Source organism: Mobula hypostoma, chromosome 5 (genome assembly GCF_963921235.1).
Source record: "Mobula hypostoma chromosome 5, sMobHyp1.1, whole genome shotgun sequence".
NCBI classification, from domain to species: Eukaryota; Metazoa; Chordata; class Chondrichthyes; order Myliobatiformes; family Myliobatidae; genus Mobula; species Mobula hypostoma.
The window spans coordinates 139,945,912-140,012,278 of NC_086101.1; the positions used below are offsets into that span (position 1 = coordinate 139,945,912).

Sequence of the window (66,367 nt, forward strand, 5' to 3'; positions counted from 1 at the left end):
ACTACTCATTGTGTTTTCCCCTATTCCTCCTTCACCTTTCCTGCCTATCACCTCCCTGCTTCCACTCCCCCACCCCTTTAACTTTTCCCTTACTGGTTTTTCACCTGGAACCTACCAGCCTTCTCCTTCCCACCCTCCCTCCACCTTCTTTATAGGGCCTCTGTCCCTTCCCTCTTTAATCCTGACGAAGGGTTCCGGCCCAAAACGTTGACTGATCATTTCCACGGATGCTGCCCGACCTGCTGAGTTCCTCCAGCGTGTTGTGAGTGTAACATTAATAAGAATTGCTGAATATGTTGGGGAGTGTGACTGCCTCAGAAGGTGTGTAACCTCTTGGCATTCTGAAATAGTTACTTCAGAATTCCTTCAGCATCATCTGGGGGGCGGGGGTGCACACTGCCTGCAAACTCTGTATTGTCCAAAAACTTATTGGAGAGTTTGTACTGGAGAAGCCACAGCAGCTCCCTGTACAGAAACCTGTCCCTGTATTCTTCTTTTACTGGCTATTATCAAACCTTTTAGTACTTCTAGTGCATGTTTCCTAAGCAGCTGGTCTTCAATCTTCATTGGTATTTCTACGGTTTACTGGTGTGGGTGCTACCTCATGTGTACGTGGAAGGAATGCATGTTATCCCCATGTATCGAGATTGAGATACGAGTCACCAGGTTCTAACACATAACCACGTGGTTCCCACCTGAGTGCTTGGATTCAATCTAAAAAGGGGCCAATTTGTTGTCTCCAGGTGTGAATTATTGTTACATTGTTGGGATCTAGTACAAATTGTGATGGTCTGAGTCCAGCAGGTTGTACAGCGGGGTTTGATCTGCTGAATCTGCAGCCTGCTTTATGTTCTATCCCTTCCTCATTCTAGTGTCTGAAATGAAGTATAAAATATTCATCATGTTCGATTCAAGAAGCATATGGGGTATTGTCCCATATTTCTGCTCTATAATTAGTATATTCATACTATTGACCAGCATTTGCCTGTGCAACTGCTGGAAACCAGAATGTCTACCACTTTATAGTCCTAGGTGGGGTGCCCTACCATTTGTCAACAGCTTTCTGAGTTGGACCACTGCTAAGTAATAATTATTTCTAAAATAATACTTTTGGTATAACTTGAGCACGTTGGGCACAAGTGCGATGGCATTGGGTTTGCTGACAGCAAAGTTTTAAATTTAAACAAAGACCTTAAGGCCTATGGTATAGTGCTGTGCAAAAGCTTCAGCACATAGATATAGCTAGGGTGCCTAAGATTTTGTACAGTACTATATTTGTCAATGGGGCAAAGGATGTTGGGAATGGTGAGGGTGGAGGGGGGAGGCTGTGGTGTGGGACAGGTGGCAGAGAAGGAGTGCTGAGAGACAGACCCAGCCCTGAGACACTAGGCAAGGTCATTTGATTCCAAACAATTTGGTTTATTGACCATCACAGAATGTCTCTCTGGTACTTCCCCCTCCCTCTCCTATCCCCTTCCCTTTTCCCAACTAGGATTTCCCCCCCCCCGCCCCCCTCCCACTCTCAGTCTAAAATAGAGACCCAAATCAGAGTCAGGGGTTTGTCATCACTCACATATGTCTTGAAATTTGTTTTGCAGCAGCAGCAGTGCAGAGCAATACATAAAACTACGACAGTACTGTACAAAACCCCAGCTACATATACGTACCAAAGGCTTTGCAGAGTACTGCAGATCACTATGGGTACCCTCCCTAAGGGGAGGTTGCACTAGAGCTACCTACTCTTCAAAGAATAGTTCACTTCCCTGTTTATCCACCACGGTAAGTTTAGCTGCCAATCTCCACTATTCAATCAGTGGGTCCACCCTCCCTACGAAGGAGGAGATACTTCCATTTAACTAAGTAGTTTAAACACAGCTCATTTAATTTTAGTGATACATGTTTAAATTCACACAAAGTTCTTAAAACACATTTAAAATTCACAGAGGTATTCTATTTTAAAAAAGATTTCCAAGTTACAAATGATTTCCAAAACACAAAGGATTTCAAAAATAGATGCAATTCCTAAAAGTTAAAAAGGCATACCAACGAAGTGCAGATGAATGAATCGTCCATCATAGAAATAGAAGGTAGAGGAATGGATTCTAATTCACCCCATCTATCTGTCATTCTTCTTGCTGTTTCTTGACTATTCCTAATAAGCCTGACTGCTCTCTGAATTTGCACTGTTTTTTTTTTCTACCACTTGGGTGTCTTCACACATATATGATTTTTTTTTAACATACCTTTTTACACATATGGTCTAAAAGCTTCTGAAGCAGAGTTCCAAATACCCACAATTAATGCTGTGAGGTTGACTCTCTGAGCACACAAACCTTCCAATTGATAACAGATCAGCTATTTGATGTGCTAAATAGTACCAATCCAGTCTACAAGCTTCCTTGAACTAAATAACTTAACCACATTGTCTGGTTTGAAACAAGCCCAGTTAAATTACCCTATTATCTTACACTGCTTGAGAAGTCAGTCCCAGTGCTGTGAGCCAGCATCTTGTGGTTCTATAGCCAGTGTGCTTGTTAAAAGTTGTCCTTTTAATTTAAGGCACTTACAATTGTTAGCCATTTATATTACAAACAGGAGACCCATTTAGGGCAAGAAGCTGAACAAAGAATATGAGTTGGAAGATTAATTTATTCATTGATCTCTAGAAGTTTCAGCTGCTATGTTAGAGAGCTGAACTTGGCAAAAAAAAAAGACCCTGTCATGGTCCGGTCCAGGAACTCTGATTTCCGGTTCACGGTCCGGTCCGTGGACTCAGGACTCCGGGTCTTCCAGCTGTCCCTCATTTGGTTGAGTTAATCATAGGCATCTGATTCCCATCTTTGGGCTTGCAATATAAGTAACCTTGAGGTTGAGTGTGTGCTGCTGGTTGTCTTGTCAGCCCCCCCCCCCCTTGGAGTAACCTGCTGATGGAAGGCTAGTGAAACCATTTGTGATCTCCAGGCCTGGTTGGAGGACCACTACTTCATGAAGCCTTGTTGCCACTTGTTAGAGTAGTCTTTGTGGTATGGATTTGGCTGTTTCCTGGGTGAGCTGAGTGGCTGTCAGCCACTCTGAGCTAGGTAGGGATCTGGCTGTTTCTGTAGCCAGTGGAGGTTGCTGGCTGTAACTGTGACTTGGAGCAACCCTGGAGCAGAGATGGAACTGTCTGTTCTTTTGTGTTTGTCTCTTGTCCTTGTCTCTGTGAGGTAAGTCAGGCTGTTTTGCTGTTGCCCTGTGGGGGGACATGTCTTTGCCTCTGTTGGGTAAGTCTGGCTTTTCTGCTATTACCCAACAGCTGGACCTGTCTCACCTTGGTGTGGAGAGGTTGAGTCCTTGGCTTCTCTAAGTATATGTCCTGGCTCATGTTAGTGTTGTGTTAACAATGAGTCCTGGCTTTTCAAAGGATAAGTCCCAGCTCTATGTTGATGTTCAGTTCCCAAGCGCTCTCAGCTCCATCCTCTGAGTTATCGGCCTCTGCAATTCAAGATAAGGATCCCAAGCCTGAAGACCCAAGACCTCAGGCCTCGAGGATCCCAAGCCTGAAGACCCAAGACCCCAGCCTGCAGCCCTGTTATGTCCTTGCCTGATTCTGGGGTCCGAGTCCAAGGCAAGACCCAGGTTCTGGGTCCTTGTCCAGTCTCTGGCTCGGAGTGGAAGCCTTGCCTCCTAGTCCATGGCTTGTAGTCCTGGTCCTGCTTTCTGTAGTCCAAGTCTGCATTCTTGTCCCTGCTCCTGGTCTGAATCCTGTCACGTCCCTACTCTAGTCAAGTCCTGTTCCTTGTACTTCAGTGTCTGTCTTGCATTTGGGTCCGTTACCAGAGCCCCACTGTGACAGCCTCACAGCCCTGGATAGTGAATATCCATCACAACAGGAGAGATAGATAATTGTTTCTAAACTGACCTCTGAAAGGAGATTCAGTGATAGAAATCTGATGGATAAGGCCCAGACAGTACATGAGGGATGGAAATCTAGGCACTAAAGGTAACAGTTGGAGAAATGTGTGGCTGAACATCATGGAAAACCCAGCTAAAGAGTGAAAAAGAAATCGCAAATGAAAATTTCAGTTGGACTTGTTACAAGAATTCCACTGTTAAGCTAAGTAAAATAAAGAAGTAAATTTGTACCTTGAACTTTTTCTTATTAAAGTGGCTATCCAAAAAAAAGTTTTCCACTGAGGAAAATTTTTTGCTTTGCAAGACTGAAGACATCAGCAAGTCTGGGCAGAGCAGAGTATGTGATGTACCTCTGGATTATGAGCAACATCTGAATCAATTATAGGATACCAATTGTTTGTAGTAATAAAGAGGAACTGTTTATTATTTCAAGAAATTTCATCACCTAACTATGAAGCCTAGTAGTTAACACGTCCCTCTGCAACTGGATCCTTGACTTTCTAACCAACAGACTGCAATCATTAAAGATGGGCAGCAATACCTCTGCTATGATTATTCTAAACACTGGTGCCTCAGCTGCTTACTCTACCCCTTGTACACTCGTTTCTGTGGACAGATTCTGTTTCAACTCCATCTACAAGTGTGCAGATACCAACATAGTGGGAGGCATCTCAAACAGTAATGAGTTGGAGTATAGGACAGAGATAGTTTAGTGACATTTTGTCATAGCATTAATCTTTCTCTACACTTCAACAAAAAATATCTTGTCATTGACTTCAGAAAGGGGGGCAGTGCACATAGTCCTCTCTACGTCAATGGAGTTGAAGTTGAGAGAGGGGTGAGAACTTCAAGTTGACCACTAGCACCTCCTGGTCCAGCCATATTGATGACATAGCAAAGAAAACTCACCAGTACCTATAATTTCTTAGGACATGTCTCTGTCAACTCTTACCTATTTTTATTGATGCAGGAAGCATTCTGTCTGGATGTCTGGTAAAGCAACTGCTTTAAACATGGCTACAGGGAACACCAGGGAGCTGTGGACACAGCTTAGTACATGAAGGAACCAGCCTCCACTCTATAGGCACTGTCCGTACTTTTCGTTATCTCAGTAAAGCAGCTAGCACAATCAATGACCCTACTTACCCCACACATTCCATTGTCTCCCCTCTCCCATTAGGCAGAAGATATAAAAGCCTAGAAGTATGTATATACCAACAGGCTCAAGGATAGCATCTAGCCCAGTTATCAGACTCTTGAAAGAACCTCTTGTATGACAAGATGGATTCTTGGTCTCACAATCTACCTCATATGACCTCGCACTTTATCATCTACCTGCAAAGCATTTTTCAGAAGCTTTTACAATTTATTCTACATTGTTATTGTTATACCTTATTCTAGCTTAATGCACTGTGTAAGGATTTGATCTGCATAAACAGTGTGCAAGATAAGCTTTTCACTGTATCTTGGTACATGTGACAATAATAAATCAATATCATTCCCTATCAGAAGAGCCTTAAGGTATTCTACTTCTTTTGAGACAACAGACCTAATCAGATCCCCTCTACCATATCTTCCTCCATCTGGTGGAACTTGTTCTCACCTTCAACAATTTTTCTTTCAGCTCCTCCCATTTTCTCCTCATTGAGGGATCAGTGGTGAACAGGTTCAAGTTCCTGGGTGTCACCATCTCTGTAGATCTGTTCTGGGTCCAACATATTGATGCAAGTGTTCACACAAAAAGCAGTTTCACATAACCCAAGTCCCTCATCTTGGGTCCATGCTGTACAAAGAAATGCCTCCTCTTCTCTGTCCTAAATGGTCTACTCCTTATTCTGATCCCCTTGTCTAGGAACTTCAGCCAAGGGAAATATCCTGTCTGTATCCAGCCTGTTATTGTTGTTCCTTTCCATGCCTTGTGGCACATCAGGTGGCAACCTTGCTGTGTTTTTTTTACAAGGCCGAGTTGCTAGCTTGACACTCAACCTCAGCCCAGCACGGATGGGAAGCGTGCAAGAAGCCGGCTGGATTCGAACCCGGGACCACTCACATCGAAGTCTGATGTGGATGCCACCACTCCTCCAGCCATCCAGCCTGTAGTAATCTTGTTAAGGTTGAAGGTTGTTATAGCCGGGGGGGTGGGTGCTCCCAATGACATGCATCTTAAGCAGCCTCTGACAACCAAGTCTAGCTCCTGGCTTTCACATGTGGCTTAGTTACTAAGGCGAGTGAAACGGTTTCTACCGGGGCCACAGTTTAAGAATAAGGGGTAGACAATTTAGAACGGAGTTAAGGAAAAACTTTTTCACACAGAGGGTTGTGGATCTGTGGAATGCTCTGGCTCAGCAGGCAGTGGAGGCCAATTCTCTGGATCCTTTCAAAAAAGAGTTAGATAGAGCTCTTAAAGATATCAGAGTGAAGGGATATGGGGAGAAGGCAGGAAAAGGGTACTGATTGTGGATGATCAGCCATGATCACAGTGAATGGTGGTGCTGACTTGAAGGGCTGAATGGCCTACCCCTGCACCTATTGACTATTGTCTATTATACTGATAGAAGAAGGGCAAAGGTGGGCTACTGGTGTCTTAAAACCAGTCACTTCGGACAGATGGGGCTCACCAGCCATGGTTCATCTAGAAGGAAAACTCTGATCTCAAACCTCTGCTGCCTTGCAGATATAGCCCCTCATTGGGAAAGCCTTTGGGAATAAACCCCATGGGAAAAATCCAGAGCTGGAGACACTAAAGCAGTCAGTCCTGCATTGAGTTCAGTGTTGACTGGCAACACCGGCAACACTGCTTAGGGTTCTTCACCTGTGTAGAGGTGGGTAGCCTCTGCATGGACAGCTGCAGAGGGGGGTTAGCCTCTGCATGGGGCATGAGCAGCTACCTGCTCTCTATATCGTACTGCCCTGGCTTGCCTATCAGGTAGACAAATGGGGTGCAACATCTATGGTTGACCCTGACCAAAGGAGGGCCTCACAAAGAAGGCACAACGGTGGCTACATTTCATAAGCAGTTTGAGGAGACTTGGTCTGTCACCAAGGACTCTTGTAAATTTCTACAGGTGTGTCATGGAGAACATTTTAATTGGGGATTGCACCATTGTCTGGTCTAGAGGCGCCACTGCACAGGATCAGAAAGAGCTGCAGAAAGTTGCAAACTCAGCCAGCTCCACCATGAGCACTAGTCTCCGCGGCACCCACAACACCTTCAAAAAGTAGCGGTCATCATTTAAGGACCTGCATCAGTCAGGGCATGCCCTCTTCTCATTGCTACCATCAAGATGGAGGTATAAGAGTCTGAAGACACACACTCAACATTTCAGGAACAGATTCTTCCCCTCCAGCCATCAGATTTCTGAATGGACAATGAACCCAACAACACTAACCCTCTATTTTCTTTGCTCTCTTTTTGCACTACTTACTTTTTTTATGTGTCTTATGTAAGTTATAGATTTGTATTATTGTGCATTGCAATCTACATTGGCACTGCTTCCTGCACCCATGCTGTGCTCATTAATTTCATCAGATTTGCCTTCAATTTCCACCCTGCTCTCAAATTTACTTGGTCCATCTCTAACAGCTCTCTCGCCTTTCTTAATCTGTCCCCATCAACAGAGACTACATATATCTTTTACAAACTCACTGGCTTTCATTGTTATCTTGACTATATTTCTTCCCACTCTGTTAAGTTAAAATGCTGTTTCCTTCTCTCAGTTCCCCCAGGTCCAACACATCTATTCTCAGGATGAAGCTTTCCATTCTAAAACATCTGAAATGTTTTCTTTTTCCATTAAACTGGACAGTAAAGTAATAGAGCAAAAAAGCTTAGGATTTGCTAATTGTAAGGATGACATTCAGTCAGTGGATGCTATAAATCTCTGGCACCCAAACCCTAATTTATTTACCAGTGACACACAAGGCAGATATTGTTATAAACTATTTAGCATGTTCAACAGAACTTAAACCTGATTCTTCATAAACTCTACTGAAGAAATGTTACTGACCAGCAATTCCACAAAATGGATCGTTCCAAGTCATAAAATCAAGATTAGTAGAAGGTGTGGGAGATGGAAGGAGAGCGTGGAAAGCCATGAAATCAAATGGATTATATGAATTCTAAGGATAGGAGTATTTTCTTAACTATGAGAGAAGGGTAATTTATGCTTTCATTATTTACTCAGCAAAAAATTTCAATACATGTCAAAGTTATTAGAAAAGTATTAAAAACAGTGAACGAACTAAAACACATTCCAGTGTGTGCAAACCGAGTAAAAGCTCCTTGTTGAGTAGATTGGTCTTTGCAAAGACACTAGGTTTAGTTCAGGCGAGAAGGTATTGGGTTGAATGGTGGGAAGAGGATTCTCTTGAGTTCAGAGTTGGGGTAAATACCACTCTCATCCAGCCAGGTATTCCGGCCGCAGTGACGATAATCATCCCTATCCACAAACTGGGAATGGCACTTTCTAAAGTCGACTGTTCTCTCTGGCACCTCTTTCTGCACAGACAAGGGAATGGGATGGGAAGAGAATAAAAAAGTACACTGTTATATACATTCTAAATTATAGAAAGAATGTAAGAAGAGCATAATAATATAACTGCTGAAAACCTTTTGACCTCTCTCTCTCAAGTGTTATCAGTAACCCCTCTCTTCATATTAAAAGTGCAGTATTATCAGAATCCATTGCTGGGGCAACACCAACCCTGCACCCACCCTAACAAGCCCCTTAAAACATTTGGTCCTTTCAATGAGATCATGTCTCATTTTTGTAAGCTCTCAGGATTATACATCTGCTGAATCTCTTCCTGGGAATCAAGCTAATGAATATTTTCTGTATGCTCTCTATCGCTGGTACATCCTTCCTTAAGTACAATGACCAGATCTGTGCTCAGTATTTCCAGATATGGTCCTGCCAGTACTGTGTATAATTGGAGAAAAACCTCCCCAATCTTGTACTCAAATCCTCTTGCAACAAAAGCCTCTTACAACATGCTATAGTGTTGGCCTTTCTAACTACTCATTGTACTGAAATGTTAACATGCAGTGACTTGTGAATATGGGCACCCAGTTGCCTCTGAACACCAACACCATTCAAGCTCACACCAAGTTAACAAGCCTCATTCTCCTTTGCCTCAAATCACTTTTGCTCACTCCTTTCTCTCAGTCTCCTCAAATTGTCCTCCACTCATCCCTCCCTTTCAGATGCCTCAAAGTAAAAAATAGTTTTGCAAATATCACGATGCCAGAATATCACTTGATTGAAAGTTGGTACAGGAATAGGAAGAGGCTATTTTGCAACTTCCACCCCACCCAAACTTGTTCCAACATACTGTCAGACCCTGGCTCATACTTGTCTTAGTTCTATGATTCCTAATACCCTTTTTCTGACTGATAATCTCAGCAGCTGTCTGGAACAAGTAATCCAAGTTTCTATAACTCTTTGCCTGCATTTGTGCCTCCTGACATGGAAACATAGATAATAGGTGCAGGAGTAGGCCATTTGGCCCTTCGAGCCTGCACCACCATTCAGTATGATCATGGCTGATCATCCAACTCAGAACCCTATACCTGCCTTCTCTCCATACCCCCGATCCCTTTAGCCACAAGGGCCATATCTAACTCCCTCTGATCCCTTTAGCCACAAGGGCCATATCTAACTCCCTCAATGGTAAGGCGGAGGGAAGTCATAAGTGTATGTTATTTCCAGAAACCTAGGAAAGATAAAGAAAAGATTAACATAACAAACTTTATGAAATGTTGTAGAAGGTATGTGTGGCTGACATCACTCTGCTGTGACAGGAGGCTTCCCCGGGTTTGTAAAGTGCTAGAAAGGGTCTTGCACTCACAAGCATTCAGATTCCAACACAAGGGTGCTTCCTGTCAAGTCCCAACTGTCAATAATTGTTCAACAAGTCTACTGACATTGATTGTCATGAGATAGTTAACAATTAGGTCACCCAAGAGGCTTTACATTTATAAGAAGCAAAAACAGATTTGGGTGGAGCTGTAATTTTGTGTGGATTAAGAAAAGGCCTGTCTATTCAAAGCAGTACTGGGATTGTAAGATTAACTAGATTCAAAAGAATATAGTGGTACAGTACAGTAGTTTCCTTTTTTTTTGTTTTTAAGCATAAAAATTTCCATTTGGCAATGTTGAGATGGAAAAGCTTACAAAGGTGTCTAATCACTTGTGTCATAGTGGTCTGACAGATGATGGTGGTAAGTTTCTATTAAGCTCAGTAGTTCAAGCAGATGCCAAGATAACCAACAGAGTGACATAGGGAAAAATAAATTTATATATTGAGCAAACCCATTTCACAAACTTTCATAAAAAGTTTATTAATTTATAGAACAAACTTTACAGAAGATGCCTCAAACTTACAGAACTCAGAGTATAATGGTAAGGCGGAGGGAAGTCATAAGTGTATGTTGTTTCCAGAAACCTAGGAAAGATAAAGAAAAGATTAATATAACAAACTTTATGAAATGTTATAGAAGGTAAGTGTGGCTGACATCTGTTTGTATGAATATGTTATTTTCCATTCTGTGTTTCCAAAGACCTTTGTGACTGGACCACAGAAATTTTTGTAGAAATGCTGGAAGTATTTTTTTCCTCTTTCTCAACAGAATTAAACCAACAAGGAAATAAAAATGTTTTCTCCCCCCCCCCCCCGCCCCCACAAGATTCCATTTTTCTGGTTGCATGTCCTGTGACTGGATATCACTGGAAAGTCTGGCACTCATTACTTGTGAGTCAAGCTCTTTAGTTAAGAGTTAACTGAAGATCTGGAGCCATGTATAACTTATATCAGGGGTAATGGTAACAACATTCCTTCCTTGATGGACATTAAAGGACCAGATGGGATTTTTAAAACAAAACACTTGATACATAGATTATCATTTCACTGGACTTTAATTGTGCATTCATTTGTCTAACCAAGTTAAAATTCCCAACCACCACAGTTGTTCATGTCTCTGGATAACTGGTAAGATATCATACCATACTGATGTAATTTTGCACTAAACAAATATCTCAAGTTTGAGACACAAGAAGTTCTACAGATGCTGGAAATCTTGAGCAACAGATGTAAAATGCTGTTTTGCTCTATAGGCACTGCTTGATCTGCTGAGTTTCTCCAGTGGTTTGCGCAAGATCCCAACTTTACATTTTGTTGTGCAGTCTTGTTGCTCCAAAGTACTCCCCAAGGCCAATTACCTCAGCACGTTGTATTACTGTAATCTACTGTGCTCTCGATGGTGAATTCAGGGGAAAAGCCACTCCTTCATTGGGGATGGTGAGAAAAAAGAAATAGAGTAACACAGGGACAGGAGGAGGTCAATGTAGGCTGGTCCTCCAATTAATAAGCTAACATCTCTAATTCAAAGGCTGGGTCTTGCTTGTTCTGGACTTCCTCATGAGAAGAAATAACTCCTTTCTAACCACTGGGGAAAGACAGTGGCTTCCTCCTGACCATAGAAGGCTGGAATCAAATTTTGAAAAAAGAATACTGCAGGATATGCAAATCATGGGCAGATCAGGTGGAGAGAGACTGTTTCTGTTTTCTGCTAGAGATTACATAGTACAGGTTCTTCCAGCAAAGAACCTGTAGACTTTATTGTATACTGTCAATGTGACCACTAAATCGAGAAGATATGTTGAACCAGAACATCATCAACCTTGTCAAGAATGTAACTTGTGAAAAATAACTTGAATAAGAAGTGAAGGATATGGAGAAAGCTGTAATGAGGCTGTGGGTGTATTATCTGTGCATGGCTGGTAGTACCCAGGCTATAATAAAATATAACTTAATGCCTCCTCAAATTCAATTGTAACTCAGATAGCCAAAATACATATACACCTCTGTTATACTATTTTACAATTAATCACGCTACTATAGTGTTTTTCCGCAAAATAATTCTCCAATTTCCCTACTGATTCCAGAATTAACATAATTAAATATGTCATCAAAAGCAGAGACCTTCTTGTAAACTTTGATTAAATAACCTACAACTTCCTGGACACCTGTTTTTTGTAGTCTTACTTTGTAACTTAATCCCTCATGTCCTGGTACCACCTTGAACTGACACTGTGCTTACTCCAAGACAAACACACCTTCCTAAAGAGTAGTGAATGGCCTGGTCCCATGCAGTATGACCCTATAACCATATCAGATGAGGAAAACAGGAACAGAAAGATAGTTGCTTGGTAGAGAAATGAAGAGGGTGGGAGGAGCTCATATGGAGCACGAATCAGTTGGGCTGTAAGATCTGTTTCAGTATTCCGACATTTGACATTAGCTATTCTCCAAACGAAAACATTCCACTAATTAGGACTGTACTCATTACAAACAATAAGTCCCTAGAGAAAGTGCACATTCACTACAATGATATAAGAGATGAAAGATTTCAGTTATGAGTAGAGATTTGCACTGTCTCCCTAAACTGGAAAATTTCACAGAGGAAGTTAATACATTTATTAAGTAAATAAGCAGATGGATCTGTAACCACAGGACACAGATTTATGGTGCCTGACAAAAGAATCAGGGAGGTGAAGAGGTATATTATACAGTAAGTTAATTTGATCTTGAACTTGCTATGGCTTCATCATCTCCTTGTCATCTCATTTCCAGAATTTTCTATTTTTCTTCTGATTCTCCTTTGCCGGGAACACCAAACTTGAGGTAGCTCTGATGATCTCTCTAAAAGAGACTTCCATCTGGCTCTTTTGCCTTTTCTTCATTTTCTGTTTTTTTTTTTGTTTTTCTTCTGGTCTTCAATAAATTATCGACTAAAATTTGATTTCACAGCCACACATCCTCAGCCAATGTCTCTGACTCCAACTTATAATACGAGGAATCCAACTGATTCACAATTTAGAGCCACCAAGGATGACAAGTATGTTCATACACTATATGTACCATTCTCATCGCATCCAGAGGTTCAGTCTTAAGGCCAAACACCAGCACAAGCTTGCTCCTGAGCTCTCTCTGCAAAACCAGTTTACATCTGGACAACAAAGGTGCATACATCAGCATGCTCTTTATCGACTACAACTCAGCATTCAATACTACCATTCCCTCAAAACTAATCAATAAGCTTCAAGACCTTGGCCTCAATGCCATCTTTTGCAATTGGATCTTCAATTTCCTCACTTAAAGACCCCAGTCAGTTTGGATTGGCAACAGCATCTCCTCCACGATCTCCATCAGTACAAGAGAACCACAAGGCTGTCTGCTTTGCTCCCTGTTCTAATCATTTTAACTTATGACTGTGTGCCAAGCACAACTCCAATGCCATATTTAAGTTTGCTGATGGCAGCACTGTCATAGGCCGAATCAAAGGTGGTGATATAGGAGGGAGATTGAAAATCTGGCTGAATGGTGCCACAACAACCTCTTACTCAATGTCAGCAAGACCAAGGAACTGATTATTGACTTCAGGAGAAGAAACGAAAAGCCCATGAGCTAGTCCTCATAGGAGGATCAGAGGTGGAGAAAGTCAGCAACTTGAAATTCCTTGGTGTTAGAAGACCTGTTCTGGGCTCATCACCCAAGTGTAATTGAAAAGAAAGCACGGCAGCACCTCTACTTTCTTAGGAGTTTGCGAATGTTTAGCATGACATCTAAAACTTTGACAAACTTCTATAGATGTGTAATGGAGAGTATATTGACTGGCAGAATCACACTCTGGTTATGGAAACACCAATGCCCTTGAATGGAAAATCTTACAAAAAGTAGTGGATACAGCCTAGTCCATCACAGGTAAAGCCCTCTCAACCATTGAACACATCAGCACGAAGCGCTGTTGCAGGAAAGCCGCATGCATCATCAGGGACGCCCACCATGCATGACATGCTCTCTTCTCATTGCTGCCATCAGGAGATACAGGAGCCTCAGATCTCACACTACCAGGATCAGGAACGGTTATTACCCATCAACCATCAAGCTCTTAAACCACAGTTGATAACTTCACTCCACTTCAATTGTCCCATCACTGAAATGCTCTCACAACCTATGGATTCACTTTTCATCTTATATTCTCGATATTTATTGTTTATTTATTTATTATTGTATTTGCAGTTTGTTGTTGTATTTTACCACTGGTTGACTGCCTAGGTTGGTGCAGTCTTACACTGATTTATTATGGTTATTATTCTATTCTGGATTTATTGCATACACCCACAACAAAATGAATCTCAGGGTTGTATATGATGACATATATGTACTTCAATAATAAACTTACTTTGAACTTACTCCATCTCATAGCTTTGGTTGTCTGCATTTCCACTTTATTCCTACCTTTATTTAATGCTGCATCAGATTACCTTTTCCTTCCTATAGATCATAAACCTATGAATTCCAAAACCTCTCCTGATCTTTCTCCTCTTTTGTTATACTCTCAAACCCATCTCTTCCCAAGTCCCACTGCCCGTCATATTTTCATTAACTCTTCTGATCTTCCCCTTCCAGATCCTTGACAAACAGTTCTCAGAAGCCTTGCCTTTACACACTTGCATCCTCATTTTCTTGAATTCTGATGCTGAACTCTCCTTCTGTTGCCTCCACTTCCATGACCATTACTTTAGCCATGACTCTTCAGTCCAGACTTTCGATCATTCTCCAAAATTCCCAATCCATCTGTGTGCAGCCTCTTACCTTCCCTAAACCTATTCATTTCTAACTGCTGATTGGACACTGACCACCGTTATTTTCCAATTCTCCTTACACACTCTATGTTAACCCCTTTTATATCTTACAGTCCTTAATATCTGACCTACCAAAAATGCTGGTACCACAGTGGTCCAGCAAACACCTCTACTTTGCAGAAATCAAATCTCTGCTCTCAAAGACATTCTCATGCTGCCTTCTAGACCATGACCACACCACAGACGATCAGGTCAATGCCTCCCGTTCTGTCACAGACATCTTTTCCTTCTTTCCATGGCCTCCATCCTCACTGTCACCCAACCTATGCTTCTATCCCCCAGTCAAGATTTACAAATGGGACAGCTCCAACTCATCCAACCAGAATCATGTAGTCTGATTTTTTTTTATTATTTATTCATATTTTGGGATCAGGCATCACTGGCAAGGACAGTACTTACTACACACTCTTAACTGCTGTTCAGCTCCCTATTTGAACCACTATGGTTCTGGTAAAGACAGTCTCACAATGTTGGTAGGAATTCCAGCCAGGAATAAACTTGAATCTATCAAACAAGGGCTGATGTCCTTTCTTGTATTGGTTTGTTTCCAGTTCTTTGGTTCTGTTGGGAAGATGGAGGTGAGACGTCATGTAGAAGCAATGCAATTCTTGTAGTGTGAACTGTTGCACCACGCTACTGAGTCAAAAGTTTGGGAAATTAGCCCAGTCACTGTGACTGCCCTTTCATCTGGTGAATATGTCAATACCAGCCCACACTCAGTGAATAGGCACTCAGATCTATTATTTGTCATGATTTTGAGGCAGAAGTGTAATCACAGACATGCATTCCTCATTTTAGTTTACATCAGTATCAGCTTAGATTAATTAAAACAGAGTAAGAGCATCTTTACTGCTCCAGCCCCCTCATCTTCTATTCCAAAGGCAGTGATTCATGTTCCATGAATTCTGGTAACCTAATACGCAATGAAAATCATGCATAAACCGAAAAGGAAAACTGACATCTATTCAGCACCACAGGGTAAGACACATTGATCAAGTCTAATTGTGTGCTTGATGATGATTTTAACAGAAAATAGTGAAAGAATAATCAGAATTGGAATACTGGTTAATTTTTCCCATGATTAACTAGAGGCTTTGATGATAATTAAGATATTCTCATCATGTTCCCTGGACTTCAAATTACAGAAATGAAAATAATTTTGGCAGTTAAAAAATCTACAAGTTCCAAAATAACATTCAGTACTCAAAAAGGTTAAGGAGTCTTATTCAGTCATTGAGGCCACTTCCTTCAACCACATAGAACATAGTTTATTGCATTTTGACTTCAATTTGCTTAATTTGGACTCACCTTCATCTAACAAATCAGTCAAATCCAGCTCTGAGAGTTTTAGTTGACCTTGGGCTCAACATTTTGCTAGCAAGAATGCCAGATTTCCACCTCACCCCCACATGAGGAACAGCTTCCCGATATCTCCCTTTGGACAGTGTAGCCCTAACATTAAATTTCCATCCCTTTATTCACCATTAACCCTCCCACCCCAACAATGCCGCATCAGAACTCTTTAATCATCTGCTGATCCGCAGTTCTTATGCAATACAAGAATGGACTTTGTAGTCTGAAGTCATGAACCAACCCTCCTACTTATGCTGAGCCCACTTCAAGACAAATAAAATGTGCCATAATTTCTCTACAACTTTTGTGGGCAAATCCAAATCCAAAGGACATAATACAAATTAAATCTGGAATGGAGTTCCGGAGAGAACTTCTAAGAGAATAGTACAAGTAAGAACTTGTTCCTGAGGAAGGGAATTCCTTGAGAGACATCTTCCGGATAGTTAATTATTCAAATTATTTCACTGCTTTTGTACCTTCCACTTAGTCTCTTTATTTTAATTGTGTTGGAGCCTGTGGCTTGCAGTTTGAAGTTCTATCACTCTACTGTCCCCAAGAAAATTTCAGGAGTGGACCGCGAGCATAACCTGCCTTGAACAGAAGATCATAGATGAGGTGCGGGGCCATCATGATCAACTCCATTTCTCGCCATTCGAAGCATCGAGGAAGAATGAAACATCGAGGCAAATGTGGAGGAGGTCAAGTCTGCGGTCACTCTCCATGCTCATCGGTTCTGCAGTCGGGAGGCCATGGGTCAATGGTCACTCCCCACAGAAGGTCTGAGTTTGAACTGCTGCTCTCAATGCCTAAGGAGAATGTTTTCAAAATTCTGAGACTTATGTGATTATTAACGTGGACTGTAGTTTATATGGTCTCCTTCAGTTTTCTGTGTTTTCTTTCTTGTTGCTGTTTTCTGTGTGGGCGATATACATAGGACAAAGAATAGTACAGCACAGTACAGGCCCTTCGGCCCACATTGTTGTGTCGACCCTCAAACCCTGCCTCCCATATAACCCCCACCTTAAATTCCTCCATATATCTGTCTAGTAGTCTCTTAAATTTCACTAGTGTATCTGCCTCCACCACTGACTCAGGCAGCGTAGTCCATGCACCAACCACTCTCTGAGTAAAAAACCTTCCTCTAATATCCCCTTTGAACTTCCCACCCCTTACCTTAAAGCCATGTCCTCTTGTATTGAGCAGTGGTGCCCTGGGGAAGAGACGCTGGCTATCCACTCTATCTATTCCTCTTAATATCTTGTATACTTCTATCATGTCTCCTCTCATCCTCCTTCTCTCCAAAGAGTAAAGCCCTAGCTCCCTTAATCTCTGATCATAATCCATACTCTCTAAACCAGGCAGCATTCTGGTAAATCTCCTTTGTACCCTTTCCAATGCTTCCACATCCTTCCTTTAGTGAGGCAACCAGAACTGGACACAGTACTCCAAGTGTGGCCTAACCAGAGTTTTATAGAACTGCATCATTACCTCGCGACTCTTAAAACTCTATCCCTTGACTTATGAAAGCTAACACCCTATAAGCTTTCTTAACTACCCTATCTACCTGTGAGGCAACTTTCAGGGATCTGTGGACATGTACCCCCAGATCCCTCTGCTCCTCCACACTGCCAAGTATCCTGCTATTTACTTTGTACTCTGCCTTGCAGTTTGTCCTTCCAAAGTGTACCACCTCACACTTCTCCAGGTTGAACTCCATCTGCCACTTCTCAGCCCACTTCTGCAACCTATCAATGTCTCTCTGTCATCTTCAACAATCCTCTACACTATCTACAACACCACCAACCTTTGTGTCGTCTGCAAACTTGCCAACCCACCCTTCTACCCCTACATCCAGGTTGTTAATAAAAATCACGAAAAGTAGGGGTCCCTGAACCGATCCTTGTGGGACACCACTAGTCACAATCCTCCAATCCGAATGTACTCCCTCCACCACAACCCTCTGCATTCTGCAGGCAAGCCAACTCTGAATCTACCTGGCCAAACTTCCCTGGATCCCATGCCTTCTAACTTTCTGAATAAGCCTACCGTGTGGAACCTTGTCAAATGCCTTACTAAAATCAATATAGATCACATCCACTGCACTACCCTCATCTATATGCCTGGTAACCTCCTCAAAGAACTCTATGAGGCTTGTTAGACATGATCTGCCCTTCACAAAGCCATGCTGACTGTCCCTGATCAGACCATGATTCTCTAAATGCCCATAGATCCTATCTCGAAGAATCTTTTCCAACAGCTTTCCCACCACAGACGTAAGGCTCACTGGTCTATAATTACCCAGACTATCCCTACTACCTTTTTTGAACAAGGGGACAACATTCGCCTCCCTCCAATCCTCCAGTACCATTCCCGTAGACAATGAGGACATAAAGATCCTAGCCAGAGGCTCAGTAATCTCTTCCCTCGCCTCGTGGAGCAGCCTGGGGAATATTCCGTCGGCCCCGGGGACTTATCGGTCCTAATGCATTTTAATAAATCCAACACCTCCTCTCCCTTAATATCAACATGCTCCAGAACATCAACCTCACTCATATTGTCCTCACCGTTGTCAAGTTCCCTCTCATTGGTGAATAGTGAAGAGAAGTATTCATTGAGGACCTCACTCACTTCCACAGCCTCCAGACATATCTTCCCACCTTTATCTCTAATCGGTCCTATCTTCACTCCTGTCATCCTTTTGTTCTTCACATAATTGAAGAATGCCTCGAGGTTTTCCTTTACCCTACTCACCAAGGCCTTCTCATGCCCCCTCCTTGCTCTTCTCAGCCCCTTCTTAAGCTCCTTAATAGACCCATCTGGTCCTTGCTTCCTAAACCTGCCTTCTTCCACCTGACTAGATTTTCCACCTCACTTGTCACTGATGGTTCCTTCACCCTATGTTAGGGTGAACATATCCTAGGTTAGGCTATGTTAGCTTTTTGTGTGTGGGGGTGTTGAAGTTTGAAGTTATTGTCACTGTTTTTTACATGGTAGAGGGTTTGGAAGTTTTAATGTTATTGTCACTGTTTTTTGCGTGGTAGGGGGTTTGAGGTTTGATGTTATTGTCACTGTTTTTTTGTATGGTAGGGGTTTTGGGGTTTGGTCTTCTTGCTGCCATTTTCCAGGTGTGTGATCTGTTAGTTTTAGTGCAAGGGAGGGGATGGAGTTTGCAAACTGCTGCTTTTTCTTTTTCATGTGGAGTTAGTGTTGATATCTTTTCTTTCAATGACTCATGGTTTTTTTGTATTTCATGGCTATCTGGAGAAGACGAATCTTGGAGATGTATTCTGCACACACACTTTGCTAATAAAATGAACTATTGAATAACAGAAGCATTGAAGTAGAAGCACTCAGGAGTGGCCTGAACAGAAGGGTTTACTGATAGTAGGGTGACCGATTGTCACTATTTTGCAGGACAGTCTCAAACCATGGAGAGCCTGCACAGAATCAGAATCAGGGTTAATATTACTGATGTGTGTCATGAAATTTATTGCATTGCATTGTACTGCTGCTGTAAAACATAATTTTAAAAATGCAGTGCAGGTTCTGCACTTGAGCATTTCAATCATATTTTCTTTGGGGCAGAACTAGTAGTCGGTGGCAGGGACACTGCATTCACTGCTCATCTCTGGAGACCTTGGTCCTTACATTCATGGTTCCTCATTCACAAACCTGAAACTAGAGCCAGCTTCATCATTCATAGCAACACTCACAACACGCTGGAGGAACTCAGCAGGTCGGGCAGCATCCGTGGAAAAGATCGGAGGGTCCTGATGAAGGATTCCGGCCCGAAACGTCGACCGATCTTTTCCATGGATGCTGCCCGACCTGCTGAGTTCCTCCAGCGTGTTGTGAGTGTTGCTTTGACCCCAGCATCTGCAGATTACTTTGTGTTCATCATTCATACCAAGGCACCACAGGAGGTCAAGACGTTTAGCGGCATAATGGCATCAGCCTGGCACAAGGCACCATAAAACACGAGTAAAGGATGGCAAAGTTTGATGGCTCTAGCAATAACATGACCCCACATTTAGCCAGAAGTCCAAACTATGATAATATTGAAACCCAGAAAAAGGATAAATTTGGATCACAAATCATACATGAAGACAATTTCACCTGGGGTTGGATTTTGGCAGCCATCATTTCTGGGTAACTAGCAATGGAGCACTGAGTATCCATGAGGTACCATTGATCACTCAAGAGCAGCTTTGTCCACACTTCTGTCAGTGTTGTGAACTCTTCACCCCCTCTCTGTGGTGCTGCCGTGTTTGCAGACTCACTCTATGTACCTCTCTCAGTTATTCTGTTGTAATCACATTCACATTTCTTTTAGCACTACTTCAGATTGCACTGTTCTGCTGTCCTATTCTCGTTGTGTTATTATTACTGTGTTCATTGTTCACACTGTAAGTTTCATGCATGAAAGGAATTTCATTGCCCCCTGGTGTGTATGAAAGTAAACTAATCTAATCTAATCAGCAGCAGAAATGCACAGCACCAGCGTCCGTCATTCGTGGTCTGGTATATCATTCACTATTCCACTATTATTAGCCAAGGGATCAACAAAGCAGATGGGCATGCTGGCTCTAGTAGCAGGCAAAATTAAATATAGTGCAGATGATTGCTAGGCAACATGCACGACCGACATATCAGATTGAAGCTCTGCAGTCCTATTGCACCTAGCCCTTTGTGGTGGTGGATAATTGAGCAGCCCAGGGAGAAGAGGTCTCCAAGACTCTCCTCAGCTTCAACAACGGTAGGGTCCAGCATGTGAAGGCCAGAGACAAGGCTGAACCAGTTGCAGTCATACCCCGTCAGAAGTGGCAATTGTTTGGACTCAGTTTCCTACAGAGATCCCCACCATCATAGAAACAAGTCTTCAATCAATTTGATACACTCTGATATCGAGATATGGCTGAGAACGCTGGTAAACATAAAGGATATAGGGTTAGAAAATAACCCAGTCGTAGATGGTTGTCCATCATATCTGATAATGAGACTTGGATTTGAGCAGTTCTTCTGTTGTGCATTTAGATGATGTGAACTGCATGAAAAAACCTGTACGTGAGAGCTTTAAAGTAGAAAAGCCACTGGGACGGTTCCCCTCTCTTGACCATGGACATCCAGGTCCAGTGCTACAGGTCGTTGTCACAACTGGGGTCCTCCTTGTTTGCAGTGGATAACCATGACTTCTGTGCCTGGCCATGCCCTTCGCTCTCCACGTAGCTTTGCAGAACCGCGTTCCATGCCACTGGATCTCACTGCTGAAATCATCTGCCCAGTCCTCCAGAGCTGACTTCGCGTGCTCCATCAGGCACATCTGAAAAAACACCGTTGCACGAGGCCTGCAGACTACCCTCAGCTGGCGAGCTTGCCCTGTCGAAGCAGTGTACCACAACTAGCCACTGTCACATGCAAATAGCTGCACGGAGCCACAGGTGGGAGCTGAATGTTCAGTGAGGACAAAAGGTTGTCCAAGCATGAACAGAACAAGCCCTTTCCTGGACATCTGATACACCCCCATAGTACTGAAAACCTGGGCTCCAGAATTAGCTGTACATCTAGCCACAAACAATATGGAAAGGTGCCCAGATACGTCCTCTTCATAAAAAAGCAGGACAAATTCAACCCAGCTAATAACCATCCAGTCAGTCTACTCTTAATCAATGCTAAAATCAAAGGAGTTATTGACAGTGCTATCTAGAAGCACTTACTCACCAACTTACTGATGCTATCATAGGGCTGCACAAGGTCCACTCTGTTCCTTTGTGCCAAAGTGGATCAAAGACTTCAATTCTCAAGGTTAGATGAGAGTGACTGCCCTTGACATGAAGGCAGCATTTGTCTGAGCGTAGCCTCTTGGAACGCCAGTAAAACTCAGGTCAAAGGTCACTCCTCTGGTTGGAGTGTTGATGCTTGTTGAGATGGTTAGGGGAACATTCCAGCCCCAGGTATTGTCCAGATCAATGTCCTAAGCTGAAATATCATGTGACAATAATAAACCAATTTACCAATTCAGTCGCATTATCTATGATCTTCTTCCATCATTAGGTAACGAGTATGGATATTCACTGATAATGGCACAATTCCATTTATAACTACTACTGTTCTGGCCTCTACAGTCACTGTTCATTTTGTATGCAGTCCATTTTGTATGAACATCACTTCCTGTATGTAAGCAGGTTTTTATATCATTTCCTGTGCAGATTAATTTGGATCTCAACTTGAAGCGCACAACATGGAAAGACATCCATCTCCATCCACTTAAAACAGTCTTTCACAAGTAAGATCTCATTAAAAGCCCGGAGAAAAGCTTCCTGCTTGGGTGATTTTTGAGAAGGTGTTTAACTCCATACCTAGCTCTGTAAACATTGCACTGCAAGGGCAGTAGAGTGAAAAGGTAACTTGTCTTCAAAGATACCACCCATGGCTGGAGATGTGTCATTTGCTATGATGTCAGCTTCCAATTCAGGTAATGTCAATCACTGAGCCCTGAAAGTCAGGTCAAACATGGCGCATCTTTTGCACTTTCACAACGCTCAAGCAGAACCACAATTAGTATCGCTACAGCACGGGCCTGCATCAGAGGCGCAGCAGCAAGAATGAGAGCATTGTATGCGAAGTGCAAACTCGAAATGCGCAGTGAGAAAGCTCATAGAGGCCACAATGACTGTGCTCAAGGAGGAGCATGAAGAGGAGACTGCCTTGGCAGAGGCAAAGTTATATGAAATGGTATCTGATTTAGACTGCAGATTATTTTGTGGTTAGACAGTGATGGTTGTCTCTCTGGGAAGGTGACTGAAGAACTGATCATTGGTGCCAGCCCTCTAATACGACATGGCTACTCAACAGAGGATGAAATCAAAGCAACTGACAAAGATAGGAACCAGCTTCCCGTTATGCTTCAAACCAAATTTGTATCCAGTCCTCCTCTGGAATTTGTATCCTCTGCTTCAGATTCAAACCCAAAGAAGGGTTCATTTTCAGATTCATTTGAGGTAGAAAGTGAGAATGTGCCCAAGGTCACCCAACTTGAAAACTCGTGAGTGTATTTCCAGTTAATAAGGGACCAGCAGTGCACCAAGTGTGTCAGTGGCTCACCTTTCAACTGAACTTATCACAGGACCAACTGCAAAGCCCTCACTCGCTGCACCATTGGACAATAGTTTGAGTGAGATGCTGTGACTGGCCAGAGAAGCCCCGAGGGAGAATCAGTCCCAATGTGGACAATATGGTCATCTGGACAGTGGTGGAGAATCTGGGGAGGGTAGCAAGGAGAACTGGAGAAGCAGTAACAACAGATTGCAGAACACTGATAGACCAATGGTCTCCAGGAAACTGAGCCAAGAATCTATTGGCACTTCAGAAGAATAAGACCCAGATAGAACTGTAAATTCAGGGCCAGCACCTTGGGCTACTACTGATTCTAGCACACTCACAACAGAACATTCATCTGATGAGACGACTTCCCCAGACACTCTAAAGCATGGTTTCCCAAACTTTTTTTATTCCATGGCACCCCCACCATTAACTGAGGGGTCCATGGACCCCAGGTTAGGAACCCCTGCTCTAAAGACATGTTCTGGAACATAAGTTACTGGAAGAAGTGCCAATGGATTTGGTGTGGAGTCAATGGAAAAGGAGATCTGCTAGAGAATCAATAAAACATAAAAAGACATCATTTTGGTATCCAATTGCCCTTTCTGAAAGCATTCGTAGTATGAAAATTGTGTTCCTAGTTCCTCTATCCTCAATAAACCCATATTGCAGTTTAGAAGTTTACGGCCTTAACTTGTTTTTAATTCAACTCAGAACAATTCCCGACAAAATCTTTATTATGTGACTTATAAGACTGATTGTTCTATAATTTTAGCAGTCAATAGTTCCAGGAATTTTGGGCAGAGTTATAAATACTGATTTCAAGAGATCGTAGGGCAATACACCAGACTCATTGAACAGTTCAGAAAGAATATCTATGCCCAGATCTTCTAGGGCAGTGGTCCCCAACCTCCAGGCTGTGGACCGATACATTGCTGCAAAGAATGTATCGGTCACCCAGCACCCAGCACATCTTTAAGAAAAAAGCCGAAATAAACAAGCTAATTAATTAGGTGCCGCCCGGCACATAAATCACCTCTGATCTGGGCCGACTTACATGCCCAGCAGCATCTAATTAATTAGCTTGTTTATTTTGGCTTTTTTCTTAAAGATGTGTTGGGTGAGTTCAGACTACCGCTGCACCACTGCATTCTATGTGGCAATGTATCGCTCCATGGCCTGGAGGTTGGGGACCACTGTTCTAGGGCTTGTATCATTTCCACTGAAATTTCATCAGGTCCAGTGGCTTTACCATGTTTCATGCTTTTCATTGCTTTAGTTATTTCTTCTTTGGTAATAGGTGGGCCAGAATTAGGGTGTTTAATATACGTTATACTTTATCGTCGCCAAACAATTGATACTAGAGCGTACAATCATCACAGTGATATTTGATTCTGCGCTTTGTGCTCCCTGAAGTATAAATTGATAGTAAATATTAAAAATTTAAATTATAAATCATAAATAGAAAATAGAAAAGGGAAAGTAAGGTAGTGCAAAGAAACCGAGAGGCAGGTCCAGATATTTGGAGGGTACGGCCCAGATCTGGGTCAGGATCTGTTCAACAGTCTCATCACAGTTGGAAAGAAGCTGTTCCCAAATCTGGCCGTACGAGTCTTCAAACTCCTGAACCTTCTCCTGGAGGGAAGAGGGACGAAAAGTGTGTTGGCTGGGTGGGTTGTGTCCTTGATTATCCTGGCAGCACTGCTCCGACAGCAGTGTAAAGTGACTCCAAGGACTTTCTTGTATCTGGGGGTTCCCCTCTATTATCTTCAAACAGCTGCTCTATATACTGAATCCACCTCTCACATGCTATATCTGGATTTGTTAATATGGATCCATCTGCTGTTCTTATGAAACATGAATTTAATGTGGATATATGTGAAGTTATCCACTTTGGTGGCAAAAATAGGAAAACAGATTATTATCTGAATGGTGGCCGATTAGGAAAAGGGGAGGTGCAACGAGACCTGGATGTCATTATACACCAGTCATTGAAAGTGGGCATGCAGGTACAGCAGGCGGTGAAAAAGGCGAATGGTATGCTGGCATTTATAGCGAGAGGATTCGAGTACAGGAGCAGGGAGGTACTACTGCAGTTGTACAAGGCCTTGGTGAGACCACACCTGGAGTATTGTGTGCAGTTTTGGTCCCCTAATCTGAGGAAAGACATCCTTGCCATAGAGGGAGTACAAAGAAGGTTCACCAGATTGATTCCTGGGATGGCAGGACTTTCATATGAAGAAAGACTGGATGAACTGGGCTTGTACTCGTTGGAATTTAGAAGATTGAGGGGGGATCTGATTGAAACGTATAAAATCCTAAAGGGATTGGACAGACTAGATGCAGGAAGATTGTTCCCGATGTTGGGGAAGTCCAGAACGAGGGGTCACAGTTTGAGGATAAAGGGGAAGCCTTTTAGGACCGAGATTAGGAAAAACTTCTTCACACAGAGAGTGGTGAATCTGTGGAATTCTCTGCCACAGGAAACACTTGAGGCCAGTTCATTGGCTATATTTAAGAGGGAGTTAGATATGGCCCTTGTGGCTACGGGGATCAGGGGGTATGGAGGGAAGGCTGGGGCAGGGTTCTGAGTTGGATGATCAGCCATGATCATAATAAATGGCGGTGCAGGCTCGAAGGGCTGAATGGCCTACTCCTGCACCTATTTTCTATGTTTCTATGTTTCTATGAAAAATTATTTCAAATTCTCGCTAAACTAAATATTGACAGAAGGGATCAACAGCTGCTTCAAAATTTATATTGGAACCAAACGGTGGCAGTAAAAATTGATGTTAATATAAGCAGTTGGACTAAAATTCAAAGGGGAGTTGGACAGGGATGTGTTGCCTCACGGGAATTATTTAATATCTACAGTGAAATGATTCTCAGAGAAATAGAAGACCGAGATGGGATAAAAATTGGAGGTGTTAACATCAACAATATAAGATATGCAGAGGATATCACCCTAATAGCAAGTGCTGCAGAAGACCTACAAATCCTCCTAGACAAAGTAGTACAAACAAGTGCAGATTTTGGTCTAACCATCAACTGCAAAAAAACCAAATGTATGGTGATATCAAAACAGCAGGATACTCCCAACTGCCAATTGTACATCGGTAACCAAGAGATTGAACAAAAGACCAGCTTTAATTTCCTTGGTAGCTTTATATCACAAGATGCTAGAAGTAAAGTAGAAATAAAAAGAAGAATTGCCATTGCCAAAACCAACTTCCAAAAAATGAAACCCATTTTTACCAACAGACATATTTCTATAACAACAAGGCTCAGGCTACTAAAATGTTACATCTGGTCAATCTTGCTGTATGCTTCCGAAACATGGACTATAACACCAGAACTCCAAAGAAACTTAGAAGCAACAGAAATGTGGTTTCTTAGAAGAATGCTGAAAGTATCATATAGAGATAGGATAACTAATGATACAATACTCCAACGTGCCCATACAAAAAAATCTTTAATGAGAACATTAAATGAAAGGAAACTTAAATTCCTGGGCCATGTCATCAGAAAGGGAGAAATAGAATGCCTGGGAAATGCAGAAGATGAAGGCAAAGAAGAAAATATATGGACACTCTGAAAGAACTAACAGATCTAGGTGTGCGAGATATCATTGACGCTGCGTGGGATCGTTCGATGTGGAAAGCCATGATCGCCCAATCATGTAACGCACAAGGCACATGAAGAAGTAGTCCTGGAGAATGGGCGCTCAAATCATCTCAGACCCTGTGAGAGCAATATCTGTATGAAGAGAAAGTTGTAGAAGTAGCCAAAGACGACCTTTGCAGTGAATGGCACATTTATAAGCAACCTGTCAGTGCAGAGCAACTGAATCGGGTAAACATTAGAATCCTTCTTGTGGTTCAAACACAGGTATGTGCAGGGGAAGTGCAATGTGTCACAAAACAGGAACCTCTCCCAATCCAAAGTTACCTTATTGAATTCTGTTCCTTACTTGACTCTGAGGAACTACTGCGAGTTGGAGGACATATTAAGAGGGCACAACTCACTGCCGAGATACAGTCCCTCACCCAATTGTCATTGTGGGTGAGTACTGTGTCACCACTCTGCTCCTCATTACCATGAGCAAGTGTGTCATCAAGACTGACATTTCGAAGTGAGAACGGGTAAAAACTGTGGAGCAAGACTGTTTTCAAGACCTGACTCTGAAGAAAATGACCATTTGACTTTTAGTTTCAGTAGTTAAGCTGACATCTTATGGATACAAGGCAGGAGTGGTCAGGCTGCAAAAGGCGCAGTTCATTTTGTATGTAGCTTATTTTGTATGAACATCACTTCCTGTAAGTAAACAGTTTTTTTTATATCATTTCATATATGGATTAATTCGGATTCAACTTGAATCACATGGTGGAAGGATATCCATCTTCATCCCCTTTTCATTTGCCCTTGAAATAGCAATATCTTTTCACAGTAAAATTTCATTAAGAGTCCTGAAGGAGGTTTCTGACTCAGATGAGTTTTGAGAAGGTGTTTAACTCCCTGCCTAGCTTTGTACAGTCGCACTGCCAGGGCAATAGACCAACACAATGGAAGTAATACCAGCACCAATAGCCTAAAGTAACCATCAGTACCTTGAAACTAGTCTTGATACATTAATATTGTGGCTATCTGAACATGCCAACATGCTCAATACAAGTTGAGAGTATAATGTAATACTCACCATTTGGCCAGATGAGTGCAGTTCCAACAACTGTCAAGACCTTCAGTGACATCCAAGACAAACTGTACCACCTAGATGGCACTGTATTTGCTACCCTAAACACCACTTCCCTACGCCATGACCCTCGGTGGCCGCCACAGGGATAATCTGCAAAATACAACACAGTTTCCTGCCTAGGCTAATCCAACAGAACCTTCCAAATCTATGACCTCCACTGCCAGGGACAAGGGCTGTAGGCACATGGGATACCACCATTTGCAGGTTCCCTCCAAGCAGTATAACATGCTGGTTGGACATCTCCAGTCCTTCACTGTCACTGGGTTTGCAGCTTGGAGCTCACTACTCAACAACACAGTACATATACCTTCAACAGAAGGACTATGTCACCATGTTCTCAAAGGCAATTTGGATTGGGAAATAACTTCATGTTCAACTTTAATTGTCATTCAACCATACATGAATACAGGCAAATGAAACAATGTTACTCTGGGGCCAAGGTGCAAAACACAGTACCAATAGTCATTCACAGCACAAAGCACACATAACACATATAAGAGAGCAGTAAAATATAGTCACAATAAAAAATATACTCCAAGTCTCTGAGTCCATAAATATTGCAGCTGCTGCAGTCGAACACAATACATCTTGCCTTCTGCCGAGCGAACACTGGAGAGCAGCATCAATTCCAGTACGGATGCCACACCACACCACCTCCAGCACTAACTCCAACACCTCGCTCCTGACTAGCACTAAACAGGTGACACCACGGCAGAGGCCTGGCCCTCACTATCACTGAGGCTATGCAGCTCCCCTGCTATTCACCAATGAATCAGGCTTGCAGCATTCCACATTACCAATGTGCAACAGGAACTTGCAATCATAACAAAAACAACTAAGATGATCACTCGCTGTTCGACCTCACACCGCCTTTGCGCACCGACATCTCTCTGCCGCAGGCAGCAGCACGGTCTGCACTCGTCCACCTTCTTCAGTTTCTCCACCAATGAGCAACTCACTGATGGGGTTGGCCTGCAGTACTTCCAAGTCCCTAATGTCCAGCAGGGTCTTGCAATCACAACAAATACATGTGGAAAAAAAAACAATAACACCTTTGGCTGGCCCTGTAGAAGCTGCTGTGTCTTCCATCTTACTGGAAGTGCCAGCAAATATATGCTGGATTTGCCAGCCAAGATAAATTCTGAAAATGTAGAAAGCTCAGGATTATAGAAATGTCCTTGCTGGTTGCTTTGCCACTGCTAACAGCCTTTTAATATACACTATATCAAAGTGTAGGTTCTGATCTCCTGCAAATCAGCATGGCATGAAGCCACGCACATCAGTTGGAGCTTATGAGGAGAGACCCCTCATACACACACACACCCAAGATCACTATGCACCCTCCCCTCCCGCCTATCTCACCCCAGTAGCAGTATTTTATGCAGCCAGGCTATTGCTGTCATAAGTAGAATTCCATCACAGCAAATGCAAGGCACGTGGTGAGTCCTTCATCCAGTTCCCAACTGGATACACACATTTTCATGCACAATTCTGTGTATAACTAGCATGCCTTTTTAATCTACTTGTGGCCAATTTCTCAACATTTCTGTAGGCAATCCATGCCAGAGTTTGCATTATGATGAATCTATTTCTCATAATTCCTTACAATATATAAGGAGGCTGTTCAGCCCATTGGGTCAATAACAGCACCCATAGCAATCCCATTCCTCCACAAACCTATTTTCATCCAGATGCCTATTCTCCCTTCTGATTCTCTTACCACCCACCTCCACCAGGGGTACTTTACAGTGGCCAATTATCCCACCGACCAGCCTATCTTTGGGATGAGAGAGGAAAATGGAGCACCTGGGAGGGGCTCAAGCAGTCTTGGAGAATGCACAAACTCCCTATAATAGGACCAGAGATCTCGGACTAAATCAGAGTCGTGGAGCTGTGAATTATCAGCACTATCTGCTTCACCATTATGCTGATATTAAAGACTAATGAAATACATTCCAGCTGTTATAACCCAAAATATTTCAGTACTTTTAAAAAATTTAAAAGTTTAAATGAACTACTACTTATCTGACAGGTGCTTCTCTCTATTGAAACCAGTGGAAATGCAGTTCAAGGATGGAGATATAGGCGAGTGCTGTTCGTCAGTGCAGATTGTCCACCAAGTGTTAGGGATTGCTATAACATCAGACTTCGTTCTCAGAAAGCAACTGCGACAATAAATACCAGCAGCCAATGGCAACTGTGGAATGACCTTATGCATCAACTTGCTGAAAAGTGCCCTCTGGTCTGCCCAAAGTCTTTCAGTATAAGATGCTTGTAAGGGAAAACTGCTACCTGGCACATTCTGAGGGACACACAGAAGTTTGGTGTAGTCAACACCAAGTGTTTGTTGGGAAGGATTGCAACCCGAGGTCCTGCTGCCAGATGATGCTGAGGGGGTGGACACTGTGTACTACTCCCACAAATACTTCAGGTGTATATTGTCCAAAGAGGCCACATGCTTGGCACAGAGAATGTATTAGCTTGATGACATATGAATGTCTACACCTCACGACACTACGAATGTACAGAAAGCCCTGCAGTGCCTTTGTACCTCTTGGAAGTATTTTTATTAATAAGGTTTATTTTTGAAATTTTTTTTCCAATATGCAGAGAACCCATAAAGTTAGTTCAGCCCCATTATGTAATGTTAATGAACACTGATGGTTTTACAAACATTTTGTGTCAAATCCAGGCCAATATTTGCATGCTGTGTGGCTCCCTCCACTCTAGAGCAACTGATAACATTGTACCCACAGTGACTGCTGTGCTTTATAGACAGGGTTGCTGAGGGAAAAGTCTTTGGGCCCACAACATGTTGATTTACCAGTCAACATTTTCCCCTCTCGACCCACTGGTTTTAAGCAACATTGACAGAAGAATTTGCCAAACTACATTTAACTACCAAAATTAAATAGTGGTCTGGAGCTCACTCGATTCCTAATGGATCACACGGCCTCCATCTCCATGAGGCTGGGCGCATAACAAGGCCACAAAGGCTGATTTAAAAGATGCTGAGCGTACCACTTTATCATTCTGAATAACTGGTCATCCTCCATACTGACAAAGATGAAGGAGGGTGGGAAGAAGATTGTGTGGAGTAGAAATAGCTTAGTAGAACCAATTTTAGTTAAATGCACTAAAAATGTCAATGTAATTCTCTTTCAGAAGGAAATAACAGAAATGGATTTGAAAGGGTCAGAGCAAATTAAATACAGCTCTTGAGCCCGGAGCTGAGGAGAGACCATCTGCTCACCATCTCAAAAAACCAGAGAAGCATCAAAAAGAAATTACAAATTAAGCTCAAAGATCAATACTTTACAAGTCGTAATATTGAAGTGTAATATTAAACTTAAATGAATATCTAATTTTATGATTTTCACGCAGTGTTTTGGTTTAATCTGTCCTGGCACTTACAGATTTACAGGGAGGACATTGTGAAGGGATGGTGTATTGAGTTGGTGTGGGTGGTAGTCAGAAGGGACAATCACTCTGTTGGGAGTATTCTATAGACCCCACCCCAATAGCAACAGACAGAACAGGAAGCAGATTTTGAAAAGGTACAAAAATAAAAAGGTTGTTGTCACAGAAATCTTCAACTTCCCCAATACTGACTGGCACATCCTTAGTGCAAAAGAGTTAGATGGGTGCATCTAGGAAGGGTTCCTGACAGACCGACTACAGGAGAGGCCATACTGGATCTAGTACTAGCATTGAACCTGTCAGGTGATAGATCTCTCATTTAAGACTCTTAATAGTGTTGATGAGCAGAGGGACCTCGGGGGTACATTCAGAACTCCATAGAAGTGGCTACACAGGTCAATAGGGTGGTTAAGAAGGCTTATGGTGTACTTGCCCTTCTTTGTCGAGGCATTGAGTTCCAAAGTCAGCAAGTTATATTGCAGCTTTATAAAACTCGAGTTACACTGCATCAGAGTATTGCATACGGCAGGGGTCCCCAACCTTTCTTGCACCGCGGACCGGTTTAATATTGACAATATTCTTGCGGACCGGCCGACCGGGGTGGCGGGGTGTTCAAGTAGGGTTAAGCTCACCTCTACATGTCTTTTACGGTTAGGGTTGCCAACTTTCTCACTCCCAAATAAGGGACAAAAGTAGCAGTCAAGTAAGGGACAGTGTTTATCCCAAGAAAGACTACCATGACCATGAAGCCTTGCGCAGACACCTGTGTGCACATGCACGTATGTGCTGATTTTTTTTTCCACAAATCGGTTTTGACTTAATCTTCCTGACTACATTGTACATACATTATTTCTACTTTATATAGGCTGTGTGTTTATCATATCATTCCTGCTTTTACTATATGTTAGTGTTATTTTAGGTTTTATGTGTTATTTGGAATGATTTGGTAGGTTTTTTTTGGGTCTGGGAATGCTCAAAAATTTTTCCCATATAAATTAATGGTAATTGCTTCTTCGCTTTACGCTATTTTGGCTTACGAACGGTATCATAGAAATGCTGTACCTTAGCAGGGGAATTACGGAACAAGGGCAGTCCCATATGGGGCAAACCAATTTAGCCCAATATACAGGATGTCCCGGCTAATACGGGACAGTTGGCAACCCTATGTTCAAGTTCATCAGTGCGTGACAGGGAATGAAGAAAGGTGAAGCTGACTCGTATCGTTTCCTCGTGGCCCAGTACCACATGCTTTGCGGCCCGGTGGTTGGGGACCGCTGGCATACGGTTCTGGTCGCCCCATTATAGGAAGGATGTCAAGGCTTTGGAGAGGGTGCAGAAGTGGTTTACCAGGATGCTGCCTGGATTAGAGGGTATGTGCTATAATGAGAGTTTGGACAAACATGGGTTGTTTTCTCCGGAACGCTGAACACTGAGGGGAGATCTGATAAAGACGTATAAGATTATGGGAGGCATTGAGAGAGCAGACAGGCAGTGACTTTTTCCCAGAGCTGAAATGCCTAATACCTGTCTAATACAGTTAAGCTGATAGGGTGTAATTTCAAAGGAGATGTAAGTACAGCAAGTTTGTTTGGTTTTTTTTTTACACACAGAGGGTGGTGGGTACCTGGAATGCACGGCCTGGGATGGTGGTAGAGGCAGAAACATTCGAGACTTTTAAGAGACGTTTACATAAGCACATGAATGTGAGGAAAATGAAAGTATATGGGCATTGTGTAGGTAGAGGAGATTAGTTTAGTTAGCCACTTGATTATTATTTTAATTGGTTCAGCACAACATGTGGGCTGACGGCCTGTTCTTGTACTGTACCTTCTATGTTCTACAGAAGATATGCTGGGACTTTGAGAAAACATTAGGATAGATAAGACCCCAGGGCCAGATGAGATATACCCCAGGTTACTATGGGAGGTAAAGGAAGAGATTACTGTGCCTTTGGCGATGACCTCTGTGTCGTCACTGGCCATGGAAGCAGTGTCAGAAGATTAAAGGTTGGCAAATGTTATTCCTTTGTTCAAGAAAGGTAATAGGGTTAACACAGGGAATTATAGACCAATGAGTCTAATATCAGTGGTAGGCAAACTATTGGAGAGAATTCTTACCATTATTTCCCATGATAAGGGAGTCTAGGACAAGAGGACATGACTTCAGGACTGAAGGATGTCCATTTAGAACATTTGCAGAGAAATTACTTTAGTCAGAGGGTGGTAAATCTGTGGAATTTGTTGCCACGAGCGGCTGTGGAGGCCAAGTCATTGGGTGTATTTAAGGCAGAGGTAGATGGGTTCTTGATTAGCCAGGGCAGTAAAAGGTATGGGGAGAAAACAGGGGAGTGGGGATAACTAGAAGAATTGGATCAGCCCATGATTGGATGGCAGAGCAGACTCAATGGGCTGAATGGCCTACTTCTGCTCCTATCTCTTATCTTATGGTCTTAAACAGTCTGAATAGGGATAGTCAGTATGGCGTTATGAGGGTCAGGCTGTGCCTCTCAAGCCTGAATGAATTATTTGACGACGTGACAAAATATATTAATGAAAATATAGCAGTGCAGGTGGTGTCTATGTATTTTAGTAAGGCATTCAACAAGGCTCCCCAAAACAAGTTCAAAAAGCTCAAAAGTAAATTTATTATCAAAGTACATTTATGTCACCATATACAACCCTGAGATTCATTTCTAAATGAATGTACCCCATGGTAGGCTTATCCAGAAAGTCAGGAGGTATGGGATCCAGGAAAACTTGGCTATGTAGAATTCAGAGCTGGCATGCCCACAGAAGGCAGAATGTGGGAGTAGATGAAGCATATTTTACTGGAGGCCAGTGACCAAGATCTGTTCTAGGACCCCTGCTCTTTATAAATGACTTGGATGAAGTGAAAGGATGAGTTAGTAAGTCTGCAGGTGGTAGTGTTGTGGATAGTGTAGAAGGTTGTTGTAAGTCACAATGGGACATTGATAGGATGCAGAACTGGGCTGAGAAGAGGCAGATGGAGTTTAATCCAGAGAGGTGTGAAGTGGTACACCTTGGAAGGCCAAACCTGAAGGCAGAGTAAAGGGTGAATGGAAGGATTAATTAACAGTGTGGAGGAACAGAAGTATCTTGCAATCCACGCCCACAGATCCCTTAAAGTTGACAGGGTGGTTAAGAAGGTGCATATATGTTGGTCTTCATTAGTAGGGGGATTAAATTCAATGTTGCAGTACTATGAAACTCTGGTTAGGCCACACTTAGAGTATTGTATTCAGTTCTGGTCCTCTCATTATAGGAAGAATAATGAAACAGCATCAGATAGGGTGCAGAGGAGATTTACCAGGATGCTGCCTGGATTAAAGAGCATGTCCAATGGGGAAAGGTTGAACGAGCTAGGGTTTTTCCTATTTGGAGCAAAGGAAGATGAAATGTGACTTGACAGAGGCAAATAAGATGATAAGAGGAAATGACAGTGGACAGCCAACACCTTTTTCCAAGGGTGGAAATGACGAATATGAGAGGGCATAAGTTGAAGGTGATTGGAGGGAACTATTAGGGGAAAAGTCAGGGATAGATTCCCCCACAGAGACAGTGATGTGTGCCAGTAACCTGCTGCTAGGGGTGGTAGAAAAGGCAGATACATTAGGGACATTTGAGAGATACCCAGAGATAGTTATATGGGTTTAAAAAAATGTAGGGCTGTATGGGAGGAAGGGTAAAATTGATCTTGGAGTAGGTTAAAAAGTTGGCACAACACTATGGGCCAAATGGCCTGTACTGTGCTGGAATCCAAATGGCCTGTACTGTGCTGTACTATTCCATGTCCTATGTTCATGTATTGGTCAATGCAGTGAAGTGATATTTCACTATTGTTTTGCATCAATGAAAATTCATACAATTTATTGTGCAGAAACAATCCTTCTAGTACTCGTTTTCCACATGAGCCATTACTTTCCCCTTTTCTCATCACCCTTTTGAACATTTACTGATTGTTTTGTACATATAGCTCAAAAGTGGAAATATCTTCTCAATAACTAAGTCACTGCATTGCTCCAAACTTTTACAGTTTTCCATTAGGCTACTTATCTGGCTTGCTCCTTTCTATATTTAATTCAGGTTGGACCTTGTATTTCTACTATCCTTACCTGCAATGTGGTATTTCACATCACATTGAGATGTTAAGATACCTATATACAAAAAGATATTAAGATACATATTCCTTAACTACCACATCCATAGAAAGTTTAACATCTATTTACCTTTGAAATTAAAAGATACGTTTTCTGTTAAATTCCTTAGTATCATTTTAGAGGATCTGTCTTGGGTCCAACACATAAATGCCATCACAATGAAAGCATACCAACACTTCTACTTTCTTAGAAGTTTACAAAGATTTGGCATCTTATCTAAAACTTAGACAAATTTCAAAAGATGTGCAGTGGAGAGAATTCTGACTAGTTGCACCATGGCCTTGTATGAAAATAGCAATGCCCTTAAACAGAGAAGGCTACAAAAAGTAGTAGATAAGCCCAGTCCATCACAGGTAAAATCCTCACCGCCATTGAGCATATCTGCAAGGAGCACTGTTGCAGGAAAGCAGCACCTGTCATCAAGGGTCCCTACCATCCAGGCCATGTTCTCTTCTCACTGCAGCCATTATCAGGGAGGTAGTACAGTAGCCTGAAAACCCACACCACCACGTTCAGGAACGGTTGTAACCCCTCAACCATCAGGCACTTGAACCAGTGGAGATAGCTTCTTTCACCCCAACACTGAACTATTCCCTCAACTTATGGACCACTTTCAAAGACTTTTCATCTCATATCCTTCATCTCATAACATTTGTTACACTTTGTTTATTAATATTATTGGTTTTTTTTTGTACTTGCACAGTCTGTTACATTTTGCATATTGTTTGTTTGTCCATCTTGTTGCATGTGGTTTTTCATTGATTCTAGTGTGTTTCTTTGTATTTACTGTGAATGCCCGCAAGAACATGAACCTCAGCATTATACATGTACTTTGATGATTAAACTTTCTTTGAAGTGTTGTACCTGGTGACATATATGTATTTTGATGACAAACTTTCTTTGAATTTTGAACCTTTAATCGTTGTGACCAATCATTCCCTTTGCCAAGGGATTTGCACAAGTAATGAGCTGGAATACAGGTACTCACATCTTGAAGTGGTCTGGATGGTGCCTTGGTAGAGCATTGCAATGGTTTGCCTCAGGGCAGCCAGAAGTTCTAAAATTTGAAAAGGAAATTTGTAATTTTTAAACGAACATTAAAAACAAAACTCACCCAAATCATTATTCACACCATTGCTATACAACAGTCAGTTGTCAAATATTCACAGCTGTTTCAAGATTGTGTGGCTTACTCACTGAGTCTGACATCATTTCCAGAAACAATCTGCCCCATTGCTAAATTGTTAACCAGGCTTCTCACAAATGGTAATCCACACAACCTAATTCTAAACCAATATTGTTATGCAGTAAGGAGTTGATTCAAAGATATAATAGCATGGTATTTATCAATGATGTGAATTTAAGCATAGGCGATATTATGAAGTTTGCAAGCAATACAAAAATAGCAATCTGATTGATAGTGAGGAGGAAAACAGTGAACTGCAGGAAGGTGAAGTGGGAAGAAAAATGATGACTGGAAATTCATCTGGAGGATTGTGGAATATTAACTTTGGGAGGACAAAGGCAGCTAAGGGAATCTGTAATAAACTGTAGGACACTGAGAACTGTAGATGAACCTTGGGATTGTTATGTCTTTCCTGATTTGGTTTGTTTATCTCTAATTACTAGATCTCACTACTTGTAAGGTCACAGCTATTGTTGATTACTTATTATCACATTGTTAGGCATTTAGCTTTTGCTGTCAAGTTGGCTATTATATAATCGTATATTCATTTATTTGTTAGAAGCACTTGTTAGAAGTCAAAGGAATTTCAAGCAATATTTAAATCTGCTTTTCATTATAACACCAATAAATACAGTCTTTTACACTGGTTCCTTGCGTACTGTGACGCTTTGGTGAATAATAAAACCACCCAGCCTGGAGTTATCTATCTGTCTCACTTAAGAAAACAGGGAAAACAACTGAGCGAGGGTAGAACAGGGATCTTGGAGTGTGCGTGGAGACAGATAGATGAGGTGGTTAAGAAAGCAGGAAGGATATGGTTTTTATTGGCCAACATGGTGTATGCAAGGATAGAGTCATTAAATTTAATTGTATTGGACACTTGTATGTTCAGATGTGTCACCATGTTAGTGAAAAGATAAGAATTATGGGGTTGGTGTTAAGACGGGAGAATTTAAGATGCAAGCAAAGATTAGACTGGGTTTGTCCTCCTTTGGAATAGAAGAGATTAAGTGGAAGTTTCGTTGAGATGTAGAGTTCAAAGGCTTATATAAAATGAACAGGAAGATCTATTTCCATCATTAGAGGGGTCAATAATTGGGGTACAAATGTTCGGGATAATTGGTAGAAAGATAAATAGGCTGAAGAGCCTGTTTCTGAGCTCTATGACTCTATGGTATGACAGCCATAACAAAGAAAACATGAATCAGGTTTCATCCCCCTGCAATGGAGATGAGGACTACGTCTGATAAAACCAAATAAGCTAAGGGAGCTTTTGGATCCACATGATCTGAATAAGGTACTGAAAAGGAGCCATTATTCGATTAAGGTAAGTGAAGAAACTCCGAGCAAAAATTTTCAGGGTACTCAATATAGAGACTAAACCTTGACAGGTGAAATTCCACACAAGGTGTTTGTTTCCAGTGACTCTGGGGAGATATTATGTTCAAGGATGCATTTGGCACCAGCACTTCACCCAAAAAGTATCACAAAGACTGAGTTGGACTCTTGATGTACCTGTTGACAAAAGGACTAAAGTGGATGGTAGTCTTTCTTTGGGAAAGAACAGGCTGTTGCAGAGGCAGCGATAGGTCATCACAGAAAGGCAGGAACTTTAATGAACTTTGTAAAAAGAAACACTTGAAGTCCCATCTGCAGAAACTAATTTTTTTTAAAAAGCATTACAGATACTGGAAAGCTAGAATAGAGTTATAGACGGGTCCTTCAGCCCAACTCATTCATGCCAACCTTGATGCCTATCTATACTAATCTCATTTACAAGCCTTAGGTCTATATCCCTCTATTCTCTTCCTGTCTAAGTACACATCCAAATGACTTTGAAACATTAAAATTGTAACTGATTCCACTGCTTCCTCTAGCAACTCCTTCCATATTGTTGTGCTTTAAATCTCCTTTAAGTTTCCCTCATCTCACTTTCTACCTATGCCTTCTAGTTTTAGACTTCTCACCTGAAGAAAAAGATTCTGTTATCTACCCTATTTATATCCCTCAATTTTATAAACCCCTATAAGGTCACCACTCAGACTCCAATAGGGAAAAACAGCCTCCCCAACTCTTCTTACAATCACAGCCCTCCTTCCCAGGCAACACCTTGGTGAATAATCTGCATTCTCTCTATGGCTTCCTGTAGTGTGGCAACTGGAACTATACACAACACTCCAAGTGGAGTCTGACCAATGTTATGTACAACTGCAACATGACAGCAAACCTCTTCTACTCAGTTCTTTGGCCTATGAAGGCAAGGGTGCTAAATACCTTCTTTATTATCCCTATCCACCTGTGAACTTTAAATTTACTCCACAAGGCCCCTCTAATGTCTCCACCATTTGCTTCTCTTAGTATTCGATGACCAGAAGTTCACAACCTCACATTTTTTTGGATTAAATTCGATTTCCCACTCTCTGTTCAACTTTACAACTGTTCCTTCAATATCTAATACTTGCATTAATTTTTGAGTCATCAGAAAACTTAATAATCAGTCCATCCAACATTCTCATCAATTATCAACAATTATCCCAGCACCAACCCCTGCGGTACACCACTGGTTTCAGATTTCCAATCAGTAAAACACCCCTTGCCCATTACCTTCTGCCTCCTATCACCAAGGAAATTTTGGATGTGGTTTGCCAATGTACATTGAATCACAAGTGGTCTTACTTTCTCGACCGGTCTACCGTGCAAGACATTGATAAACGGTCGTTTAAAGTCCATGTAAACCTCATCTATGGGCTTGACTTTGTCAGTTTTCTGACTTAGTTTAAAAAAAAACTCAGACTGTCAGATTTCCCCTGCACAAAACCACTTTGACTCCTAATCAGCACTGCCTTTCCAAGTGAACATAAGTCCTGCTCCTTAGATTTCCTTTCCTCAATAATTTCATTGATGTAAAACTCAATGACCTGTAGCTTCTTGGCTTAATGTTTATGCTCTTTGTGAATTAAGGAAGAACATCGGTTATTCTCAAGTCTTCGAGTACCATGGCTAATAAAAATTTTTAAATCTCCAGAGTCCTAGGAATCTCCTCCCTTCCCGCCCCCATTGTATTTTGGGATGGATTTCATCAGGCCGGTGTATTATCTACCTTAATATGTCATTATCTCTAACACTTCTTGGGAATATCAGCATACCACTCTCCTAACTCTCCATTCTCCACATCCTTCTACTGAAAAGAAGTACAGGTATATTTTTAGGATCCAGCTCACAATCCCCTGGCTCAGCACATAGATATCTCTCATGGTCCCTAAAGGAACCTGTTTTTTTTCCCCAAGCTATGCACTTAGAAAAGTTGTTGGGATTCTCCTTCATCCAGCTCTCCAAGATCAATCCACGTCCTCTCTTTGTGCTCCCAACTTCTATTTTGCTCTTCCCTAGATCTACTATAAACTTCAAATACTCACTTGATGCCAAATATTTCCTTCTTCTTTCTGATCCCAACTTCACAGGAAAGCAGGAAATCTCAGTTTTCAATAAAGGGTCATGTTGACCCATTTCTCTTTACACAAATGCTTTCTAAGCTGCTGAGGGCTTCTAGTAGTATGAAATTTATGTGCATACTGAGGGAGGGTTCCTTTCTAGGTGATATAATCACAACACAACAGCAGTTCTCATGAAGATACCCCACAATGCTGTAAGGTGGGGAGTTCCAGGATTTAGACCCGGAGATCATTAAGGACAATGATGCATTCAACATGGAATGTGTTTTGGAGGAGAACTTGTGGATGATAACATTCCCATGGGTCTACTATCCTTCTAGCTGGAAAAACAATCACGGATTAGGAAGCTCCCCTTAAACGAGTTTCATGGAATTGCCTACTTAAACAAAAAATTTAGAGGTTCAATTTAAAGGATAACAAAATGTTTTGTTATGATCTAATAAAGTTCCTTAGGGTATAAAGTCATTATTATTGGATGGTTCATTGCACAGATGTGTATGTACATTACAATATAACCACAACAAAATTAGGAGAGTTATTTATATTACTGAGACAGTTACGGGCAATTCATGAAATCATGGTTGAAGGGCAATTTCACCTTTTATTGCCAGGAGTAAGGTATCTCAGCCATACTTAAGTAAGTGAGGTGCAGAATGTGGCCTCCTACCAATGGAAAGGAGCAGGCTTTCAGTTTGTACCACAAAGCCTGAAGGTAGTGTATTAACACTATGTTAAGAGAATTAATTACTATTTCAATGCCTGCCTATAGCAAGCTGAGCCAATGTTTGAACAAAAATCGAAATTCCTAACCACAGCACCACCTACAGACATGATTGGAAGAATGGAAGAAAGGCACAAATTTACAGAATGTAGAACCACAGTATGGGTACATCCCAAAAATCCTTCTTTGCTGAGAAGGTTCTTTTTGAAACATAGCAAGCATAGAGTGCACAACAAGCTCCTACCAAAAGAATTGTGACATTGACCAAAAAAAACCTTTGCAATTGGAAAGATAAATACTGGCAAGGAGACTGGTGTAATTTCCTGCTACACACATAAAAGTTGCTGGTGAACGCAACAGGTCAGGCAGCATCTCTAGCAAGAGGTACAGTCAACGTTTCGGGCCGAGACCCTTCATCAGGACTAACTGAAAGAAGAGACAGTAAGAGATTTGAAAGGGAGAGGGGGAGGGGGAGATCCGAAATGATAGGAGAAGACAGGAGCAGGAGGGATGGAGCCAAGAGCTGGATGGTTGATTGGCAAAAGGGGATATGAGAGGATCATGGGACAGGAGGCCTAGGGAGAAAGAAAAGGGGGAGGAGGGGAAGCCCAGAGGATGGGGAAGGAGTATAGTGAGGGACAGAGGGAGAAAAAGGAGAGAGAGAAAAAGAATGTGTGTATATAAATAAATAAATAAATAACGGATGGGGTACAAGGGGGAGGTGGGGCATTAGCAGAAGTTTGAGAAGTCAATGTTCATGCCATCAGGTTGGAGGCTACCCAGACGGAATATAAGGTGGTGGTCCTCCAGCCTGAGTGTGGCTTCGTCTTTACAGTAGAGAAGGCCGTGGATAGACATATCAGAATGGGAATGGGACATGGAATTAAAATGTGTGGCCACTGGGAGATCCTGCTTTCTCTGGCAGACAGAGCGTAGGTGTTCAGTGAAATGGTCTCCCAGTCTGCATCAGGTCTCGCCAATATATAGAAGGCCGCATCAGGAGCACCGGATGCAGTATATCACCCCAGCCGACTCACAGGTGAAGTGTCGCCTCACCTGGAAGGACTGTCTGGGGCCCTGAATGGTAGTGAGGGAGGAAGTGTAAGGGCATGTGTAGCACTTGTTCCGCTTACAAGGATAAGTGCCAGGAGGGAGATCAGTGGGGAGGGATGGGGGGGACGAATGGACAAGGGAGTTGCGTAGGGAGCGATCCCTGCGGAATGCAGAGAGAGGGGGGAGGGAAAGATGTGCTTAGTGGTGGGATCCCGTTGGAGGTGGCGGAAGTTACGGAGAATAATATGTTGGACCTGGAGGCTGGTGGGGTGGTAGGTGAGGACCAGGGGAACCCTATTCCTAGTGGGGTGGCGGGAGGATGGAGTGAGAGCAGATGTACGTGAAATGGGGGAGATGCGTTTGAGAGCAGAGTTGATGGTGGAGGAAGGGAAGCCCCTTTCTTTAAAAAAGGAGGACATCTCCTTCGTCCTGGAATGAAAAGCCTCATCCTGAGAGCAGATGTGGCGGAGACGGAGGAATTGTGAGAAGAGGATGGCATTTTTGCAAGAGACAGGGTGAGAAGAGGAATAGTCCAGATAGCTGTGAGAGTCATTAGGCTTATAATAGACATCGGTAGATAAGCTGTTTCCAGAGATAGAGATAGAGATAGAGATAATTTCCTGGTCTTTTTTTCTTAAAATGGGGTCCTTTACAATCATCTAAAAGATCAGACCCAAACTCCAAAGGAGCTTTCCGAATATTTTCCCAGAACTTTATCATTTGAGGATGAACTTGGATTTTTGTGTTTACCATTAGAGTGGGCCTTGATCTTGTAGTGACCCAGAGGCAAGAGCCCTTTCAGCAATAGACAATAAAATCACTAAACACCTTAAGGTGATCCTCAGGAGCATGGCCAAACACAATTTAACACTTGGTCACAACAGCAGGAATCACAGCCTGCAAACTCTTTGTACTCAAAACAAAGAGCAATGCAAGTTGTGGTGGGGGGGGGGAGGGGAAGAGACAGAGAGAAATAGAGACAGAGACAGAGAGAGATATTTAGCCGCAAACAACAGGAATTCTGCAGATGCTGGAAATTCAAGCAACACACATCAAAGTTGCTGGTGAACGCAGCAGGCCAAGCAGCATCTATAGGAAGAGGCGCAGTCGACGTTTCAGGCCGAGACCCTGAAACGTCGACTGCGCCTCTTCCTATAGATGCTGCTTGGCCTGCTGCGTTCACCAGCAACTTTGATGTGTGTTGAGAGATATTTAGCAGTGGAATTCAAGAGTAAGCAAATCAATGCATTTCTCTGTAACCACAATGAGAACTATTATTTATATATTACTTTTAATAGGAGAAAAAACCATTGAGGTGGTTTAAAGGCACATTAGATTTTATTATTTGCCCTTTTGTTCTATCTTGATGTACTTATGTATGGAGTGGTCTTTCTGGTTAGCATGCAAACAAAAGCTTTTCACCTTATCTTGGTATATGTCACAATAATAAACCAATTAGCCATTGAGCCATTGTTCACAATCAAAATACTCAAGAATTACATTTACTAAACGTGATTTTTTTTCCTTAAATTCCTTTCAAAACGTACCTCCCAAAAAACTCTGTCATGGTATCCTTCATGTCCATTAATGATTTCCTTTCCCTCAGTCGATAATCATCCTTTAAATTAATTTGTGACATAAACGACTCTGTAGTGGTAGTCCAATCCTTTAACACAAAATGAGCACCTGTTAAGTGATGTCTGCCTCTTCTTAGTACTGGGGTATCAACATAATCCCTTAATTTCATTTAATTACAATCTGCATTTAATAGCTGGAACAATGCGAATTTACTCTATCAAGCGTGTCAATCATGAGGAGAGAATGAGAAAAATTGACCACAGCAGAGTGAGGTTTAAAAGAATGAGAAATAGTCTCATTAAAACAAAGATCTTGAGAGGGGTTGACCAGGAGATTGTTGAGAAATTGTTATCTCAGGCTGGAAGGAATAATGCCAAAGGAACACAGTCCCTGGATAAGGTTTCAGCCATTTTGGACAAAGATGAGAAGTATGTTTTTCCCCTCAAAGGGTTGTGTATCTCCGGATTTCCCTCGCTCAAAGGATGTGGATGTTCAATCTGAGAATGAAATAGCTGAGTTTTGCATCAAAGTCAAAGTAAATGTTATTATCAGAGTACATATATGTCATATATGCATTTTCCTGCGGGCATACTCAACAGGTCTATAGAGTAGTAACTATAACAGGATCAATGAAAGATCAAATAGAGCATAGAAGACAACAAACTGCAAATGCAAATATAAATAAATAACAATAAATAATGAGAACATGAGATAACAGAATAAAGAGTCCTTAAGGTGAGACAATTGTTTGTGGGAACAACCCAATGGATGGGGAAATGAGTGCAGTTATCCCCTTTTGTTCAGGAGCCTGATGATCGAGGGACAGTAACTGTTCTTGGACCTGGTGCAGCAGTGAGGAAAGAGCATCACCTGGGTGGTGAAGATCTCTGATGATGCATGCTGCTTTCCTATGTCAGCGTTTCACGTGGACGTGCTCAATGATTGGGAGGGTAGTACCCATGATGTACGAGTCAAATCCATTACCTTTTGTGAAATTTTCCTTTCAAAGGCATTGATGCAGCCAGTCAACTCCACTACACAAATATAGAAGTTTGCCAAAGTTTTTGATGTCATGGCGGACTCCTCAGGAAGTAGGTGTGCTGCCATGCTTTCTTCACAACTGCATTTACGAGGTGGGAGTCAGGCAGCATAGCAGTTAGCATATTACAGCACTAGCTGGAAGATCAGGAGTCAATTCCTACTATTATATGCTCTCCCTCTGACTTTGTGCATTTCCTCCAGGTTCCCTGGTTTCCTCCCACATTCCAAAAACATATGGTTGGGATGAGACAGTGAGAATGGTATGTTGATGCCAGAAATTTGGTGACACTTGTCGGCTGCCCCAGCACAACCCTCACTGATTTGGTTTGACCCAAATGACACGTTTCACTGTATACCTTGATGTTCCTGTGACAAACAAACCTAATCTGGCTTTGTAAGTAAATGTGCTGAAAAGAAACAGCCATGATATTCCTGATGGCAAAATTGTAGGAAAAGGCAGCTTCTATCTCTTAGGTGATAAGGACAGCCTCATGCTAATTTGATAATGGCTGAAATGGACCTTACTTTTATCAATCCATGTTGGTTCTGAAACTCTTAAAATCCTGAAAGGTTTCTCTTCCTGCACTGTAACAAACCCTCAGTTATGAAGGGATAACGGAGATACTTTTGTGATCTAGCCTCTTAAGTGTATTGAGCTCATTGCCTCCTGTCTCACAGCAGAGTGAATGCATTACCACAAGCGAAAGACCTGACCATGGTAATTCTGTACAGCACATGAACAACAACTGCATTTCAGTAGCACCGAGAAGCAGCTTCATAGAACCAATATCAGATCAGAGTTAACCCCAGTGACAAACACTGCCAAGCCAATCACATAAATTAAATCTGAGGTTGATATTTTTTGTTGACTGAAGGATATGTCACAGGGTCCTGGACTCATAGAGAGATACTGCACGGAAACAGGTCCTGCAGCTGCTCGAGTCCAAGCAGACCATCAAGTAGTAATTTTTATACTGTACCTATCCTAACCCATTTCATTCTCCTCACATTCCCATCAACTCACCACCCCTGCCCTTAGAGCATAGAACAGTACAACACAGGAACAGGCCCTTTGGCCCACAATGTCATGCTGACCCAGTTAAATTAGTAATCAAATGGGCAACCTAACTAATCCCCTTTGCCTACACGATATCCATATCCTTCCATTTTCCTCACATTCATGTGTCTATCTGAGTATCTCTCAGAAGTCCCTAATTTATCTGCCTCTGCCACCCAAGGCACCACACTCCAAGCACCCACCACGCCCTGTGCAAAACAAGTTGCCCCGCACATCTCTTGTGAAATTACCCCCTCTCACCTTAAATGCATACCCACTGGCATTAGATCCTTCAACCCTGGGAAAAAGATATTGTCTGTCGACTCTATCTATGCCTCTTAATCTTAAAAACCTCCATCAGATCTCTCCTCAACCTCCTCCACTCAAGAGAAAACAACCCACATTTGTCCAACTTTGGTCAACCTCTCGTGAAGTGAAAACAGCTTACCCCCACGTCCATGGGCTGCCTGTTATGAGGAGGTAGTCGCAACAACTGGCAAACAGCGACACAAAATGGGCCTCACCCACTCAGTTCAGACCCTTGTCAGGACAACTTGCAGTGGCCAATCAAACTGACCGATATGGTCAGAAATTGGAACACCCAGAGGAAGGACATGCAATCTCCACACTTAAGCAGCACCCAGTATCTGGACTGACCCTGGGTTCTGGAGCTGACGGGCAGCAGTTCTACCTGCTGCACCACTGTGCACGAAGACTCTTTTGGTTAACCTACAGATCAGCCACATTTACTGATCGGAGAGAATAGGTTCCAAGTACTAAATGGGCTCTTGCTGTTCCGATTATTAGAGGTCTCTACCCTGCATCCTCCTGAGAGGAAGGAAAACAACTCAAAGAGTCGGCAAAACAAAACTGGTCATTGACTTCAGGAAAGGGGACTGTGCATATGTCCTGTTCATATCAATGGTGCTGAAGTTGAGAGGGTTGAGAGTTTCAAGTTCCTTGGAGTGAATCTTGCCAAAAGCCTGTCCTACTTTGAAGCTACAGTCAAGAAAACTCAGCAGCTCCCACTTCTTCAGGAGGCTTACCAATTTTTAACTGACGTACAATAGAAAGCATTCTCTCTGGTTACATCGTGCCCTGGTAAGGCAGCTGGTCTGCCTATGAAGCTGCAGACGGCTCAGCACATCACAAAAACCAGCCTCCCCATCATGGGCTCAGTCTGCACTTGATAAAGCGGACAACATAATCAAATAACACACATCAAAGTTGCTGGTGAACGCAGCAGGCCAGGCAGCATCTCTAGGAAGAGGTACAGTCGACGTTTCAGGCCAAGACCCTTCGTCACAATATCCCACCCACCATAAACATTCTCTCTTCACTCCCCTATCATTTTATTCTGTTACTCTTTTGCCTTGTACTACATCAATGCACTGTTGGAATGAATTGGTCTGTACTCAGGACAAGTTGTTCACTGTATCTCGGTACATGTGACAATAGTAAACCACTTTACCCTATTACTGCTATCTTTGGACTACCTAAAATTTCTAGTAATCTTTCCCCTTCAGCCCGTAGAATGATTGCATTTCTTACTTTAATGGCGAAAAGATGTATTTTACAACATTGGAAAGAGCTTAATGCTCCAACTACCTTTTTTTGGTTTTCTCAGACGATTTTATGTTTGAATCTGGAGAAAATTAGAAGTAACCTTTATGATTCTTCATTTAAATTTGAACAGATTTGGGGACCTTTTATTCGATATTTTCATTTAATGTAATATTTACCCTTCTTGTTTTCTAGTCACAGTTGCTATACAGAGGTCGGGATTGAGGACGTGATTTTAAGTTTAACTCTGTTTGGTTTCAAGTTAGCCCATTGCTTTGCTTTGCTTTTAGTTAGTTGCACGGTGGGTTTTTTTTTGGGGTTTTTTTTTTCTTTTTTTCCATTGATATATATAAAATCTAGTATACTATTATGTTATCTTGGTTTCTTATGCTTAAATTACATTGTTTGTAGTATTTTCTTTTTGGTATTGTTATCTTTTGGAATTTTATTATACTTTAACATTGTATTAATGTTTATATGGCTTACCTTTTTTGTATACTTACTCAATAAAAAGATTTAAAAAGAAAGAAAGAAAAAGGAAAATCATTTACCATCACAAACAAGAGAAATAATTTACAATCAGCTTATATATGCAGAGTTATACCCAGAAATTTGCTGCAGGCGTTTAAAACACAATTGAAACTTTTGCCAAAAGCATCAAATAAGTGCAACCGAATTCATGTTTTGGCTCTTGGACTTTCTAGTAAAAGTATAAATTTAAACATGGGTCCATTTACTGATTTATCACTTCTGGTTGATTACTTACTCCATCACTAAGGCTTGAAAGGCGTTTATACGTTGAGCGCAGCAAGTTTTTCCGCTCTCCTTGTGGTACAGCATCTATATCATAATCTTTAGGCTCCGCCTCCCTGTGCTGATACCTACATAGAAAAAGATATCAAGGTAGTCACTAGGGCAGTTTCTACTCTATTTTGAGGAGCAGGAGATTCTCCCCAAGTGCCTGGGCCAATGTTAGCTCCTCGTCCAACCTTTCCAGAGACAGGTCATCTCTTCATTTCACACTGTTCGGTGTGGAATCTTGCTTATGTGCTAGCTTCCTGACACATGTTCTACATCTTGACATCTAAATGCTTTCCTTCCATGGAACAGTCAACCCTCCTGACAAATAGTCCAGGATGGGGTAAGGGAGGTAATGATGGCTAGAAATGTGCCACAAAGATGCTGAGGACAGAAATTAATCTTATTAATGCCTAGGGCAGTCTCTAGAAGCTGAATGATTGATGCACACTCCTGTTTTTACTTTCTTAAATACCACAATGCACATTTTGTAAAGAGGTGCTTCATAGTGAGTCTTATGACCTCACTTGTGCAGGCACCTCTCTACAAAGAGGTTTCTTCCTCTGCAGTGCAGGAATCAGCTGAACTACATCAGAGGCACCAAAGGAATATTCATCAACTCTCCCTCTGAATGCCTTCATCATTTTTATACATGCAGTGCTCCTGCAATCCCAGAGGTGGAGTTGCAAATTGAGCATGACACTGGGAGTGGATGTTCTAGAAATGTCAAACGCAGTTCCCCTGCGTACTTCTTCTGAGGCTACGTCCACACTAGACTGGATAAATCCGTAACCGAAGCTTCATTTGACCCTCCGTCCACACTGAAACGACATTTTCCTCCCCCAAAAATGGAGTTTTTCTAAAATGCTCTCCAGAGTGTTTAAATCTGAAAATGCCGGCTGGGCGTTGTAGTGTGTACGGGGTAACCGGAGGTTTTAAAAAACTTGTCGTCCCTTTCATCGGTGAAGAGACTATGGCTGTAGGAAATGTTTCCAGGGTGATCCCTCTGTAGGAGTGGGGAAGATGTTGGTGGGCCACCAGGGGGTCTGTGTGCCCATATGTGTAGCTATTGTAGTGGCTGTGAGGCTGGTATTGTGGCAGTGAAAAGTACTGTTGGGGGGGGGGCCGAGCTATCATATTCCTCATCATTGCAAATCCCTCTGCAACAGAGTTAGTCAGTTTTTCAATGTTCGTTGTCAGTCGGGTCATACTGTCCATGAACTCCCTATCAGTTGCCTCCATACATACACCAAGTATACAATTTCCTCTTCACTTGTTTTCTGTAGATGTGTCCTGCACATGCCCAGTAGGAGGATATTTGCCCAAATACCCGGTTTAATGTGGACAGAGATATTTTCAAAAACACCTGGTGCGGACACCTATCGTTTTTACGCCAAACCGGCATTTTCAAAATTATCCAGTCTCTTGTGGATGTAGCCCGAGGTAAATTTATAAGTGGTATCAAAGTGGACAATCACAAAGGTTCTAAGAAAGAGCCTTGGGAATCTCTTATGATGTCGTAAGTGACAATATCCAGAATGTTTTGATGCAGTGCATCATGGCCTGGTACAGAGGATACAGACCAATAACAAGCAACCCTCTTTTATATTTATTTTCAAGATGTGGGTGTTGTTTACAAAGTTAGTATTAACTGCCTTCTTTGAATTAATATGAAGCAGATGATCGGCTTGGTTTATGAAAGTCAATCATAATGTTGCATTTACAATGGTGTTGGACTGGAGACACATGGAAGCCCATGTAAATGAGGAAGACTTCAGCCAGATGTTATGTCTCCCCATGTTTCCCAAACTAGGAGAAGTAGGTTCAGAATTAGGAGCTGATGTCACAAGACAAATGTGCAGAATTCCTTCTCTCAAAAATGGAGGTGGCACAAAAGTGAGAAGTAAAATACTTTTATTTTAAATTGTACATTCTTAAAAATTAAGAGTTAATGTTCAATGCCAGAGAGGGTGAGCACTGCTAATTTTTAAAAGAGCTCTCAGACTAGAGTGGATAACTTTCTGCAGTTTAATATCCTCTGCACAAATATATCAATCTTGTAATTAACAAGATGGCACGTCTGTAAAGATAATGGATTTGCACCTCAAACTGTCATCTTTGAATGTTCTGATTTAACTATTCATCTAAATCCTTGACAGCTTCACTGGACCACGTACACACAAGCATCATTAGCGTTACCCTTGCTAACAGTGGTATGTTGGCTAACAGTGAAAATCCTATTTATAGATAAACATCATTAACTCTATTATCATTTCTCTCCCTCTAGTTGATCTCTCTCTCTCTCTCTACCACAACACATCTTCTACATTTTGTTTTATAGATGCAACTAATGTGTTTCCCCTCCCCTACTCTTCCCCTCCCACCTCCAGGTCAGCTCCTTCAGTCCCAGCAGGTCAGAACCACCATATTCTATATCATTCAAAGTTGAATCAGGAAAACAATTGATTAATTCTTAGTGTCTTTACATTTGAAAACATCCAAGGCTTAATAAGATTTTCCTCAGATTTAATTACATACCAGTTGCAGACCAACACATGTCTGGCATATGTCTTTTGAGTTGAGCGGAGAGCAAGAGATCCTTTACGATCCTCAAATTTGTCTCCAAAATCCATTTTCTTATGTCTCCTCCCTTTTGATTGTTCTCCCTTTTATCCACCCAGTGTGCTCACACTCAAACACCACTCGCACTTGATCAGTCTCTTGGTGTACTTGATCACTCTGCTCCACAGTGTATTCTCCTCTTTCCCACTACATTCCTTTCCTCTCCTCGAGCTGTTCCTGGTTGTTCAATTAAAATACTTTCTCTACCTCAAAGCCCTAGCTCTATCCTGCTGTCTGTGTCTGTAATTTGTTCCCTGCCCGTTCTCAACAAATATTTCTATTTCTCTCAATTTTCAGTTTGAACTTCAGTTCGCATCTGTTTGATATTACTTTCTGTTGTGCTTTTTTAAATTATCTCAATATTTCACAGATGTCTATTCACCTCTGTCAATTTTTAGTACTCCCTTTCTCAGTTCTCTGTCTCTGATATTCAATCCAATTATCTTCATAATTCTCTCAGTAGCCTTTCTTTCCTATTTGTACTCTTTCTTATATCTCAATTTTTCCTACTCTCTCTTCCCGTTTTCTCTAACCTCTTAACTGCCTCTCTCCTGACTCATTTCTAACTTGCTTCCAAAGTTCTCCCACTCAGTTTTCTTCTCCCTTTTCCTCAACTTGATGTGTGTCTTTTAGTTCTCAGTTCTCTATTTCTGTCTCAGGTAACATGCAGTTACTTCTTGTACCTCGGTTCCTCAATCTCTTTTTTCCTCTCAGTTCTCATTTATCTCAATAATTCCTTGTGTCTGTTGTCTCTCCTCTCTGTTTCCTTTCCCTTTTATCCCTAGCTTTCTCACAGTTGTCTCCTATATCTCTCGCCAGTTTCTAGCTCACCTAGGTGTCTCCTTTCTCTCCCAGTTCTTTCCTATGTCTCAACTTTTTTTATTTCACTCAATTAGCTTTCACCTCTTTCACCCCTCTTAGATGTCTTATCTTCCCCAGTTAAGACTTCCTCTTTCTTATTTCTCACTTATCTCCTCTCAGTTTTCTTGTATTCCTGTGTAGTCTTCCTTCCTCTCCTCACTGACACTCAGTTTTCCACTTTACTCAGTTGAGTCCCTCTATCTCTCTATGAATTGTGTCCTTTATTCTCTCTCACCTTACTCTTCTATCTTTATATCAGTTTTACCTTTTACTCTGATCTCACTATTATCGATTATCTCTTTTCCGTCTCAATCTTAATTCTCCCAATAGACCTCTCTCTTTCTCTCCCTCTTATTTTTCTGTTCCCTTCTCCCTTATCTCTCGCTCAATTTTTCTTATTCCTCTTTCAGTCCTCTCTCAATTCTCTTTTGTCTCACTCCCAATTCTCCCAGTAGACTTATTTCTTATTTCGCTCGGCTCCTTCTTATTTCTCAGTTCCTTTGCGCCTCGCCCCCGATGATTTTTGTGTCTCAGTTGCTCCTTATACCTCCCTCACCCCCCTTTATCACTACTCTCTTGGATGCCTCTTTTCTCTATCTCCCTCACTCTCAGTTAATTCTTGTCAGTATTATCTTCTCCCTCACTCCTAGCTCGTTCTTTCTATCTGTATCTCTCTCAGTTCACCCCGGAACAGCGGACTCCTGTATCCCCGAAGTTTACTCTCACCGTGAAGGAGTATCTACCCTTTTTACGTCGTACTGACGACAGCGCCGGGAGACAGTTTTATCACAACGAGAAAACGTCACGAAACAAAGGTTCAAGCTACGTCCATCAAGCAAAACCCCAGTGCTAATTGCCTTTAACTTTTAAACCCGTTGCTAGGGGCACGGGTGTAATACACACTAATGATGCGTTTCGGGAATCCCTCCGCAGACCAGCTGTCGGGCTAATTTCTCAAAGGAAGTTAGCTGCAAGTTTAAAGTTGTAGATAGCATAGAAAACCAAAACTCAGACTTCTCTCTATACAGAAAAATTCTAAACTTAATGTTCATCGGTTTAGTTTAATCAAATATCTTTAACTATCATATATTAACAGCAAATCATTTTATTCCAATATCTTCCTAAAGTGACCTTTTCAAATTAAGATTACTTAACTTTGGGTTTTGATGCATCTAGAAAAACGATGTTCTCCCACGGTAAATATTTACATCAAATAGTTAATACTGAGGATGAACAGTATCGTCCAGTTGAAAATCTATCAATTTTGTTATCGCCTGGAAAAGTAATGTTCCCTCAATAAATGTTGAATCATACCAAATATATTCAGATATGTTAAATGATAATAAATAAGTTAGTGTTCAACCAATGGCCAACACTATCCTTAAATGATATTTTCCAATTGGTATGTATATGATGTAATATTTTTATAGTTTGCAGAAAGATAATGTTCTTCCCGTTAAAAATAGCTCATGCTAACAGTGCAACTCAAAGCTATATAATGCAATGAGTACATCCCGAAACTGATTTTTAATGGTTTAAGAAAGTGGCTCTGGGACACCTTTACAGAAGTTTAATAAAAAGCAATCAAGTCCCTACTAGGACATGCCTTGCCCTGGGATTGAAAATAAAGGAAGAGCGTCCTATCCAGGGGGGAGGGAGCGGGAGTCTCGTACTCTCAGTCGCTTCACGCCACAGAAACTGGCATAAGAACCGGTTTGATGGGCCACAAGGCTCGGGACAGACTTTAATTTTAAATGTTGATAATTGGTGGAATGGACTCAAAGCGTTGACTGCTCACTTATTTCAAATGCAGAATAAGAAGACACAGAAGACTGCAAACGCTGGAATCAGGAGCAACAATGAGTAATCGGTGAGGACTGGCTCACGGACCTCTGGCGACGTTGAGTTGTTGTTGTCATTCGACCAGATTTTCAATGATCTTCCTATATGCTGATACATCAACACCTTTGATTTGTCCAAGAGCCGTGGTGTTGTCAGCAAGTTTAAATATGGCATTGGAGTTGTGCTTAGCCATAGGTATAAAGCAAGCAGAGCAGGGGACTAAGCACACAGCCTAGTGGAGCGCCTGTGCTGGTGGTAGTTGTGGAGGAGATGTTGTTGAAAATCCAAACTGACTGGGGTCTGCAAGTGAGGAAGTTGAGGATCCAGTTCTATAGGAAGGTATCAAGTCCCAAGTCTTGGAGCTTAGTGATGAGTTTTGAGGGGATGATAGTGTTGAATGCTGGGCTGTGGTCAATGAAGGGGATCCTGGCGTATGCATCTTTGTTGTCCAGATGTTCCACAATTGAGTGAAGGGCCAGTAAAAGAGGTGGGCAAATGGAGTGGATCCAAATTACTCCTCAGGCAGGAGTCGGTGTGTCAATTTCATCAACTTTGCCTCTAACTTCCATCCTGCCGTTAAATTCACTTGGTCCACTCCTTAACAACAGGAATTCTGCAGATGCTGGAAATTCAAGCAACACACGTCAAAGTTGCTGGTGAATGCAGCAGGCCAGGCAGCATCTCTAGGAAGAGGTACAGTCGACGCTTCAGGCCGAGACCCTTCGTCAGGACTAACTGAAGGAGTCCTGACGAAGGGTCTCAGCCTGAAACGTCCACTGTACCTCTTCCTAGAGATGCTGCCTGGCCTGCTGCATTCACCAGCAACTTTGATGTGTGGTCCACACCTTCCCCCTTTCTCGATATTTCTATCTCCATCTCTAGAGACAAACTGTCATCTGAAATCTTTTATAAACCCACCAATTCCCATGGGTGGGAAAAGTCAAGGGCTGGAGAAGAAAGAATCTGAGAGGAGAGGAGAGTGGACAAGAGGAGAAAGGGAAGGAAGAAGCGACCCAGGGGAAAGGAATAGGTAGGTCCCAAGCAGTGTAAGGTCAGAGTGCGGAATAGAGGAAGTGAGTGGGGGGAGGGGAGGGTGGAATTTGTTCACTGGAAGTTCGAGAAATCAAGGTACATGCCAACAGGTTGGAAGATACCTAGACCCAAGTGTAAGGTATTGCTCCTCCAACAACACCTTATAGGAACGGGAATGGGAATGGGAATTAAAATGATTGAACACCAGGAAATCCTGCTTGAGGTGGATGGTGTGAAGGTCCTCTCCTATCAGATTTCTTCTCAGCCCTTGACCTTTCCCATCCACCTGGCTTCACCTATCACCTTCCAGCTAACCTCTTCCCCCCTGCCATCTTTTTATTCTGGTATCTTCCCCATTCTTCTCAATCCTGATTAAGGGTCTCAGTCAAAACAACAACTGTTTACTCATTTCTATAGATGCTGCACGACCTGCTGAGTTCCTCCAGCATTTCGAGTGTGTTGCTTTGATTTCCAGCATCTGCAGACTTTTTCGTGATTGTGATAAATACTTTAACATATGAGTAATGTAACCATTGAACAATTAATAGGTCTCCCAAAGTGAGGTGGCACAGTGAATCAACTCAATCTTCAATCATACCCTCTTCAGCTCCTCTTGCAAGAGTGCATACCCACAGTTAGGTCAGTCCCTTGATCTGAAAAATTATAGCTCTTCAATTTCTCCTCATTTAATGTGGTGCGTTCCCAAACACAGAGAAATCAGGGAGACCTGCTATTAATCCTCCTCCCTTTTCTCTGCATCATGCCCAGGGGGCACTGAATTTCACAGTTACCACTACAAACAAGAAGGCTGGGCAGGAGATTTCATCAGAGGTGTAACAAAGGGAGAGAAGGAGTAGGTTATGCACTTACGCTGAATTAGAACAATGTGAGAAGACACTAAACACCAGCTGTGTTAAGTAGCCTGCTTGTGCATTCAGCTTCTGTGTAATTAAACGCATTGACTCATTGACTAAATGTGCCACATCTACTTAAAACTAAAGGCTGATTTATACTTGTGCATACTAGCTTACACCGTAGCCTATGCAAGTGGGCTACGCCGTTGTGAGCATTTATACTTGTGCATTGCTGTGTCTGCATCTCTCTGCAATTCACCGCCAAAACACTAGTTGGCGGTGGGGTTTCTATGCCACTGTGTTGAGTTCCTTCGTGTTGAAACGCAACACGAAGAAACTCAAACTTCAAACAATGGCGACTGAAACTGAAGGAGGGTAAATTTTCTGTGTTTGTCCGGCCACTGAGAGACATGGACGAGGAAATACATTTCAAATATTTTTGGATGTCGGCAGGTAGATTTGACGATTTGGTTCATTGTCTCCAACCATTTATTTTGCATCAGTGTACGCACAGTATACTCAGAGACTGGCAATCACCATTCGACTTTTAGCTTCAGGTGGAAGTCAACAGGCTGTAGCAGCTAGCTACAAATTGGCGTCAAGCACAGGGTCTTCCATAGTTTACGAGGTCTGTAAAGCTTTATGGAAAGCATTGCAGCCAGAGTTCCTTCCCTGTCCTTCAGTCGCCCAGTGGGAAGCTATTGCAGCGTAGGAGGAAATGCGATGCTACAAAGCGGACCAATCACAGTTGTTCGGTCTGCATTGCAGCGACGCGTAGTTACATTTTGGGAGAGTTGCACGTTAGGCTACAGTGTAGGGTTCGGCGTAGATACAGCGTAGGGTACACAGCTACGCCGTACCTACGGCTTACATTTGACGCACAAGTATAAATCAGCCTTAGGGGTAGATACTGTAACTCAATTTCCTTCCATTACTATTGCCAGGAACGGAAGGACACCTGAAGTGATTAATGTTACTCTGCAAGAAGCTGCTTGGATTTTATAAAACCTTTCCAGAATTCTGAAAATCAAATTCCAAAAAAATTATTATTTTAAAGATGACCTTTATTTGTCACATGTACATCAAACATACAGCAAAATGTGTTGTTTTTGCATCAACAACCAACACAGTCTGAGAATGCGCTGGGTGTAGCCCACAAATGTTGCAGCGCCTTGGCACCCACACAACGTTCTTCTGTAGAGGTCAAATGTAGAAACCGTTCTTTATCCCAGGATGAACTGATATCCTGCAGCCAGTTTAATTCAACCATCTATTCCCCTCATGGAATTTGGTAGATTTTGAAAGGCCAGCCTTCGGTGTGTTATACTGGGTCTGTGGATTTTGCACTCAAATCCTCTGATTTCTTCTTCTTCTTGCCCATACTGGGCCAACCACCGCCACTGGGCTATAAACATGCAGGAGCAGTGTGTGGTTAAGTGCCTTGCTCAAGGACACGCATGCTGCCTCAGCTGAGGCTCGAATTAACAACCTTCAGATCACTAGCCCAAAGCCTTAACCACCTGACCACACGCCAAGTGATTGATTTATGTCTTTTTTTGCTACTTTCACCCACCTTCTTCCTCCAAAAAAATGGCAATGCTGCAGAGAAAATGTAATCATATTTTAAATTTTGCACATTCCCCCCCCCCACCAAACTGCATATGTGAAGATTCCTTCAAGTCCCAGTCCAGAAGATAGCCTGACACTCCAGTGTTATACCGAGGGAGTGCGCAACACTGCTTCTCTAAGGCTTCCTCTGCTTCTTCTAACAAATGTTAGAGATCCCATGGGACCTAATTTGACAAAACGTAGCCCCAGCCAATAATTATCCCTCAATCGACATTTATTTGGTTATGACAAACAAGAGAAAACCTACAGATGCTAGAGAAAAGAAAAGTATAGAACACACAAAATGCTGGGGGAACTCGGTTGGCCGGGCAGCATCTATGGAAAAAAGTACAGTCGACGTTTCGGGCTGAGACCCTTCAGCAGGATTGGATGAGGAGTAGAGTTAAAAGGTGGAGGGAGGGCAGGGAGAAACACAAGGTGATAGGCGAAACCGGGAGTGGGAGGGGTGAAGTAAAGAGCTGGAAAGTTGATTGGTGAAAGAGGTACAGGGCAGGAGAAGGGGGAATCTAATAGGAGAGGACAGAAGGCCGTGGAAGGAAAAAAAGGGGAGACGAGCACCAGAGGGGGGTGAATTTGTTTCTATTTTAAGTTCTGTTTGGTTATTAGCTCTTAATTGTCAGAGCATGCTATGTGCAAAGTAGTTGCAGTAATTCAGATATTACAATGGTGAAGACACAACAGAAAAAAATTCATTGGGTGTAAAGCATTCTGGGGTGAACCGAAAAAAGTATAAAATATATTATAAAAAATTAAATACAAATGTACCTTAATTTCCATTTGACCCTGTTAAGAAATGGGAACGTTCAGCACTTTCTTCATGAGGAGCAGTATACAGGCTAGTAAGGGGAAATCAGTACATGCTCTTTCAAAATATAAGTGCAAATACAGTGGGTGAATGCCCACTTTCTATGCTTTATCATTCAGTAATTCCAGGAAATGAAATCTCTGAGTGGGTTTGTACGTATCAATGTCCACTGCCTAAAGACTACTTCAGATATAATTTGGAGTTTTAATTATTATTCTTTTCCCATTAATTATTAATCTTCCCTCTGATTTACAAAGTCCTTATGTAACTTCACTGTTCTATGTTGATGTGTTTATATCAGTTCATGAAGACAAAGAAGGACACCATTTCAATGGATGACAGCAAGAGTCCTGACTCAAACAAGAACAAGAAAAGAATGAGAATTTCTCAAAGCGTGGTACTCTACAGGAGGATCCATCAACAAACACATCGACATAGATCCAGATTGTAAACCCTTATGGAGAAAAGAGAAACAACGATGTCAACAATCAACGAATCACCAGTAATTTCGGGATCTGGATGGTGAAGCAAACACTTCAATGAACCTCCCTTGAAGCTAGCCAATCAGAATCTTCCACAGCTAAACTGTTTACAATGTTTCAAACCAGCCAGCCAGATCACAACACCTAATCAATATCCATTCGGACCCTGGAGGAGTATATAAGCTGGCATTCTGAGGAGACAACCCCACATCTACACAATGGTGGTGGCTTCTCGTTTGCAGCTGAAACATCTGCAAAGATTTTGTCAGGCTCAGCAACCAAACAAATTTCCAAATAACCAACATGAGCTACCAATATTCCACAATATTTCAAACAACAAACCGTGCAACTACAAAAGAGAAAAATAATACTAATAAATTTTGAGAACATGAGATGAAGAGTCCTTGAAAATGCATCCATAGGCTGTGGGGAACCATTCAGTGATGGGGCAAGTGAAATTGAGTGAAGTTAGCTCCTCTGGTTCAAGAACCTGATGGCTGAGGGCTAATAACTGTTCCTGAACCTGGTGGTGTGAGTCCTGAAGCTCCTGTACCTGCTTCCTAATGGAAGCAGTGAGAAGTGAGCATGGTCTGGGTGGTGGGGGTCTTTGTTGATGGAGGCTGTTTTCCTGCAACAGTGCTCTGCGTAGATGTGCTCAATGGTGGGGAGGGTTTCAGCTGTGATGGACTGGGCCACATTAACTACTTTTTGTGGGATTTTCTGTTCAAGGACATTGGTGTTTCCAAACCAAGCTGTGATGCAGCCAGTCAACACACTCTCCACCACACATCTATAGAAGTTTGTCAAAGTTTTAGATGTCGTGCTGAATCTTCACAAACATCGAAGGAAATAGAGGCACAGCCGTGCTTTTTTCATAATTGCACTTACACAGGACAGCTACTCTGAAATGATAATACCTAGGAATTTAAAGTTGCTGACCCTCTCTACCTTGGGCTCCCCCCCCCCCCCCCCGATGAGGACTGGCTCATGAATCTCTGGTTTCTTTCTCCTGAAAACAATAATCAGCTCCTTGGTCTTACTGACATTGTTTAAGAAAGGAAGGAGAGGTCCTTTGCTTCAGTACTCACTACGGAAAAGGATCTTGGCTTTGCTTCAGTACTCACTACGGAAAAGGATCTTGGTGATTGCAGCGATGACTTACAGTGGATTGAAAAGCTTGAGCATATGGACATTAAGAAAGAGGATGTACTGGAGCTTTTGGAAAGCTTCAAGTTGGATAAGTCTCCGGGACCGGATAAGACGTACCTCAGGCTACAGTGGGAGGTGAGGGAGGAGATTGCTGAGCCTCTGGCAACGATCTTTGCATCATCAATGGGGACAGGACAGGTTCTGGAGGATTGGAGGGTTGTGGATGTTGTTCCTTTATTCAAGAAAGGGAGTAGAGATAGCCCAGGAAATTATAGACCAGTGAGTCTTACTTCAGTGGTTGGTAAGTTGATGGAGAAGATCCTGAGAGGCAGGATTTATGAATATTTGGAGAGGCATAATATGATTAGGAATAGTCAGCATGGCTTTGTGAAAGGCAGGTTGTGCCTTATGAGCCTGATTGAATTTTTTGAGGATGTGACTAAAAACATTGATAAAAGTAGAGCAGTAGATGTAGTGTATATGGATTTCAGCAAGGCGTTTGATAAGGTACCCCATACAAGGTGAATTGAGAAAGTAAGGAGGCATGGGATCCAAGGGAACCTTGCTTTGTGGTGTTACGTACCCTGTAACTGGGTTGCCAAACCAGCAGAAATGGATCACTCAGTTGGAGTCTGGAGTACTAGAACTAAGAAGGTTTTATTAACGAAATAAGCAACACAGTAATCGAAAGGATAATAAATGCAACAGTTCAGCAATGATAAACACACATGTGCACAGAATTAAGATAACAGCATCAATCAAGCTCTATCGTTGTCTAGGGGTAAATGACCAAATTTCAAAGTGACTCAAAGTTCAGTCCAGTTTAGTAGTTCAGTTCGCAGTAATCGTTGCCATGGCGATGGACAACGTGGGGGGAGAGAGAGAGAGAACAGGAACAACTGATCATTCAGACACGGCTTCACTCACAGACCGGCGAGATTGCTCACAAGCAACTTTTGGGCGGGTCCTTGGTGATGCCACCTGAGGTCACCGACTGTGACCCCTCCTCCAGATGCGGTCGATCCTCTGCAGTGAACCCGGCACCCAGGCAAGGGCGGACACACACCGGGTTCCCGCTGATCGTACCTTCCCACCCTGGCCGTTGTCTGGTACTTCCCACCGACTCGTGAGAAGCGTACCGCTTCCAGGGTCTCGTTACCTCGGGTGGCGTGTGTGTCCTGCCTTAGCGAACCTGTCCCTTTTTATCCCCCTGCTGGGGCATCGCCTGTCCACCACTTCAAACAGTTCAGGGTTCAAAGGGGGGAGCCGCTCCAGACAGCTCTCTCTCCCGTCCCTTCATTACACATCTCCAGACGCTGCTCCATTGTTCCTTATCTCTCCTTCCCCTGAGGGCAGGTGGCAGACCACTTGCTGATGTCACTGATGCTAACCCAGGCCAGCAAACATTTTAATTTTATTTGTATTCTCGTCACAGTGGATCCGGAATTGGCTTGCTCACAGAAGGCAAAGAGTGGTTGTAGACGGATCATGGAGGTCAGTGACCAGTGGTGTGCCTCAGGGATCTGTTCTGGCACCCATTCTCTTCATCATTTTTATAAATGAACTGGATGAGGAAGTGCAGGGATGGGTTAGTAAATTTGCTGATGACGCAAAGGTTTGGGGTAGGGGTCGCCAACCCGTCGATCTTTGAGACTTTCCCAGTAGACCCTGAAGAAAACTCAAAAATAAATACCCAAACACTGTTGTAATGTGAGCATTATAAAAGTAAATAATACCATTTAGGATAATGGTAATATAACAATATTTTCACTAAATAGCTGTTTGTAAAGAGAGATTGTTTCCGGGTTGCGGGGGTTTAGTTCCGTTCTTTCTGCCCAGTGCGCATGTGTGTAGTTTCCCCGCCATGCACCGCGTTTTCAGCGTAGCCTGTGCTGCATCAAAGTGACCAATCAGGTTAGATAAGCGTACAGACTGTCGCAAACATCAATATACGGCAGTGTCCCCAACCTCCGGGCCGCGAAGCGTACAGGGGTGCAGCAGTAGTCGGGATGCACACAGCACATTTTTAAGAAAAGAAAGCCGAAATAAACCAGCTAATTAATTAGGTGCTGCCCGGCACGTGAATGTCGGCTCAGATCAGAAGCAACACAATTGGCAATCAATCGTGATATCCTGATAGCATAGTAGAGGCTCCACGAAAGAAGGCGAAAACATACAAATTCCATCCAGAATGGGAAGAGGAATTTCTATTTACCTTGGTGAAAGACAAGTCTGTATGTATGTTGTGCCACCAAACATAAGCACCGACTAAAAGAGGGAATCTGGAGCGGCACCACAACACCAACCACCAGGAATTTAAAGACACCTACCCCCCAAAGAGCGCAATTCATGCCTGGAAAGTTGAGCTGAAATTAGGGTTGAAGGCCCAACAATCGTTTTCCACATAACATGCTGCTCAAAATAAGACTGCTATTGAAGCATCATTTCGTGTAACTCGCCTTTCGGCTAAACACAAGAAGCCTTTTACGGGTGGCGATTTAATCAAGGAAGCAATGGTCATTACTGCAGAGACTGTTTTTAATGACTTTAAAAACAAAAACAGCATCACAACCGCAATACATAATATACTGCTTGACCCAGCAACAGTGACAAGGAGGGTAGAGTCACCGTCAGAGGACGTGAGTATTTTTCACTACAGTTCGATGAATCCCTGGATGTAATGCAAACAGCTCAGCTTGTTGTATTTGTCAGAATGGCTTTCCAGGATTTTACAACAAAGGAGGACTTCCTCACTCTTTTGCAATTAAAGGAAAGAACGAGAGGTGAGGATATTTACAATGAGTTTAAAAAAATATGTCCGTGAAAATGACATCCCCATTCATAAACAGGTGGCAATTACTACTGATGGGGCTTTGCAATGCATGGTGTGTGCGTTAGTTTTATAGCACTAAAAGTCAGTACCTACTTCTGGTCAACTTATCTATGTGAAACTACATTTTCACAGATGAAAATTATTAAATCTAAGTACAGGAGCTGACTTACTGACAGACACCTCACTAGGGTTGCCAACTTTCTCACTCCCAAATAACGGACAAAAGTAGCTGTCAAATCCCGGAACATTTGTGTTTACCCCGAGAAAGACTACCATGACCATGAAGCCTTGCGTGGGCACCTATGTGCGCATGTGCGTACGTGCCGATTTTTTTACACCACGAATCGGTTTTGGTTTAATCTTCATTATTTCTACTTTATATAGGCTGTGTATTTATCATATCATTCCTGCTTTTACTATATGTTAGTATTATTTTAGGTTCTATGTGTTATTTGGTATGATTTGGTAGGTTATTTTTTTGGGTCTGGGAATGCTCAAAATTTTTTTCCATATAAATTGCTTCTTCGACGTAAAGCATTTCGGCACGAATGGTTTCATAGGAACGCTCTACCTTAGCGGGGGGGGGGGCGGAGAATACAGGACAGTTGGCAACCCTACACTTCACAGACTGTCTCAGACTGGCTGTCTGTAGTTATGAGCCAAATTTCAGGGAACTAGCAGAAAGTATTCAGCCCCAGCCATCACACTGAGTGCAACAGTCAATATTTATACATTTATTTTTCGTGTTGAAATAAAATTAAATAATGAAACTTAGAATTAAAGGTGTGAAGTATTGTAATATTCTTAAAGAAAGACAGCTATGGCCTATTTGATATGCTAGTTACAGTGTTTTCTTGTTTGAATTAATGTGAAAGTTTGACAAAAGTATTTTGTGTAATTCAAATACAATTCGCCAAATGAAGGGCCTCAAATTGGAAGCACAATCTGAGCTGTTTTTTCTCTAAACGATTTAGTAGGTAGATCTTGCCTTTCACTGAGGTCGAGGTAGGGGATCTTGGGCTTAAAAAGGTTGGTGACCACTAGTTTGGGGTGTTGTGGATAGTGCGGAGGGCTGTCAGAGGTTACAGTGGAACATCGATAGAATGCAAAACTGGGCTGAGAAGTGGCAGATGGAGTTCAACCCAGATAAGTGTGAAATGGTTCATTTTGGTAGGTCAAATATGATGGCAGAATATAGTATTAATGGTAAGACTCTTGGCAGTGTGGAGGATCAGAGGGATCTTGGGGTCCAAGTCCATAGGACACTCAAAGCTGCTGCACAAGTCGACTCTGTGGTTAAGAAGGCATATAGTGCATTGGCCTCCATCAACCATGGGATTGAGTTTAAGAGCCAAGAGGTAATGTTACAGCTATATGGGACCCTGGTCAGACCCCACTTGGAGTACTGCACTCAGTTCTGGTCACCTCACAATAGGAAGGATGTGGAAACTATAGAAAGGGTGCAGAGGAGATTTACAAGGATGTTGCCTGGATTGGGGAGATGCCTTATGAGACTAGGTTGAGTGAACTCGGCCTTTTCTCCTTGGAGCATCGGAGGATGAGAGGTGACCTGATAGAGGTGTATAAGATGAGGAGAGAGGCATTGATCATGTGGACAGCCAGAGGCTTTTTCCCAGGGCTGCAATGGCTAACACGAGAAAGCACAGTTTTAAGGTGCTTGGAAGTAGGTACAGAGGAGATGTCTGGGGTAAGTTTTTTACGCAGAGAGTAGTGAGTGCATGGAATGGGCTGCTGGCAATGGTGGTGGAGGCAGATACAAAAGGGTCTTTTAAGAGACTCCTGGATAGGTACATTGATCTTAGAAAAATAGAAGGCTGTGGGTAACCCTAGGTAATTTCGAAAGTAAGTACATGTTCAGCATAGCATTGGGGCAGAAGGGCCTGTATTGTGTTGTAGGTTTTCTATGTTTCTATGTACAACATAAGCACGACAAACCAGTAAGTAACCAGATAGGTAGGGTTAATACCTGACTTTCAAGAGCACTTGTGAGTTATGTTCCGACTGGACTTCGTCCTTAAACTGCTGGAGAACAGTGCGGAAAGAACAGGTGCTGTTTTCTCCCAGTAGGGATTAGTTTTTAGTTCCAAGTGCTCCTGCCACGTTTTGTCACCCTGCAACCTTATCCTTCAATCTCTTTGAATTATGGAGGACAGCATGTGTATAAATGTCTCTCTCCAGCAGACTTCATCATGATCATCATGACTCCAGTATTTCTACTATTTTTTAATGTTTCTTAATTGTACATATGATTTTTTTGTGTTCTATCCTTGAGCAGTAGTGAACCATCTGATTGGCATTTCAGAGTTCTCTTTGGGAACTAGTTGACTTGATCAGCATTTGTGATCTGGCTATTGTACACGATTGCATTTAGTGAAAAAAAGGTCTGATACCAATAGTAATTAAGATGCCGGAGCTCTTTGTTAGAAGAATTGTATAAGACATTTGGAAAACAACAGTAGGTTTGGGCAACATTCATCATCAGTGCTGTCTATGTGGAGATTGTATGTTGTACCCATGGCAATGTGGGGTTCCGCTGGGTGCTCCAGTTTCCTCCCACATCCTGAATTTTTGCTGGTGGATTAATTGTCTGTGGTAAGTTATCCTTTATTGTAGATAAGTGGCAAAAGGGCCAAAAGTCGTTTGATTGACATGTGAGGGAGAGTAAGTAGCAGACTTTAGGGAAATGGGAGAGAGGACATGGCACCAGTGGATTTGCTGTTTTGGGAATGGGACTGAAAGGAATGCTCCTTTGGGCTGAATGGTCAACTTTATTGTAATGAAGAAAGTAAATATAAAAGGGAATTTCACAAATCAGTCTGAATTTTTGAGATTCACTTTGTCTTTCAGAGGGGCTTTTGATAAAGGACCAGGAGATTATTAAACAAGGTTAAAGTGTGTAATATTGGAGGTAAAATACTCATGCAGATTGTGGCTGATAGAAAACAGAGAGTAGGAATAAAAGTGTTCTGTACAGGTTGGGAATGCAGGAAGGATTGGTTTTGGATTGACTAGTTCTGGTGAAGGATCTGGACTTCAAACATCAACTCTATACATTTAAAGATTCAAAGTGCATACTCCCTGATCTGCTGAGTTCATGCAGTGGTCTGTTGTTTGCTCCATATTCCAGCATCTGTAGTCTCTTGTGTCCCCACTGTACCCAGGTTTGGGGGGCTAACTGTTGGCATTCTAAATCAATCATCCATATAATCATGCCAAGTGCAACATATACGTACAGGTTTGAGGACAATACGATACCAAGTGGCATCATGGACTGATATAGGCTTCACAGGGTATAGACAGGTTTCGTGAACAGGTGAACACAAGGCAGATGGAATATAATGTGGGAAAATATGAGGTCTTATATTTTGTCAGGAAAAGTAGAAAAAGGAGTGCATCTTTTATATAGTGATAATATGAAAGGTGTTCTAATAGATGTTTATAAAAATATAGAAACAGCAATCACTCTCTTTCCCAAGGTAGCAATGTCAAATGCAAGAGAGCGTAACTTAAAGATGGGAGGGGGAAATCTGAAGGGAAATGTGCAGGGCACCCTTTTTACACAGAGAGTGGTGGGTGCCTCAAAACTACTGGTGGTGTAGAAGCAAACACTAGAGTGGCGTTGAAGAGGAATTTAACAGACACATGAACATGAAGAGATTGGATGATCAGCACTGCTGATATTGTAGGCTGAAGAGTCTGCTCATGTGTTGTGAATACTATGAGTTCAATTTTTGCCTCAGTCACTGGTAGTTGGCAAGGAGGTTCAGTGAGCCATTAAGGCAAATGGCATCTTGATTTTTATTGCAAGAGGTTTTCAGTACAAGAGTAAATATCTCTTTCTCCAATGATGTAGAAAGTTGGTGATGCCTTATCTGCAATATTATACATAATGCTAGTCTCCCATGCACAGAAGTCTTATGTTCACCAGAGGACTGCAATGGCAGTTTATGAGATTAATTCCTGGGATGGTAAATTGGTTGCTTGAGGGATGATTAAACAGACTAGCTGGGTACCCTCTTAATTTAGAAGAATGAGAGTTGAGCTCATTGAAATGGATAGAATTGAATTTGATACATTCCCACACTCTTAACACCTGAGTTTTTCATTCAAGAGGGCTGTGGAGGGATTCAGTCACTGCCCATATCAAAATTTGTGATCAATAGATGTTTAAGTATAGAATAATTGTATATGAGGATAGTGCAGGAAAATAATTAGGAGGTAACAGATTAAATTCCAGAGAAAGGACAAGGAGCTGAATGGCCTATAATTTCTTGTATTCTGGGGAGTGGATTTCATAATAAAGATGCTTAAGGGCCCCTTCCAATGGTGGCTTGTTTTCATACACTACACTACAGTGAATAAAGCAGCTAATAAATACATTCCTAGT

General features: G+C 42.2%; 1 protein-coding gene across 1 annotated transcript; it reads right to left on the bottom strand.

Moving 5' to 3' along the window:
* Nucleotides 1-8,212: 8,212 nt before the first annotated feature.
* Nucleotides 8,213-50,483, bottom strand: LOC134346305 (cilia- and flagella-associated protein 95-like). The gene is made up of 6 exons (XM_063047658.1): nt 50,389-50,483; nt 47,819-47,933; nt 43,361-43,479; nt 36,390-36,458; nt 10,278-10,338; nt 8,213-8,392 (listed from the first exon to the last, which is right to left on the bottom strand). Exons 1-6 carry the CDS (start codon nt 50,481-50,483, stop codon nt 8,213-8,215), a joined length of 639 nt encoding a protein of 212 aa, XP_062903728.1.
* Nucleotides 50,484-66,367: the final 15,884 nt, after the last annotated feature.

What these genes read in the sequence shown, in the direction of transcription:
- LOC134346305 (XM_063047658.1), bottom strand. Translation starts at nt 50,483, where the DNA reads ATGGATTTTGGAGACAAATTTGAGGATCGTAAAGGATCTCTTGCTCTC. An exon ending in TTTCAAGCCTTAGTGATGGA is followed by an intron (nt 43,480 to 47,818) that starts GTAAGTAATCAA and finishes TTTGTGTTAAAG; the next exon opens with GATTGGACTACCACTACAGA. An exon ending in ACCATTATACTCTGAGTTCT is followed by an intron (nt 8,393 to 10,277) that starts GTAAGTTTGAGG and finishes TTGTCTGTGCAG; the next exon opens with AAAGAGGTGCCAGAGAGAAC.